The following is a 72089-nucleotide window of genomic DNA, read 5'->3' on the forward strand; positions in this document are numbered from 1 at the left end:
GTAGACCCAGCCGCGATGGCAGCAGTCAGAGCTTGGGTGGCATCATGCTGAGACTGCATGAGAGCTCTCTGAGATTGGATGCCACCAAGCAGAGACTGCATAAGAGGAGTCTGAGCTTCTGGCGCAGCACAAAGACATTGGGTCGCTTCCGCCTGTGCTGCAATGGAAGCTGCGACATCACTCCTTATGCATACCATCATGTCTGGGTCGCCACGGTCACTCTGACAGTGCACCGTCATTTCCAGACTGGAAATCCTGGACTCCATGCTCTGTGCAGAGCCTCGTGCAATGTTGGAGGCGGACTCCTCCACGCTCCTTGCCATTAACGAGAAGCTCTCTGGCAGCCTTGCCATTGCACCTATCATTACCGTGTGCATGCCCATCACCCTTCTTAGGAAGGCCTCCCCATCGAGACCCTCATCTGAGTCCTGTGCAGCAGAACTTGTGCGTGAACGCCCCCTCCAGGGAGCTGGCCCCCGAGCTACCCTTTCCCCCTGGCCTTGCTGTAGCCCACTCTTGCCCGGTGCCTCACCCTGTGCCTACTACACTGGCCTCTAAAGACTGCGTTGTGCCAGTTTCTGAACTGGTGTCTGCGAGTGACAGATGCAGTGACACTGCATTCTTCTTCCTCCTCTTCTCCCCCCTCACTTTCTGCGGTGCCCTCAGGGTCAGGCTGCTCAAGTGCTTGCTGAAAGCAGAAAGGGACAAGAGTCGGGTTATGGTGAGGGGAGGGGTGACGGGAAGGCAGAAATGCATGCATACAGCATAAGTAGCTTGAAAGTGAGAAAAGATTGTTGGCTGAGGGGGATGTGGGATGTGCGAAGAAGGATTAGGAATGAACATAGCGTTGTTGTCCCCGAGGGGGCCAACGTCGCCGGTGGTCACGGTGCCGACGACCTAGTGCCCAGTGATCTGCAGCACTCTCTTCCCCAGCTGGCTCAGCTCTTCAATGTGGGCTTTCCCTTCCCCCATCCACCCCATCCGCTCTTGCTCCTGGTGATTATGCACCACCTTGGCCTGCAAGAGTAAAGGAGGTATGTGAGTGAGTGTGGAGCAATGTGTTTGGGTGATTTGCCTGCTATAGATGAATAGCTGTCATTGTGTGCCAGGTTTGAGACTGTGGGTGTGAGCGTTGCTAGGTAGAGATTGTTGGTGGGTGAGTGCTGGGGGTGTGGTGCATTGAGCAATGTGTGAGCTTGTGGTACACATGGTGGAATGTAGCATTTGTTGAAGCCTTCACTCACCCTGACCACCCGTGTGAGGTTGTTAAACTTCTTCCTGCACTGAGTGTGAGTCCTGGGGACCACAGTGCTGCCCAAGAAGTGGTGTGCTACCTCCCTCCACATAGTGCGGGACACTTGTGGTGAGGGCCTCCTGCCAGTTGGCGGGTACAGGACCGCCCGCCTTCTCTCCACCGTGAAAAGCAATGCTTCCAGAGCTTCATCAGAAAACCTCTGAGCTCTCTCCCTGGGGTGACGATCTGCCATCAGGATTTGTAAAGAACTCCTTTCTTCTCCTTGACCTTCTTCTTATAGTTGTTGGGGCAGCTGCACACCCAACAATCTTGACAATGAGGTGCTGCAGCATCAATGAAACTCCGCTTTAAGTAGTGAAAAAAGCCTGTGGCAATCATTACTTGCAATTAGACTGCCCCCAATATTGGTGCAGCTTTTCAGTGTCACGCCAATGAGCTTGAGCTTTTAGACTAGAATCATGACTACAATCATTTTAATGAGGAGTGAGCACAAATTTTATGTGCATCCTAGATGATTTTTCAGGTGGTGCAGCTTAACCTTATTTAATCTAAATACTGCCCATTTCTTGGCTATAACAAATTTCTAGCCCTTAGTCTCTCTCATATTCAGGTGTACAAATCACTTTCACACAATGTTTATGTTCTCGCTTCCTTATGTTGTCATGATAGGGGCTACTTGCGGGCATGTGTACAGAATAGAAAACCGCCGTCCATTCCCTTGCACTGCTCATGCTACCTTTCAATTGCCAGACTCACAATTCATGACTAAGCTTCAGAGTTGCCAGTTAAATATACACGTGTTGCAGACACAGACAGGGACCTTGAAATTATGTTGTGTGAATATTACCATATGAATGCTTCATGAACTTAACAACAACTTACATTTATATAGCATTTTTAACTTAGGAAAATATACGAAGTCACTTCACCGAGGTGTAAGAAAATAGCTGCTGAGCCATAGAAGGAGCTATTAGGAGTGGTGATCAAAAGCTTGGTCAAAGTGGTGAGTATTAACAAGGGTATTACAGGAGGAGAGGGAGGTAGACTGGCAGAGGGGTTTACTGAAGGAATTCCAGAGTGTGAGTGTTAGATCCGTGATTCTGAGAGTATGATGTTTTCCAACAACTACACGGATGCTGTAACTTAACAATCAACAGGTGTTTACTGGAGTAGGGTAGTCTCAAAACTGGGGGTACAGAGGCATGCTCAAGGCTTATATAAACGTGTGGTCACTGCCGGTACTACAGTATACAGGAGCTGTAAAAGTAGTTCTCTCTTAAAGGTACATACACTACAATTCCTCCCCTTTTAGATTAGCAGTATCCATAATATTCAAATAACAATTAACACTTTAACATGCACATTAAACAACAATAGTCCATTTATAGATTCAGTCTTTGGGGCGGCTTCCTGATCCTTTCGGGATAGCACCTTTCCTGAGGTTCTTGTTCTTGGTGCGGAGGCGATTCTGGCCCCTTTTCGTCGGTTAGTTCATCAGTTTCCACTGCTACTGGTTCTGAGGTAGATGCTACCGGTATGTCGGGTTCATCCCCAGGTACGCGAGACATGGGGTTGACTCGTTCCTGTGATGCTAAGATCTGATCGACGTGGCGTCTCACAATGTTCTCCCCGACATCCACTGTGTACATTAATGGCCCCTGCCTTGTGCATATCGTTCCGGGTTGCCATTTCTCTGTTCGGTAGTCACGGGCCAAGACTGGTTGTCCTACATTGAAGCTCCTTGTCGGCTTCTCATTGATGTGCTGGAATTGTTTATCCTCAACATTTCTTCGCACATTTGGTCTGAGCAAATCCAGATGAGATCTCAACCTTCGGTTAAAAAACATCATGGCCGGGGTCTGGTTGGTAACTGCATGTGTCGCATTTCTGTAGGCTAATAGGAAATTGTCCACCTTACACTGTAGTGGAATTTCATCATCGCACATGGCCTTTATCGCCTTTTTAAAGGTTTGTACGAACCTCTCAGCCAATCCATTTGTGGCTGCATGATACGGCTGCATGATGTGTAATGCCTTACCCCATTCCTTCTCATAAATTTCCGAAACTCTTCGGACACAAACTGTGGTCCATTATCAGAGCAAATCTGCTCTGGCAAGCCGTTCCTGGCAAATATGGTCCGTAGGACTGCAATCGTTTTCTCTGTAGTGGTTGAGGACATTTTTATCACCTCAGGCCATTTCGAGTGAGCATCCACTGCTATTAAGAACATTGAGTCCATGAATGGACCAGCAAAATCAATATGCACCCGTTGCCATGGAGAGGAGGGCCACTCCCATGGGTGTAGAGGGGCATGTGGTGGTGCATTTTGGACCTTCTGGCATCCTGAGCAGCTCTTGGTTAGGTCCTCGATTTGTTGATCGATCCCCGGCCACCACACATAAGCCCTAGCAAGGCTTTTCATTTTCACCCCTCCCAGATGACCTTCATGAAGCTAATTTAGCACTCTCTCCCTTAACTTGGGAGGAATCACCACTCTGGATCCACACATCACTGTCCCCTGGCATACTGACAGCTGTTCTCTTCTGGATGAGAATGCTGGCAACAGTGAGTCACCATGTGTTGGCCATCCCCTCACCGTCAAATCATATACCCGAGACAGCGTCGGTTCATTGCGGGTCTCCTTCTCTATATCCGCGTTAGTTACTGGCAATCGTTCAATTATTGACGAATAAAATATCCCGACAGGGTCCACTGCTGGTGCTTCCTCCACCGTAGGCAGTGGCAGGCGTGATAGCCCATCAGCGTTTCCATGCTGTTTCGTGCCTTTATATTCTATTTCATATTGGTTCGCCCCTAGAAAAAGGGACCATCTTTGTAACCGTTGTGCAGTCATCACCGGAACGCCCTTCTTTGGATTAAAGATGGAGGCAAGTGGTTGGTGGTCAGTCAGCAAGGCGAACTTCTGCCCATGCAGATAGTGGTTGAATTTTTTTACTCCCCATACTAGGCTGAGAGCCTCCCTGTCAATCTGGGCATAGTTGCGCTCAGCTGAGGTTAGTGACCGAGACGCAAAGGCTACTGGCCTCTCCAACCCGTCTGGGAATTTGTGTGACAGCACCGCTCCAATACCATAGGGTGATGCATCACATGCCAAACAAATTGGTAGTGCTGGGTTGAAATGGGCCAACACCTCTTTTGATGTGATCAATTCTTTGCACTTCTGGAAAGCTCATTTACGTTCGTCATTCCACTTCCATGGTACCCCTGTTTGCAGTAGGGTGTTCAGTGGGTGTAATACTGTAGACAAATTTGGTAAGAACTTATGGTAGTAGTTCACCAGCCCGAGGAACGACCTCAGTTGTGATACATTTTCCGGTGCTGGAGCCTTGACTACTGCCTCAATCTTTTATGGGGACTTATGTAACCCCTCTTCATCGATAACGTGGCCACAATACGAGATCCGCTTCTGGAAAAACTCGCACTTGTGGCGATTAGTTCGTAGCCCATATTCCTTTAATCTAGTGAGCACCTTCTCCAAGTTGGCGAGGTGATCACTGTCATTTTCGCCCGTGACCAGGATGTCATCCAAATAACACTGGGTCCCTGGAATCCCTTGCAGGACTTGATCCATCGCCCTTTGCCAAATAGCCGGAGCCGATGCTACCCCGAACACCAGCTGGTTGTATTGGTAGAGACCTTTATGAGTGTTGATCGTGAGGTATTGTTTCGAGGCTTCTTCTACCTCCATTTGCAAGTATGCCTGGGCTAGATCAATTTTGGTGAAGCGTTTACCTCCAGATAGCGAGGTGAAAATATCCTCAATTCGTGGAAGCAGATATTGTACCATGTGAAGGATTGGGTTCACTGTCACCTTAAAATCCCCACAGATGCGGACCTTCTTTGGTTCCCCAGGCGTATTACTCAACGACCTCTTCATTACAGGAATGATGGGTGTAGCCCACTCACTCCAGTCTACTTTGGACAGTACTCCTGAACATTCCAACCCTTCCAGCTCTGCTTCAACGGCTGGTCGGATCGCATAAGGCACTGGTCTGGCCTTAAGAAACTTTGGGATTGCATTTTCCTCTATTTTAATTGTTGCTGTTATGCCTTTTAGTGTTCCGAGTCCCTCCTGGAACACTTCTTTTGTGCCAGTTAGCATTTTTGACAGTCGTCCAGGTGTGATGTCGACATCCTTTTTGGCCTCAACCTTCAGTGCCTGTATGGAATGCCAATCTAATTGTATCTTCCGGATCCATTCACGTCCTAGTAGTGGTGGTCCTCCATCTGGCAATACATACTGGTCCATTTTAGGTATTTCCAGGCCTTTGTATATCACTTTCACCCTTATTTTTCCTTTGGGGTAGACTTTTCACCCAGCGCACGTCTTCAAGACAATCTCTGTAGCTTTCAAGGGTATATGTGGAAATAGCCGTTTGTAGTCCTTTTGGTTTATGGCTGTTAGGGCTGATCCTGTGTCCAATTTCATTTTCACTTGGACTCCGTCTATCTTGAGTGTAACCCAGATAGTCTGGCGATCCTCCATTTTGGTTACCTTATGTAGTTTCAGACAACCCAGCTCCTTGCTTCCGGAGTCTGTGTCACTTTTCTGTTCGTCTGAACTACTGTCCTTCACCTTATGTACCTTTTTGTACTTCTCCTGTGGAGATTTCTTGCTGTTGGTTTTCTTCCCAGACCTGCAGACTCTTGCTATGTGTCCTGCTTTTCCACACTGTCTGCACACTTGGTCCTTGAACCAACAATCCTTCTGGTCGTGTGTTGTTCTGCCGCAGCGATAACACTTCCCTGTTCCATATGACATTTCATTGGTGCCATATTCTTGCGGTCTCCATTGTATCTCTGCAGCGCCCCTTGCGGCTGCTTCGTGCGATACTGCCATGCTGAAAGCCTTGTCCAGCGTAAGATCCTTTTCTGATAGAAGCCGTTTCTGGATTCCTTCACTTTGAAGCCCACACAAAAACTTGTCCCTTAATGTACTTGCTAGTCCCACTCCAAACTGGCAGTGTTTCGATAGCTTGCGCAGTTCCGTTAACTACTCAGCATTACTTTTGTCTTTATATTGGTTCCTTTTATGGAACTTAAATCTTTCTGCTATCAGCAGCGGTGTGGGGTTTAAGTGGTCCTGTAGGATTTCTACTATGCTTTCGAAATTCTTATTCACGGGCTTATCTGGGGTTATTAGGTTTCACAGTAAGCCATAAGTTTTTGCACCCATGGAATTTAACAAAACCAGTGCTTTCCTAGCATCTGGCACTTCATTCGCCCTGCAGTACACCTCAATACATTCCACATATGTCACCCAATCTTCGACTTCATTGTCGAACGTAGAGATACTGCCACTCTTCGGCATCCCTGGGTGTGATTTAACTGTCAAAAATGGCGTCTCCCGCACTCTCCCTTCTTCTCTGCTGGCACAAAATGGCGTCTCCCGCGCTTTCCTTTCTTCCCGCGCTCGCCCTTCTTCTCCACTGCGGCTTCTAAAAATGGCATCTCCCGCGCTCTTCCTTCTTCTCCACGGCTCAATGGCATCTCCCGTGCTCTCCCTTCTTCTCCCCGCGGACACTGTTCAGCCCTTGAGCCCTGGCTGTGCTCTGCGCATTTTTTTTCTGTGCGCCTTTCCCGTTTCTGCCGCTCGGTCCTGAACCCGGCTGCTGCTTTACCCTATCTCCGTTTTGCTTTTCCTCGACGCCGCTCGGTTTTCAACCCCCGGCTGCGCCCTGTGCGCTTCACCCTCTCTCTTACCCTGTCGACGCTGCTTGGCTTTTTCTCTGCCGTTGGTCGGCTCCAGCCGCCGCTGTCCGGGAAGGGTCTGTGCTGTACCTGTTGTCAGTCTGTTGCTGATCGTCGTGGCTGGGGAACCAAGCCTAGCTCTCAACAGCCTCCCCTGCGATGTTCACTCTCTGCCGGATGACTGGGCAGTTGCTTGTGGTCGACGCCCGTGCTTCTGGCCTCGACTTTCTTCCACCGCCCTCCCGGAGCGAATCCTCGAAGGGAAATGCAGAGTTGCAGGTAGATTCGAATCGACACTCGTTGCCACTGTTAGATCCGTGATTCTGAGAGTATGATGTTTTCCAATAACTACACGGATGCTGTAACTTAACAATCAACAGGTGTTTACTGGAGTAGGGTAGTCTCAAGACTGGGGGTACAGAGGCATGCTCAAGGCTTATATACAGGTGTGGTCACTGCCAGTACTACAGTATACAGGAGCTGTAAAAGTAGTTCTCTCTTAAAGGTACATACACTACAGTGGGGCCCAAGCAACTGAAGTCATGGCTATCTATGCTGAGATGAAGGGAGTCGAGGGGTTCTGGGCAGCAGAGTTTTGGAGGAGCTGAATTTTAAAGGGTAGAGGATGGGAAGCCAGCTGGGAGAGCATTGAGGTTATTGAATCTGGAAGTGAAGAATGTATAGACGAGGGTCTCAATGTCAGATGGGATGAGGTAGGGATGAAGATATGTGATGTTACGGAAGTGGAAGTATGCAGTTTCTTGTGATGGGGAGGATATGGGTCTGAAGCTCAGTTCAGGGTCGAATACGATGCTGAGGTTGTGAACAGTCTTGTTCAAATTGAGACAGTGGCCAGAGAAGTGAATGGAGTCTGTTGTAAGTATATGAAATTTGTGGCATGGCCTCCTAATGGCTTTGGTCTCGCACTCAAATTCCTTTGTCCACTATTTCTAACAAAGGTGCTAACCCATTTATTCTTATGTTAATAGTCGTGCAGTGAGGTGCCACCAATGGACTTCCTCTCTGACAACCCATATGTTGGAATCACTTTCAACTTCAGTAAAACCTTTCTTTGCAAATGTCTATTTTCTTGCTTGCAAGCAAGAATACAGACTGACTGAAAGCCACATTGAATTCAACCACCAGATATCAAAATCTCACATAGCAATCACAGCAGGAACAGCAAAAGCATAATCCAATGTAAAGGCACAGTGCAATTAAAATCTGCACAACCTTTGTTGTCTCTTTTTATTAAATTCATGATATTGTTTATAAATAATCTGAGGAACAGATTACATTACAAGAGTGTCCATCTCCTTTGTACAAGGTGAGGTCTGCTTTTCCTTTAAAAATGTAATTAATGTTTTTTGCATAAACATTTTTAAACCACAACTACTTTAACATCTGATGTGCGTTACACATGAATGGAAACAATTAATGGTAATTGCACATTTTAGAAGAGAAAAGCTCCGTTACCAATTAATGCTTGATAAGCAACAAGGACCGTATGTGCAGCAATTTTGGACAGATGGATTGTCCTTTAAGCAAGAAAATAGTTGACTTAGGAGTTTAAATTGAGCTGGTAAAACCTCTGCTACTCTTGCTTTCCTTTTTCTTTCTTTTTGGACATGTTTCCCTCTCTTCAAGGACCACTCTACACCGCATATTCTATTCTAGCATGGAGAGTAGAGGAAACATTGGCCCACATACTTATCTGTGACTACTATCAGTGCCCAACCAGTATATTCGCAACAGAAGGCATGACTAAAGGCAAAATAACTCTGTGTCTAAGTACCAGAAATAGTAACCACTTACCTGCATGTTTACTTCCTTTTTATAAAAACAATGGCCCCCAATTTCTGATAGGTGGCATCCTGCATGCAGATGGCTCCTATCGGGAAAAAATCTACGCCCTTACCTGAGGGCTCCCGAGGTCTGGACTCTTCCGCTCCTGGGCCTCTCCTGGTCCGCGCGCGCAGAGGCCCAGCTATCCCAGGGGCGCAGGCGGTTTGCAAGCGTCCCTGGGATCACGTGGGCCAGGCGAGCCAATGGGAGAAGGGAATCCCCCTTCATACTTTTGACAGGTAGATCTGTCAAAAGTATGAATGGGGATTACTGAAAAAAGACACTACAACATTAAATACATTTTTTTTAAATCACTCTTTTTAAATGAGTTAAAATTACATTAAATTAAATATTTTAAACAAAAATTTAATTTAAAAAATAATTAAAGTTTTCTACGGGGCTAAAAATAAACTTACCGTTTTTAAAAGTATTTTTACATTATAACTGAATGAAAAAAATTTTTTTTTTACTTTTTTAAATTCTTATGCTGGTAAAAGCAGGCCTCAGGCAGTCTTAGTGATGGTATGGCTATGTGGTTGAAAGCTCATCTCGGGGGGGGTGAGTGGGTGAATGTGTCACCAAGGTTACGAACAGTCTGGTTCACCCTCAGACAGTTGCCAGGAGAGAGATGGAGTCGGTGGCTAGAGAACGGAGTTTGTGGTGGGAACCGAAGACAATGACTTTTGTCTTCCCAATATTTAATTGGAGGAAATTTCTGCTCATCCAGTACTGGATGTCGGACAAGCAGTCTGACAATTTAGAGACCGTGGAGGAGTCGAGAGAAGTGGTGGTGAGGTAGAGCTGGGTGTTGTCAGCATAAATGTGAAACTGACACTGTGCTTTCGGATGATGTTGCTGAGGGGCAGCATGTAGATGAGAAATAGGAGGGGGCCAAGGATAGAATCTTGGGGACACCAGAGGTAGTGATGCGGGACGGGAAGAGAAGCCATTGGAGGTGATTCTCTGACTACGATTAGATAGATAAGAATGGAACCAGGCGAGTGCAGTCCCACCAGCTGGACGACGGTGGAGAGGCGTTGGAGGAGGATGGTATGGTCAGCCGTGTGAATGGCTGCAGACAGGTCGAGAAGGATGAGGAGGGATAGTTACATTTGTCAGTCATATAGGATGTCATTTGTGACTTAGATAAGAGCTGTTTCAGTAGTGTGGCTAGGGCGGAAACCTGATTGAAGTGAATCATACATGAAGTTCTGGGAAAGTTGGGCACGGGTGTATGAGGTGACAACAGGTTCAAGGGCTTTGGGGAGGAATGTGAAGTTGGTAATGAGGTGGTAATTTGCAAGAATGGAGCGGTCAAGTGTTGGTTTTTTGAGGAGATGGGTGACGATGGCAGATTTGAGGGGGACAGTACCTGAGGAGAGAGAACCGTTAACAATATCAGCTAGTGTGGGAGCCAGGAGGGGAAGTTGGGTGGTCAACAGTTTAGTGGGAATAGGGTCGAGGGAGCAGGAGGTGCGTCTCTTGGACAAGATGAGCTCAGAGACAGCATGAGGGGAGATAGAAGAGAAACTAGAGAAAGATGTGAGTTCAGGGCTAGGGCAAGGGGTAAACTTAGGGGAAGTTTGGCCCCATGGGCCAGGGGAAGGAAGGGAAGTGGCAGAGGCAGCTGATCAGATGGTCTCAATCTTAATGACAAAGAAGTCCATGAGCTCCTCTTACTTGTTGTTGGAGGTGAGGGTGGAGAAGACAAGGGAGAGGGGTTTAAGAAGATGGCTTGCAATTGAGAAAAGAAGCTGGGTGTTATCTTTGCATTCCAGGATGATGCTGGAATAGTGAATGGTTTTGGCAGACGAGAGCAGGACCCTATAGTGCTTTATATGGTCCAGCCATATCTGGCGGCGAATGGTTAAACCAGTTGTCTGCCAGATCAGTTCAAGTCTGCATACCTTGGACTTAAGGAAGCGGAGATGAAGGCCATACCAGGGGAACGACCAGGGTGGGAGAGAGTAATGGTTTTCATGGGTACTAGGGCAAAAAAGCTGGAGCTGAGAGTGTTGTTGAGCAGATTAATAGCTGCAGAAATGCAGTGAATAGAGGGGCAAGGGCTAGACAGTTGGGATTTTGAAAGTGCATTTCTAAATGTTTTGGGAGAGAGGGGAGGTGAAAGCTGATCCGCTGGCAGAGTCCACAGAGTCAGCACTGGGAGGGCTGAGTTGGATGGGGAGGAGATGGGTACGATTAGCCCCCGGCAGGCAGTGTATCTTCTCCATTTAGTCAAGACTAATTTTTCAACCTTGAAAATGGATTTCACCTACTTTTGGCATATTGTCTAACAACCCAGCCAAGAACTGAAAAAAATCATCAAAATGAAAGCAGACAAATGTGGAAGGTCCCTGGGTTTCAAACCCACAACATTCAGAGCTGGAGGTACAAGCTCTGTAATTTGTATTGCAATGCTAATTTTATGTCTTCTTACAATACTCTACTGTTATATAGAACACTAGCTGGAGTGCCCGGCAGTGCCGAGGGTTTTTTGAGGGCATGTTGTTGTTGGAAGAGAGAGAGAGAGAGAGACTGGGGGGAGAAGAGAGAGACTGGGGGGGAAAGAGAGTGACTGGGGGGAAGGGGGGGAGAGAGCGACGGGGGGAAGAGAGACTGGGGGGGAGAGAGAGACTGGGGGGAGAGAGCGACTGGGGGGAAGAGAGAGAGAGAGAGACTGTGGGGGAGAGAGAGAGAGGGAAAAGAGAGAGGGGGAGGGAGAGAGAGAGAGGGGGGGAAGGAGCGCCTCAGGCCTGGACCAATGGACCCCTGCGAAGGAAGGAAGAAGGTGAGCTCTACCTCCCTCTCCCACCCCCTCACTCTTTCCCTCCCTCACCCTCTCTCTCTCCCTCCCCCTGTCTCTCCCTGCTTTACTCTCTCCCCCTCCCTCCCCTCTCCACTCCCTTCCTGCCCCTCTCCTCTCCCTCCCTCCCCCTCTCCTCTCCCTCCATCCCCCTCTCCTCACCCTCCCTCCCCCTCTCCTCCCCCTCCCTCCCCCTCTCCTCCCCCTCCCTCCCCCTCTCCTCTCCCTCCCCCCTCCTCTCCCTCCCCCTCTCTCTCCCTCCCCCCCTCCCTCCCCCTCTCTCTCCCTCCCCCTCTCTCTCCATCCCCCTCTCGCTCCCTCCCCCTCCCCCTCCCTCCTCCTCCCTGCCCCCTCCCTCCCCCTCTCTCTCCCTCCCCCTCTCTCCCTCCCCGCTCTCTCTCCCTCCCCCTCTCGCCTCCCTCCCTCCTCTCTCTCCTTCCCTCCCTCCCTCCTCTCCTCTCCCTCCTTCCCTCCCTCCCTCCTCTCCCTCCCTCCTCTCCCTCCCTCCTCTCTCCTCACCCTCCCTCCCCCTCTCCACACCCTCCCTCCCCCTCTCCCTCCCTCCCCCTCTCCTCTCCCTCACTCCCCCTCTCCTCTTCCTCACTCCCTCCCCCTTTCCTCTCCCTCCCTCCCTCCCCCTCTCCTCTCCCTCCCTCCCTCCCCCTCTCCTCTCCCTCCCCCTCTCCTCTCCCTCCCCCTCCTCCTCTCCTCTCCCTCCCCCTCCCCCTGTCCTCTCCCTCCCCCTGTCCTCTCCCTCCCCCTGTCTCTCCCTGATTTCCTCTCTCTCCCTCCCTCCCCCTCTCTCTCTCCCTCCCTCCCCCTCTCTCTCTCCCTTTCCTCCGAGTCCGGACGCAGTGAGCCGAAGCCCTTGTGTGCGGATCAGTGCCTCAGGGCTGGCTGGTGCGCGGCCGAGCGCGTGAAGCCCGGCCCGACTGTCAGGTCCCACTCCGGGCCGCCACCGATGTTCACGCGCTCGCTGTCTCCTGCCCCGCCAGCCTTTACCAAGATGGCGGCAATGGCTACGCTTGGCTCAGTCCCGCCGTGCCAGCCATTACCAAGATGGCGGCGATCGCGGGCCGCTGGTTTGGAATCGGGCCCAGCGGGACGGGCGGTGCCTAGCTCGGGCGTGGCTTGCGAGGAGAGGCCGAGGCTTCGAGACCTGAGGCCTGCAGGCAGCTCATCCACCGCCGAGGGGGGGAATGCCCGAGTCCCCTTTGCAAAAGGATTTTTTTTTCTTTTAAAACCAACTTTTTTTTTGCTGGAAATCTATATTTCAAAATAAACACACAGAAAGTGGGAAAAATAAATCAATAGTTAGGAATCAAGATGGCGGCCACTCACCTCAGCTCAGAAGGATTAGGCCCGCCCACACACGCAATGAAACGCCCCCCGTGATGCACCGATTGGTCAACCATCAGGTTAATCCCCTGTACGATTGGTCAACCATCACGTCACTCAATGCAAATGAGCGGAATTTTGCCGTTTTTTAACCTTTTTTGTATACTAATACTGTCCGAACAATTTTTGTCTGACCAAAAAGTAAATACGCCTATTAGACTCCTCTAATGATAAGCTTTCTTTTGATATAACATATGCTCTATAACTTTTGATTGTATAGCCGGACAGACAGACAGACAAACAGACAGACAGACAAACAGGCAGAGAGAGACAAACTCTTTTATATATATAGATTCAGAAACTACAGACTCAATGCATACTTTAAGAACTTGTAGGACAATGAGTTCTGTTAAATAATAATTAGGAGGCAATGGCCTAGAAATTGGGTTTTGGCTTAGCCAGGGCTTTAGCGCCGGAAGTTAGTGCCGGCGCTAAGTCCCCCTGCGCGCGCCAAAAATTCAGTAGCGCCGCGCCCAAACGGCTGCCGGTGCTACTGAAGGGTCTTAGCGCCTGGAAAAGGGCGCTAACTGCCGTTTAGCGCCGCAATTCCGGCGCTGCGGCACCCGATGCGGTGCGGCAGGCTGGGGAAGTGCAGGCCTCCTCCTTCCGTTAAGGAGGAGCTGCCTGCACCCGGCCGCGGCCCGCGCAAATCTGTTTAAAAATGAGCCCGGCATCTCGGACAAGTGCCGGGCTTGCATCTGTTCCGGGGGGGCGGGGGGAGAAGTCCGGGGAGGGAGCTGCGGGCAGGCGGCCGGCGGGAAAGCGGCCGGCCGCCGCGGGGCCTTTAATGCGCCGGCGCAAACACATGTTGGACTCTGTTGCCAGAGTCTTAGTTGCGGCTGCCACGTGCGAGGCGGCCGCAACTGAATGTCGGCGCTGGGGCCCGTCGGCATGGCAACCGGGACGCTGCGCACACCGATGACGTCATCGGTGCCGGCGCAGCGCTACCGGTGCAACGCCGCTTTAGGGCCCCAGGGAATTTTTCAACTGGCCATAACTCTGGCGCTAGTCCCTCTAGCGCCTCAAAAGCGGCGCTAAGGCTAGTGAATTTCTAGGCCAGTATGTTTGTACAGGACATTGGTGCCTTAACTCGGTATGTAACTGTATTTTGCAAAGTAGGTTTAAGACCATAAGAGCATAAGAATTAGGAGTAGGCCATACGGCCCCTCGAGCCTACTCCACCATTCACTAAGATCATGACTAATCTTCAACCTCAGCTCCACTTTCTGCCCAATTCCCTTATCCCTTAATCCAAATCTATCACCCTCAACCTTGAATACCCTCAATGACTGAGCATCCAGACCTTTGGGGTAGAGAATTCCAAAGATTCACAACCCTCTGAGTGAAGAAATTATTTCTCATCTCAGTCTTAAAAGTCCAATCCCTTATCCTGAGATGATGTCCCCTAGTTCTAGACTCTCCAGCCAGGGAAACAATCTTTCAGCATCTATTCTGCCAATCCCCCTCAGAATCTTATATGTTTCAATGAGTTCACCGCTCATTCTTCTAAACTCCAGAGAGTATAAGCCCAATCTACTCAATCTCTCCTCATAGGACAACCTTCTCAGCCCAGGAATCGATCTAGTGAACATTCATTGCATCGCCTCTGAGGCAAATATATCCTTCCTTAACTAAGGAGACCAATTAACTAAGAGGGGGAAAATAGAGTATGAGAGTAAGCTTTCAGGGAACATAAAAACTGACTGTAAAATCTTTTACAGATATGTGAAGAGAAAAAGATTGGTGAAGTCAAGTGTAGGTCCCTTGCAGTCAGAATCAGGGGAATTTATAATGGGGAACAAAGAAATGGCAGACCAATTAAATATATACTTTGGTTCTGTCTTCACAACGGAGGACACAAATAACCTCCCAAAGATGTCGGGGAACATAGGGTCTAATGAAAGGGAGGAACTGATAGAAATCAGTATTTGTAGGGAAATGGTGTTAGGGAAATTGATGGGATTGAGGGCTGATAAATCCCCAGGGCCTGATAATCAACAGCCTAGGGTACTTAAAGAAGTGACCCTAGAAATAGTAGATGAATTGCTGGTCATCTTCCAAAATTTAATAGACTCTGGAGCAGTACCCATAGATTGGTGGGTAGCTAATGTTATCCCACTGTTCAAAAAGGGTGGCAGAAAGAAAATGGGGAATTACAGACCGGTAAGCCTGACATCGGTAGTGGGGAAAATGATAGAGTCCATTATAAAGGATGTAATAGCAGAGCACTTGGAAAAAAGTGACCGGATCGGACAAAGTCAACATGGCTTTACAAAAGGTAAATCATGCTTGACTAATCTACTGGAATTTTTTGAGGATGTAACTGGTAAAATAGATAAGGGAGAACCAGTGGATGTGGTGTATTTGGATTTTCAAAAGGCTTTCGATAAGGTCCCGCATAAGAGATTAGCGTGTAAAATTAAGGCACATGGGATTGGGGGCAAGGTAATTACTTGGATAGAGAACTGGTTGGCAGACAGAAAGCAAAGAGTTGGAATTAACAGCTCTTTTTCCGAGTGGCAGGCAGTGACTAGTGGGGTACCGCAGGGATCGGTCCTTGGACCCCAGCTATTCACAATATATATTAATGGTCTGGACGAGGGAACTAGATGTAATATCTCCAAGTTTGCAGATGACACAAAGCTGGGTGGGCATGTGTGCTGTGAGGAGGATGCCGAGAAACTCCAGTATGATTTGGACAGGTTGGGTGATTGGGCAGAAGCATGGCAGACGCAATATAACATGGATAAATGCGAAGTTATCCACTTTGGTGTCAAAAACAGGAAGGCAGATTATTATCTGAATGGCAATAGATTGGGAGAAGGGGAAGTGCAACGGGACCTGGGCGTCCTCGTGCACCAGTCGCTGAAAGTAAGCATGCAGGTGCAGCCAGCGGTTAAGAAGGCAAATGGTATGTTGGCCTTCGTAGCGAGAGGGTTTGAGTACAGGAACAAGGATGTCTTGCTGCAGTTGTACAGGGCCTTGGTGAGGCCACATCTTGAGTATTGTGTGCAGTTTTGTTTGCCTTATCTAAGGAAGGATGTTCTTGCCATGGAAGGAGTGCAGCGAAGATTCACCAGGCTGATACCAGGGATGGCAGGAATGACGTATGAGGAGAGATTGGGTCGATTGGGCTTGTACTCGCTGGAGTTTAGAAGAATGAGAGGGGATCTCATTGAAACTTATAAAATTCTAACAGGACTAGACTGACTAGATGCTGGAAGGATGTTCCCGATGGTCGGGGAGTCCAGAACCAGGGGTCACAGTCTAAGGATAAGAGGTAAGCCATTTAGGACAGAGATGAGGAGGAATTTCTTCACCCAGAGAGTGGTGAACCTGTGAAATTCTCTGCCAAAGAAGGCAGTAGAGGCCAATTCATTAAATATATTCAAGAAGGAGTTGGGTATATTTCTTAAGGCTAAAGGGATCAAGGGATATGGAGAGAAGGCAGGAACAGGGTACTGAATTTGGATGATCAGCCATGATCTCATTGAATGGCGGAGCAGGCTTGCGGGGCCGAATGGCCTACTCCTGCTCCTATCTTCTATGTTTCTAAAACTGTGAACAGTACTCCAGATGTAGTCTCACCAGGGTCCTGTATAATTGTAGCAAGACTTCCTGGGGGGAAAATTTGTCCCCTTAGTGCCTCCCGTTAGCGGCAGTAGATGGCTCTAATGGGGTGAAGAGCTGTATCACCAGGGTGAGATGAATCTAGTGCCGCATGCCAAATCTGGCCCCACCCCCCCCAAGAGCAGCCAGTAAGAGGTATTGCCGGGAACGTCAACACAAGGTATATCGTAATATCAGTGAGTGTGTAACATTCACTGATCACCCGATTTGCTAAAATGATTGTCGCCACCTACCTCAGCGTCTGGAGTAAACACCGACAGGGAAAGCTGGTGTTCAGCACCAGGAAGCTGGCTCCAAGGATGTTATTTAAAGGGATCATCAGTAATGACTCGCAGCTATCAGGTTAGTGCAATTTCACGGTTTCTTGTCAATTTCACCCACTGCAACAGTTTCATTCAGTAACTTGAAGGTTCTTTTGTATCAGGAGTGTTCTGGTAACTAATAAGTAGCTACAGTTATTCATCAAAGATTCAAACTGCTACAATTGGTAACATTAATGGAGGCTGTACTGGCATGCCACCTCACCCTCCAGGATCTATTCCATGGGGAGTGTAGGCAGCGAGAAATACGGGAACAAATGCGCAGAGAGATGAAGAGTGACATCAGGGCTCTCACCAGGAGGCCTTACCCTCCGAGGGTATTCCGAGAGCACTTCTCCTACCTTCAATTAAGCAAGGAGCAGTGTATTAGATGGCTCCACCTCACCAAGGAGGTGGTCACAGAACTCTGCCACTTCCTCCAAACAGAACTCCAGCCACACACAGGATGACTTAAAGCCCAGATCCCCTTTGCTCACCACATCCCCATCATTCCATCCCTCTTACAGGCCATATCACAACCGAAAGTTGAAATGACAGACACCACAAAAGAATGGTAAGTGAATTAATAAATTTATCAAAAATCAGTGAGCACATATTTACACCAAAAATATTAACTATTCACCCTTGTACAATCCCTTAGTGCTTGCCGTTACTGTGCCTTTGTCGACTCTAGTGCCCCTACGAAGTGTTGGCCAGTGGCTGTAGTACAGCTGTTGGAAGGCAGCTGAGTGTCCATGCGGGAGACTTCAGATGGCCTTGCAGGATGCCCTCGACCAGCTCTGGACCTACAAGGCCCAGGAATAGACTACACCACCTCAGCATGGGCGACAGCAGTCTGGGCTGGCGGACTAGCAGTGGTGGGAGCAGGAATGCTGTTATCCTGACAGAGGACAGCAGGTTCCTGCTCCACAGATCTACTGCCACTCCCCTTGGGGCAGCACCTCAGCATCCCTAGCAATCTGCTGGAGCACAGATTGCTGGCCTGCTGCGACACCATGAAAGCCCCGGTCGATGGTGGTCGACCCAGCCACTATGGCAGTAGTCATAGCTTGCATGGCATCAAGCTGAGACTGCATGAGAGCAGCCTAAGATTGGATGCTTGGATGCCACCAAGCATAGACTTCATTACAGCACTAAGACATTGTGTCACTTCTGCCTGTGCTGCAATGGAAGCTGCCAGATTGCCCATCACATGCGGCATCGGGTCTGGGGGTCATCACAGTCTCTCTGGGAGTCTACCATCCTTTGCAGACTGCAAATGATGGGCTCCATGGTGTGCGCAGAGCCTTGTGCAATGTTGGAGGCAGACTCCTCCATGCTCCTTATCATTGCTGAGAGGCTCTCGGGCACCCTTGCCATTGCACCTATCATCTCCGTGTGCCTGCCCATCACCCTTCTTCTAAAGGCCTCCCCATTGAGGTCCTCATCTGAGTTCTGTGCAGCAAAACTCTCGCGCAAACTCACCCTCTGGGGAGCTGGTCCCCGAGCTACCCTTTCCCCCTGGTGTTGCTGCAGCCCACTCGTCCCTGGTACCACACCCTGTGCAGATTCCGCTACTATACTAGCCTCTAAAGAATACGTAGTGCCAGTATCTGAGCTGGTGTCTGGAGGTGAGAGATGCAGTGACGTGGTGTGTTCTTCCTCCTCCTCTTCTCCCGCCTCGCTCTATATGGTGCCCCCAGGGACAGGCTGCTCAGGTGCTTGCTCATTATCTGAAAGCATAAAGGCACAAGAGTCAGGGGAGGGGGGGCAGGAAGGGAGAAATGCATGCATACACCATGATTAGCTGGAAAGTGCGAAAGGCTTGTGGGGTGAGGGGGAAGTGAGATGTGAGAAGAAGGAGCAGGGCTGAACATACAATTGTTGTTCCCAAGGGGATCAACGTCGCTGGTGACCATGGCGCCCACCACCTAGTGCCCAATAATCTGTAGCACACTATTTTCCAGCGCAGACAGTGGTTGGGTGTGGGCTTGTCCCCCGCCTGTGCGCTCCTGCTCCCTCCTGTTGTGAGCGACCTTGGCCTGCAAGAGAAAGGAAAGTGTGTAAATGAGTGTGGAGCAATGTGTTTGGATGATGTGCCTGCCATAGTTAAATAGCTGTCATTGTGTGCAAGGTGTGAGATGTGGGTGTGAGTGTTGGTAGGTAGAGATTGTTGGTGGGTGAGTGCTGGGGGTGTGCTGCTTTGTGTGAAGAATGTGGTTCAGATGTTGGTATGCAGCATTTGTTGAAGCATTCACCCACCCTGACCACTCGAGTGAGGTTGTTAAATTTCTTCCTGCACTGTGTGTGGGTCCTGGGGACCACAGTGCTGCCCGAGACATGCTGCGCTACCTCCTTCCACATGGTGCGGAAGTCTTGTGGTGAGGGCCTCCTGCCACTTGTCGGGTAGAGCACTGCCTTCTGTCTCTCCACAGCGAAAACCAATGCCTCGAATGCTTCATTGGAGAATCTGTGGGCTCTGTCCCTGGGGCGTGGATCTACCATGAGCACACCTGGTTCATCCCCCAGTTCCTTCTCCTTGTTCTGCTTCTGCTTGCTGAGGCAGCTGCACAGCCAGCAATGCTGAGAATGAGGTGCTACAGCATCAATGAACCTCCCCTTTAAACAGTGAAAAAAGCCTGTGGTAATCATGACTTGCGATTAGACTGCACCTAATATTGGCCCACCCTTTAAGTCTAATGTCAATGAACTTGGCCTAGAAATTCACTAGACTTAGCGCCGCTTTTGAGGCGCTAGAGGGACTAGCGCCAGAGTTATGGCCAGTTGAAAAATTCCCTGGGGCCCTAAAGCGGCATTGCACTGGCAGCGCTGCGCCGGCACCAATGACGTCATCGGTGTGCGCAGCGTCCCGGTTGCCATGCTGACGGGCCCCAGCGCCGAAATTCAGTTGCGGCCGCCTCGCCCGTGGCAGCCGCAACTAAGACTCTGGCAACAGAGTCCAACATGTGTTTGCGCCGGCGCATTAAAGGCCCCGCGGCGGCCGGCCGCTTTCCCACCGGCCGCCTGCCCGCAGCTCCCTCCCCGGACTTCTCCCCCCCCACCCCGGAACAGATGCAAGCCCGGCACTTGTCCGAGGTGCCGGGCTCATTTTTAAACAGATTTGCGCGGGCCGCGGCCGGGTGCAGGCAGCTCCTCCTTAACGGAAGGAGCAGGCCTGCACTTCCCCAGCCTGCCGCACCGCATCGGGTGCCGCAGCGCCGGAATTGCGGCGCTAAACGGCAGTTAGCGCCCTTTTGCAGGCGCTAAGACCCTTCAGTAGCGCCGGCAGCCGTTTGGGCACGGCGCTACTGAATTTTTGGCGCGCGCAGGGGGGCTTAGCGCCGGCACTAACTTCCGGCGCTAAAGCCCTGGCAAAGCCAAAACCCAATTTCTAGGCCCATGGCCTAGAAATTGAGTGGGCTTAGCGCCCAATTAGTGGCGCTAGAGGGCCTTGCGCCGGACTTATAGCCGTTTTGCAAATTGACTTGGGCCTTACCATCGGCGTTAGCCGGTAGCGCTGCGCCGGCACCGATGACGTCATCGGTGTGCGCAGCGTCCCGGTAGCCGTGGTAACCCGGCCCCAAGCCCAAATTCAGTTGCGCCCGCCTCGCCCGTGGCAGGCGCAACTAACGAATGTGAAAAGTGTTCTTACACGCCTTTGCGCCGGCGCATAAAGGTGGAGCGGCGGCCGGCCGCGTTCCCGGCGGCCACCTGCCCACACCTCCCTTCCCGGACTCCTGCATCACCCCCCCCGCGGCCCTGATGAGTGTGTGCTGCGAGCCCGGCACTTCCCCGAGGTGCCGGGCTCAGATGTCGGGGGAATCCGCCGGACAGTTGTCGGCTGCAGGCAGCTCCTCCTTAACAGAAGGAGGAGGCCTGCAGTTCCCCAGCCTGCCGCACCGCATCGGGTGCCGCAGCGGGGGATTAGTGCCGGGAAACCCAATTCAACGCCCGTTTTCAGGCGCTAAAACCCTCCTTTAGCGCCCGCCGCCGTCTGGGGCCGGCGCAACCGAATTTTCGTCGGGCGCTGCCGCATTAACGCTGACGCAAAATTTCTGGTGCTACAGCCCTGGCGAGCCCACAACCCAATTTCTAGGCCCTTGTGTTTTAAGACATAAATTAGGACTCCAATCATTTCTTTGAGCAGTGAGCATGAATTTTGCGTGCAGTCTAAAGCATTTGCGCCTGGCGCTAATTCTTCAACTTTTCTACTGACATCGCCCATTCCTTGGCTATAACGAATTTCTAGCCCGTTGAACAAATGGGTGACAAATGATATTAAGCCTCATGTGTCAGTCAATAAAAAATTTGCAGCTTTTGACTTTTTAACTCTGTTCTAGAGCAGCTACTGAGCCTGCAATGTCAGGTGCCATGTACAAGAAAGTTGTCTTACAGGTTAAAGGTCCTTTATTTCAGTGCAGAAGGACTAGTAGAAGTGTTATTGAGATGTGTTAACGTGGCAGGGGAATGAGATGATGAGGTGAAGCATTGGGCAATCAACTGATTGCAAGTAGCTCTGTATGCAGCTTGGTGCCAGCACCCTCCTGCTTCTGTTCCATCCTCAGGGTCTTTCTCGTCAGATCTTAGAAGGTCTTCTTGCTGTTTTGGCTTCATGTGCATTCTACGTTGCAGAGCGAAGCCGTGCAGAGTGCAGCAAACACGAGATTCTATGTGAGCTGTACTGCAGAGACCCTCCAGACCTATCCAGGTGGTGAAGATGTTGGGGTAAAGTTTCCGCTTTGGGCACAATTGGCAATCTGGGCACAAATTGCGCTTGAAATTGCGCTTGTTTTCTGAAGTGAAGTTATTGTTCAGGTTTCTGCTCAAACTCATTTGCATCATCACAAATGTAAAATCTTTCATCAATCAGTGCAATTGGGCAGCGTTTTAGAGTGTAATTATAATTTTTTTCCCCTTGTACTAAAAAATATCCTTTGATGTATGTAAGAGTGGCAACCTGGTGCAGTTTTATTTATACAGCTGAAAATGGGTTTATCATAAAAAATAAGAGTGGAGAAATTCCCTAACTCATCGCCACACGTTTAAGTGGCATAATGCGGAGAAAGCAGCAGCGGCCACTCTTCCGCCAGCTGGTGGCAGGTCCCACGTCCGCCATTTTCATGGTCCCATTAGCACTGCCGTTAACAGCTATCGCCCTGAAAAGAAAAATGGCACAGTGGTGACATGCACACCAACTTAACGTTGCCACAGCGAACTTTGACCCTAGCACTGAGTTCAGCATTGGGTGCTAAGCATACCAGGTAAACCCAACATGCAAGCAGACAGGGGCGCTGTCAGCACCTCTTAAAGTGTCACACACATCTTTCAGGTAAGTTTGCATTTAAGCTTTTGGACTGGTTTATTTTGATTTTACTGAAGTAGTGGCTTATTGTAATAGATGTTAAAAGTTTTTTAAGTGTGTAGGGAGTGCTGCTGGACACTAGCAAGGCCTCTGATGGTAAAGGAAGGCCTCTGAGAAGACAGAAAATGCTGCAAATACTCAGCAGGTCAGGCTGAGGTGGAGAGAGAAACAGAGTTCATGTCTCAGGTCGCGATGCAGCCTGACCTGCTGAGTATTTCCAGCATTTTATACTGTCCATTCAGATTTACAGCATCCACTCGCAGAGGGAAGAGGAGGAAGCCAAAGACGTGGAAGCCGAAAAGGAGGAAGCAGAAGGAAGGATGCAACCCAAACAGTCCCTTTCTGGCCAGGATATCCGGGATGGAATCATCCGCCTGCGGTACCAGTGAGCACAAATCCAATTCCCAACATTTGTCTCACACCTTCCCTTCCCTTCCCTCTGTTACTGACCATCACAACACATCTTGGCCACAATGCTGAAATAAAAGCCACTACAAAGCAAACTTTTCAATCCAATTTTATACATCTAGCCATCCAATATGACATCAAGAAGTCAACTCATCACCCTTTTGAATTGTCTTAGTAACTGTCTTGTGCATGCCTTTGCCTACTAACAATAACCAGCCCCAGGACAGTGACAGCGTAACACAAAGAATTCGACCCAACACAATCGTCGCTAAGCAAAAGGAAAAATATCTGTCATATTGGGCAGAAACAACAAAAACCCAAAGCAAACTCAATTGCTACTTGGCCCTAAACAGACAATACAACATGGCTGATTACCTGACCATGGTAAAGGATAGCAAACTGAGAAAAACTTTGACAATGTACAGACTTAGTGAACATAACCTGGCGATCAAAAAAGGTAGACATAGACAGACCCGGCTACCAAGAGAGGACAGGATATGCTCTCACTGCAGTCAGGGAGTGGTGGAGACAGAGATGCACTTCCTCACAGCTTGTAGAAAATATCAGGGCATAAGGGAGAATTTCTACCCAAAATTCACAAAAATATGCCCGGAATTCAGAAATTTGAATGACGACCAAAAACTCCCATACCTACTAGGGGAAGAGAGAAATTGCATAACACTAGCGGCACACTATGTTACAGCTTGCCATAAACAGAGGGACAACCAGTAAATATAAGAAAAGAGTATATATAAATTATATGAAAGTATATATTTATACACTCAGGGATATATCTGTTTATACACTGTAAGGATAGATCGGTATTTTTGTGAACAAACATGAACGTTTTCTGATGCTTTGGCAACATAAGATGTAACTTGTCATGCCAATAAAGCGATTTGAATTGAATTGAATTGAAAATTGGAAGGCTGCTGACTTTCAGTGGGGGACACTGCAGATGGCCTTGCTGGTCGATCTTGAGGAGCTGGTGGCTGGGAGTTTCAAATCGAGTGATGGTGTTTCTTCATCTTCTTCACTCTCCTCTCCCCCTTCTTGGCCTACCACTGGCTGGGCAGGCCAAGCAGACTTCTCCGACACAGCTGGAACATTGCCCCAGTTTCCTGATTTGGTGTGCAGAGCAGACTCCTGGCAGGATTGCTGCCAACAAGAGGGAGCCCACCATTGCAAGGGCGCAAAATCCTAGCACCATTAGAAGAGCAATTAAAGGGTTAGAAGTCTCCCAAAAATCAAACCCAGTCCCATTGCTGGCCTAGGCTGAGACAGGGACTTTCAGTATGCAAGTATTGGGGTGGACCAAGGCAGAGGAGATTGCTACAAAGATTGCCATTGCCATCACTTCCCAGAGTCACCTTTTCCATATTTGCCATGTAAGCCCTGTGACTCTGCGGTAACACAGGAGGATAGGAAGGAAATCTGCTAGAGACCTGGATGCATATGGTGGGCATGAAAGGAGAGGTCAACAGAGATCCTGGCCAGGGGATAGAAATGCAGGTTGGGTGGTGAGGCGAGTGTAGGCCTCACCACCCAAATTTCCCGCTCATCCTCTGCTGCTATTCCACTCCATTCTGGGCATGATCAAATGCAGAATTCAGCCCAAGGGCTGAAGGTCACCAAAGTTTCGTAATTTTAATTATGGCATGTAGCTGCCTTACATGTGATTGATGTACATATAAATAGAAATAATTAATAAGAATGAATCACTTTAGCCGAGACAGACTCAGATTCAAATCCAATATGAAGTTCTTCGTTGGTTTTAGGTTTCCTGGACTGAAAGGTAAGGATTGTTGCAGTCTACATATTACACTGTGATACAACAATTTCATTCTTGGCAAAATTACACTGAGGGAGCAGGGTTTCAAAAATAATTACCTCTATATGTGGGATGATTAAAGTTAATTGGAATATTTTCTCAGGGTTGATTAAAGCTAATTAGAGTATTTTCTCAATTGGTTCGGGAATTGCAAACTAGGAATGCTTTATACAAAGTTAGGTTTTCAGCAGTAAATGAGAAGGGGGGAGGCTGCTGGAAATGAGAAACTGAAAGGTAACATTGATGATCAGTCTATCTTTAAAAGCTAAAGAAAATTTCAATTGGAACTTTATATAGGAAGAAGATAATTAGGAGCATCATTTTCTTCAGGATCAATTGTTGTCTAATGGGCTAAAAATATCATGGGGAAATTATGCATGAATGTTTCCTTCTTCAATTTCCTCCCCTCCCCTTCCCCCACTGAGGGTAGTGACTCATGCTGTATGAGAGGCATTACTCCAGTATCCACCTATCTTGCTATCTTCAGAATTGAATATCATCAGTGATTGTCAGTGAGTTATTTGACCATCGAGGCTCTCAGTGCCTCCATGACCATAAAAGCAGGGGGACGACTGGACAGCGATCAAGACCAGGAATACTGGCTCAATATTTTTATTTTCCCAAGCCTAGAAGTTGATAGATTATTCATCCATTAATTAGTCCAACATTAGGGGTAGATTTGTGTAAAAAATATAGAAAATGCTAGAAATACTCAGTTGGTCAGGCAGCATCTGTGGAGAGAGAAACAGAGTTAACAGGGGTAATTTTAACCCCCAAAAATGGGTGGGTTTGTTTCGGGCGGGAGGTCAAAAGTCAGAAATCTGAAACTGGAACCCAACCAGCTTCAAACCCGCAGGACAAGGGTCAGGTGACCAATCTGCTCGCAGGAGGCGAGTTGGTCATTTAAATACTTTAATGAGGCTGCCGTCCTTCATTTTAACAATGATTCTATTTTTAACCTCAGGAAACCTGGCAGGTAAAAGGAGGTGAGAAAGGCTGAATCCATGAGGTAAGTGCCTATACAGCACTGCTTGTGGGCCAAGAGGAGCAGGAGTGTTTCCTCCAGGCCCAACAAGATACCCAGTAAACCCCCCCACTTAAGATCTGCCTGCTCCCCCCACCACCCACGTGATCGGACCTCCCCAACCATCATCTGCCCCCTCCCCCGACCACCATCTGCCCCTACCCCCAATCACCATCTGCCCCCACCCCCAACCACCATCTGCCCCCTCCCCCGACCACCATCTGCCCCCACCCCCAACCACCATCTGCCCCCGCCCCCAATCACCATCTGCCAATCAGGCTGGCTGTGGGCAGGAAAGCTACAGAAAAAATTTAATGATATACTTCAGGACGTTTGGGAAACCCGTACTTTCGGGTTTCCCAACATCAAACCAGCCTTCCCACTCCCTCCCTGCCTCTGAGCTAATATCCAGCCCAATGTATCAGGTTTGTCAGAACTGGCAAAAGTTAGAGATGTAACAGGTTCTAAGCAGCTACAGAGGTAGGGAAAGCACATTGGGAGAGGAAAGAACAAAAAGGAAGGGCTGTGATAGGGTGGAAGGCAGGAGTGATTAAATGACAAATGGGGTGATGGTGGGAGCAGAACGGTCAAGTAAAGAAACAAAAGATGGGTCTAGAGGAGGTGTAAATGGAAAAAGTGGGAGAAGTGGTTATGATGGTAGATTTGTGTTGTCTGTTCATGATTGTTTATGATGCAAATCTGTTAATATTAGTCTGAGCATTTTCCCTTTGGGTGCATTTATACATATTTATTCTGTAAATCTGTTGTTAGTGATTATTTTCCCTGGCTGAAAAGATTTTGAATATTTACTACACAAAGTTATTGATCTGAGTAACTATTTTCCATTATAAGATGCATTTGCAAATAATTGCTGTGCATTTTTTCTTTTACTGATGATATTCTATCATGGTTTCACATTATCATCCTTGGGAGGACTCATAAAAATCAACATTTCATTGTGCAGTACACATGTCTGCTGCATATATGACAAATAAAAATTGAATTGAATTGAATTGAATTGTTTTCAAATCCTGCCATGGCCTCACCCCTCCTTATTTCTGTAACCTCCTCCAGCCCTGCAACCCTCCAAGATATCTGCACTCCTCCAATTCTGGCCTCTTGTGCATCCCCGATTTTAATCGCTCCACCATTGGTGGCCGTGCCCTCAGCTACCTAGGCCCTAAGCGCTAGAATTCCCTCCCTAACTCCCTTTGCCTCTCTACCTCTCTCTCCTCCTTTAAGATGATCCTTAAAACCTACCACTTTAATTAAGCTTTTGGTCATCTGCTCTAATATCTCCTTATGTGGCTTGGTGTCAAATTTTGTTAACCATCCTGTCAAGCACCTTGGGATGTTTTACTATGTTAAAGGCGCTATATAAAAGCAAGTTGTTGTTGTTGTTATTATTGTATTATAATCGATAGTCATGTTGCTTGTTGCAATGTTAAAGTCATAATAAAATAACAATTATTGATCGATTGGTCAGTTGTCTGTGGGGGTAATCATCCTACATGTTTCAATTTAAACAAGTTGCAAACATTTGTTTTGTTATTAATGCTGGTGCTAACATAGCAGTGTGATTAATTTGCATTTATTATAATCAAAGTTAATAGACTATTGACAAATAATCAACACAAGTTAGGCAACATTTCACTGGATCAATACTAAACATTTTAAACTGTAATCCACGTTAACACATAATCCATGCTAACAGTCCAGTGGCATAATGAGGGATGGTTGCATTGTTGGAAATACCATCTGAATGAGATGCAAAACCAAGACCACGTCTGCCTGCTTGTGTTTCAGGAGAATATTAAAGATCAGTGCAGTGCTGAGGGAGTGCTACACTGTCAGAGGTGCCGTCTTTCAGATGAGATGTCTGCTCTGTCAAGTGGACGTAAAAGATCCCATGGCACTATTTCGAAGAAAAGCAAGGGAATTATCCTCAGTGTTCTGGCCAATTTTTAGCCCTCAATCAACATAACAAATAAACAGATTATCTGGTCATTTTCACATTGCTGTTTGTGGGCTCTTGCTGTGCGCAAATTGGCTGCCATGTTTCCCGCATTACAACAGTGACTACACTTCAAAAGTACTTCATTGGCTGTAAAGTGCTTGGAGACGCCCGGTGGTCATGAAAGGCGCAATATAAATGCAGGTCTTTCTTTTTTGTTTTTATCTTTTGACACTATTTGAAGAAATACATAGGATTACATAGGATGTATGGAACAGAAACAGGCCATTCAGCCCAACCAGTCGATGCCGGTGTTTATGCTCCACTCGAGCCTCCTCCCGTCTTTCCTCATCTAAATCTATCAGCATTAACCCTCTATTTCCTTCTCCTTCATGTGCTTGCCTAGCCTCCCCTTAAATGCATCTATATTTTTTGCTTTAACCACTCCCTGTGGTATCGAGTTCCACATTCTCACCACTCTTTGGGTAAAGAAGTTTCTTCTGAATTTCCTATTGGACTTCTTGGTGACTATCTTATATTGATGGCCTCTAGTTTTGCTCTTCCCCACAAGTGGAAACATTCTCTCTGTATCCACTCTATCAACATTTTTCATAATTTTAAAGACCTCTATTAGGTCACCCCTCAGCCTTCTTTTTTCAAGAGAAAAGAGACCCAGCCTGTTCATCTTTTCCTGATATGTATACCCTCGCATATCTGGTATCATCCTCGTAAATCTTTTCTGCACCCTCTCCAGTGCCTCTATATCCTTTTTATAATATGGTGACCAGAACTGTACGCAGTACTCTAAGTGTGGTGTAACCAAGGTTTGATACAGATTTAACATAACTCCCCTACTTTTCAATTCTATCCCTCTAGAAATAAACCCTAGTGCTTGGTTTGCTTTTTTTTATGGCCTTGCTAACCTGTGTCGCAACTTTTAATGATTTGTGTATCTGTACTCCGAGATCCCTTTGTTCCTCTACCCCACCTAGACTCGCACCCTCCAAGTGATAAGTGACCTCCCTATTCTTCCTACCAAAATGTAATACCTCACATTTATCTGTGTTGAACTTCATTTGCCAATTATATGCCCATTCTGCAAGTTTATTGCAGAATGGGCATATAATTGGCAAATGAAGTTCGAATAAGGGCAGCACAGTGGCATAGTGGTTAGCACTGTTGCCTCACAGTGCCAGGGACCCGGGTTCGAATCCGGCCTTGGGTGACTGTCTGTGTGGAGTTTGCACATTCTCCCCGTGTTTGCGTGGGTTTTCTCCGGGTGCTCTGGTTTCCTCCCACAGTCCAAAAATGTGCAGGTTAGGTTGATTGGCTATGATAAAAATTGGCCCTTAGTGTTAGGGGGGATTAAATACATGGGGTTACGGGGATAGGGTGGGATATGTGTTGGTGTAGGGGTTACGGGGATTGGGAGGGATATGTGTCGGTGCAGGCTCGATGGGCCGAAATGGCCTCTATCTGTACTGTGAGGTTTCTGTGATTTCTGTCTCGCTTGTAGTGGAGATGCCAGTGTTGGACTGGGGTGGACAAATGTAAGAAATCACACAACACCAGGTTATAGTCCAACAGCTTTATTTGAAATCATCAAATAAAGCTGTTGGACTATAACCTGGTGTTGTGTGATTTCTTACATTTGCCTCGCTTGTAGTCACACCCTCTTGTCCCTTATATAAGAACATAAGAAATAGGAGTAGGAGTAGGTCAATCGGCCCCTCGAGCCTGCTCCGCCACTCAATAAGATCATGGCTGATCTGACCCTAACCTCAAATCTACTTTCACTCTCCATCCCACCCGAACACATGTGATCTCCCGGGAGAGGTGAAAAACCAGAAAAAAAAAACAATGGCCAATTTGGGAGAAAAAATCTGGAAAATTCCTCTCCGACCCATCTAGGCGATCGAAACTCATCCAGGAGATCACTCTGTCCCTGTATTTCCTGCAGTACTTACCTTCTATAAGAGGTGATCTCCACCCCAGCCAGGAACAGGTCCAATTTACTCTTGAAGGACTCCTAGCTGGCAGTCTGTTCCCGAGGTCTCCACTAATCCCTGTGAATAGAACCATCTCCTGAAATCTAACACAGAATTAGAACACAAGAAGTAGGAGCGTGCTCCACTACCCACAGGGCCATGACCGATCCGAACCTAGCCTCATGTCCGATTTCCTACCCGCTCCCCGTAACCCTTAATTCCCCTTACTTCTAAGAAACTGTCTATTTCTGTTTTAAATTTATTTAATGATGTAGCTTCCACAGCTCTCTGGGGCAGCAAATTCCACAGACCTACCACCCTCTGAGTGAAGAAGTTTCTCCTCATCTCAGTTTTAAAAGAGCAGCCCCTTATTCTAAGCTTATGCCCCCTAGTTCTAGTTTCACCCATCATTGGGAATATCCTCACCGCATCCACCCGATCAAGCCCCTTCACAATCTTATATGTTTTAATAAGATCGCCTCTCATTCTTCTGAACTCCAATGAGTAGAGTCCCAATCTATTCAACCTCTCCTCATATGTCAACCCCCTCATCCCCGGGATTAACCGAGTGAACCTTCTTTGTACTGACTCGAGAGCAAGTATGTCTTTTCTTAAGTATGGACACCAAAACTGTACGCAGTATTCCAGGTGCGGTCTCACCAATACCTTGTATAACTGCAGCAATACCTCCCTGTTTTTATATTCCATCCCCCTAGCAATAAAAGCCAACATTCCATTGGACTTCTTAATCACCTGCTGCACCTGCATACTAACTTTTTGTGTTTCGTGCACCAGGACCCCCAGATCCCTTTGTACTGCGGTACTTTCCAGTTTCTTGCCATTAAGATAATAACTTGCTCTATGATTTTTCCTGCCAAAGTGCATAACCTCACACTTTCCAGTATTATATTCCATCTGCCAAATCTCTGCCCACTTACTTAGCATATCTATGTTCCTTTGCAGGTTTTTTATGTCCTCCTCACTCACTACTTTCCCTCCCATCTTTGTATCATCTGCAAACTTTGATATGTTACACTTCATGGGCCAAATTGGAAGTAATTACCCTAGTGGGTGTGACTGCCTCCTGGAACTTAGCGTCCAGGTAATGCTCCCCCTCCCTAATGTGTCGCAGTGTCTGAAGCTCGATAGGTTAGCGCTTCCTGTTAGCGCCTGCAGAGGACAGTAACGGGGCGCTGATGCAGTAGCACTGGGGCAAGGCGAATCCAGTGCCACATGCCGAATCCGGCCCCCCGTTGTGCGGCCGGTGCGAGATACCGCCGGGGACTTCGGCAGATCGTTACATCATTGAGCGTGCAACGCTCACCGGGCGCCCGATCTGCAAAAGTCATTGTCGCCACTTACCTTTGCGCCTCGACCAGGCAGCAACAGGGAGAGTGGACACACATCTGATGGAATCCGGCTCCAGTGATGTTATTTAAAGGCATCACCATTAATCACTCGCAGCTGTCAGGTCAGGTTAGTTTCAGTGGCTTCTTGTCAGTTTCAGACAGTGGAGCAGTTTGTATGAGTAATTTCAAGCTTCTTTTTTATCAGCAGTTTTCTGGCAAGTGCAAAGCAGCTACATTTATTGTTCAACAATTCAAACTGCTACTCGGGGCTTAACTGGCAAGCCACCTCGCCCTCCAGAATCCACGGCGGAGGGAGCGGTGGCAGTCAGAAGTACGGAAACATGTGCACAGAGGGATGAGGAAGGACATCAGGGCTCTCACCAGGGGGCCTTACCCTCCAAGGGTATTCCAACAGCACTTCTCCTACCTTCAACCAAGCGAGGAGCAATGTAATAGATGGCTCCACATCACCAAGGTGGTGGTCACAGAATTCTGCCTCCTCCTCCAAGCAGACCTCCAGCCTCACAGCAGGATGACTTAAACCCCATATCCCTTTTGCACATCACATATCACACATATCACATTCATTCTAATAACTAATGACCCTTGTGCCTGTCATAGTTGAATAGCTGTGTGCAAGGTGTGAGATGTGGGTGTGAGTATTGGTAGGTAGAGATTGTTGTTGGGTGAGCGCTGGGGGTCTGGTGCTTTGGGTAGTGTGTGAAGCTTGTGGTACAGACGGTGGTATGTAACATTTGTTGAAACCTTCACTCACCCTGACCACCCGACTGAGGTGGATCTGCCATGAGCACACCTACTTCAGTCCTCCGGCTCCTTCTCCTTGTTGTGCATCTACTTGCTGAGGCAGCTGCACAGCCAGCAATGCTGAGAATGAGGTGCTGCAGTGTCAATGAATCTCCCCTTTAAGTACTAGGAAAAGCCTGTGGCAATGATGAGTTCATATTAGTCTGCACCCGATATTGGTCCACCCTTTGAGTGTAATGCCACTGAGCTAGGCCTTTAAGACTTAATTTAGCACTCCAATCATTTCTTTGAGCAATGAGAATGAATTTTGCACGCAGTTTAAAGCATTAGCACCTGGCGCTAATTCTCAAATATTCTAAAGATTCCATCCATTCCTGGGCTATAATGAACTTGTAGCCCAAAGTATTTCTGCTTACCCAAAAATCAAGATGCCTGCATCTATCCCATGAACTGCATTGGTTTGATTCTATTGCTCCTCTCAATCAAGGAACCATATGTTAATGTTACAAAATTAATCTAACACAACTTTAAATTATTGTACAGATAAGAGACTCAATGGCCCAATTAAATATTTCAAAAAGTTCTGAAATATTCTTATGTATTAAACTTTAAGGACTAGAAATTAATTTACTTTCCGACACTCCGTAGCACCATGAAATGGCGATAAAATGGCAGCCGCCGCTCTTTTGTCAGCTGGTGGCAGTTGTGCGACGGCCGCCATATTCCCCTCCCCCTTTACGCTGCCAGTAACTGGTAGCGCCCTGGAAAAAGTTGGCGGCATGGGACGTCAATCGGCGTGCCTTTGTGGCTGGGATATCCGGGATGGAATCATCCTCCTGCGGTCCCACTGGCTGGGCAGGCTGCCTCTTCTTGTTGAGTCACTGGCTGGGCAGGCTACATTTCTTGGGTGTGTGAAATGAGGACGGCACAAGGGTGGAGTTGTGCTGATGGGAGGGCAGGAAAGCAAGAGGTGCATGCCAGAAGGAGGATAGCGTACGAGGATAACCACATCTTGTATCCTTTCATCCCTGCCACTGGCCAAGGGCTCAACCATGCCCCTGCCAAGAATGGCCTGCACCGTCTCCTCCAAGGAGGTGAGGTGAGACTAGGATTGGGAGATGCGCCTCATCATTGGTGCAGATTGCTGGTCGGTGAGTGATTGCGGGTTGTGCACTGAGCAGTCTGTTAGGCTAGTGGTGCAGTTGGTAGGAAACGACTTTTGAAGATACATTCAATGACCTTGACCACTGGTCTGAGGTCATGAAGCTTCTTTGGGCACTGGAGCTAGGTGGTGGGGGTGGGGGTGCGACACTGCTGGCAATGACGGCCTTTGCGATGTACTCCCACATTGTTCTTTCTGGAGGGCCTCCTGGCCCCTATGGGTAGAGGGCCGCTCTTGTAGTGTTGACCCCCTGCACAAAGCTGGAGTGCTGCATGTGAGACCCTCGGTGCCCCTTCCCTGGCTTGCTGAGCCATTTGTGTTAGTGCTGAGGCAGTTTTCCCATTTGTTGAGGTTAGGAAGCTAATTCAACTTTAACAGCTGAATATTCACATTTGGAACTTCTTTTAAATATTGGCCTAGAAATTGAGTAGCCTTAGCGCCGCATTTGAGGTGCTAGAGGGCCTAGCGCTGGAGTTATGGCCAGTTTAGAAATTCCCTGGGGCCCTAGAATCGGCGGTAGACCGGTTGCGCTGCGCCGGCACCGATGACGTCATCAGTGTGCGCAGCGTCCCGGTTGCCGTGGTGACGGGCCCCAGCGCCGAAATTGAGTTGCGGCCGCCTCGCCCGTGGCAGCCGCAACTAAGATTTTTTCAACCGAGTCTTCCCCGAGTTAGCGCCGGCGCATTAAGGTCGCGCGGCGGCCGGCCGCTTTCCCGCCGGCCGCCTGCCCGCACCTCCCTCCCCGGACTCCTCCACCCCCCCCCCCGCGGAACAGATGCGTCTGGCCTGCAAGCCCGGCACTTGTCCGAGGTGCCGGGCTCATTTTTTTCAATATTTGAACGGACAGCGGGCGGGTGCAGGCAGCTCCTCCTTAACTGAAGGAGGAGGCCAGCACTTCCCCAGCCTGCCGCACCGCATCGGGTCCCGCAGCGCCGGATTAGCGCCGCAATGTGGCAGTCAGCGCCCATTGGGAGGCGCTCACGCCCGCCAGTAGCGCCGGCAGCCGTCTGGGCGCGGCGCTACTGAATTTTTGGCGCGCGCAGGGGGACTTAGCGCCGGCGCTAAATTTCCGGCGCTAAAGCCCTGGCGCGGCGCCAACTCAATTTCTAGGCCATTGAATATTTCTTAAAAGGCAGTAAGGGCTAAAAAATGTATTGATTCACTGCATGTTATTTTGTATTGCTTCAGTGTGCATGGCCCCTTTAATTCTCAGATCTCTTCATTGCCCACAATCCCTTGTGAGTTTCACAGCTTCGCTCACAGAGGCTGTGGGAAGCTACAATGCTGAACCTGGACAGAAACTTCGTCCCCGATCCCTCCAGCAACGCCACCAGGACGGCATTGCATGGAAGGTGAGCACTGCACTACCTATCTCCATGCCCCCCAGACCAATTTCACTCAGTTAGCGTTGTGGCAATTTTTAGCAGCCGTTAACTGCAATTGCTGGTAACACTGGCAACTTTGCTGGCGAACATGAATTTTTCCCCCTAAAACTCTATAAGCTAATAGATGGAGCGTCGCAACTCATTTTGAAAAACTGAAAACTTAAATGTACTATACCAAAAGTGATTGGCCATATATATAACAAAAGAACTTTCATTTATATAGATTCTCAACACATCTCTCAGAAATGTCGCAAAGCACTTCACGCAAAATTAATTACATTTTGAAGTGGAGTCATGGTTATGCAAGTGCACATGGCAGTCATTGTGTAGAGCAAGGTTATACAAACAGCAATGAGACAGACAAAAAAAGGGATTGACCAACAGAATGACAGTTATTTAATCTGCTGTACATTTTTGAACAATATTTCAAAAGCACCATTTTGAAAATGACAGCAAACTCTTTGACCAATTGGATAGCCTGGACTTTCCCACGTGGAACTGTCTTGCAATATGAACGAACACCTTTAAATTAGGGCCTAGAAATTGAGGTTGCGCTGCGCCGGGGCTTAACGCCGGAAATTTAGCGCCGGTGCTAAGTCGCGCTGTGCGCGCCAAAAATTCAGTAGCGCCGCGCCCAAACGGCTGCCGGCGCTACTGAAGGCTGTTTGCGCCTGAAAACTGGCGCTACGCGCCGCATTGCGGCGCTATTCCGGCGCTGCGGCGCCCGATGCGGTGCGGCAGGCTCGGGAAGTGCAGGCCTCCTCCTTCCGTTAAGGAGGAGCTGCCTGCACCCGGCCGCGGCCCGCGCAAATCTCTGCAAAAATGAGCCCGGCACCTCGGACAAGTGCCGGGCTTGCATCTGTTCCGGGGGGGGTGGGGGAAGAAGTCCAGGGAGGGAGCTGCGGGCAGGCGGCCGGCGGGAAAGCGGCCGGCCGCCGCGCCTCCTTAAAGCGCCGGCGCAGACTCCGGCAACACTCGTTTGCCGGAGTCTTAGTTGCGGCTGCCACTGGCGAGGCGGCCGCAACTGAATTTCGGCTTGGGGCCGGGTTACCACGGCAACCGGGACGCTGCGCACACCGATGACGTCATCGGTGCCGGCGCAGCGCTACCGGTCTACCGCCGCGGAAGGGCCCCAGGCAATTTAGGAACCGGCGCCAATTGCAGCGCTAGGCCCTCTAGCGCCGCAAAATCGGTGCTAAGGGCACTGAATTTCTAGGCCAGGGTATTTAAAAACTACATTTAAGTTGCAAGACTAGCATTTGAGTTTTTCCTTGACTTTCATGCTCTAGTTGAAGAAAAATATTGCTGAGATTCTGCACCATACCTTTAATATAAAATAAATGAGATAGCAGTTCATTTCCTGTTATGTTTTAGGGATGTGTGAATTATTTCCTTGAAATATATCAAAAAGCCTTGAGCCCAGATTAGATTTTTAAAAATGAAATCAAATCTTCTTTCATGATCTATTTGCAGTGAGAAGCAATAACAAAAGACATTGAACCAATAACACCAGAATTATCTTGAAAACCTAGGTAGCTCATAACATGATTTGTTGGCAATAAAAATCAATAAGATTTCATGCTCAACCAATAATACTTTGGTTACAATATGGTTATATACAAACACAAATTGGTTCCAACTGTGTTATTAGATTTAGGGTTGAACTGACTCAATTGCTACTACAGCACAAACTTTTACTTCAGTTTCCTTCCGTACAGTTCCCCCTCTGGCTATCAAAAAAGATTCACTGATGCCAGTAATACATTCCAGACCCCAGAAAGTGCAATTGAAGTCACAGTCCAATCCAGGCTGAAGTGATTATGTTTGCATATGCCTAAGCATTTAGATTTTGTGTGACCGCTTCCATTGGGCAGGAGGTGGGTAGAGCAAGCCCGCTGCCTGCCCGATAGAAGTGGTTGGAGGACTGAACTTTTTCCATTGTCGTGCCTCATTTAAATACAAGGGGCAAGTTGCCAGGACTAAACTGATAGCTAGCTTGCTGATAGGAAAGGACAGGAAATCTGGCAGCTTCTTCGTGGAGCCAAGCCAGTCATGGCAAGTAAGGGGGAACAGGGTGCATTAATGGTCCCACTGGCCCCACAAAAATCATTTAACAATTTATCGCTGAGGTTTTTAGAACGGCCTCCAGCAGTCAATTTACGAACTGCTGTTTTAGGCTGCTCAATCACAAAGTACCAATGGACAGAACATGTGTGGCAGAGACTCCACCCATTGGTACTTCAAAATTACATCAGAGGACTCTGATTTGCACGCACTAATGAGACGCCCCACTCACTCTTGTTCCGCATGGGCGTGGATTTCAAAGCCCCCATCAAAATGACAGCAACCGTAGAGGCAGTTATGCTGTGATGTTCATTGCGTTATAAGGGCGACTCACACTGCCCTATATCCATTTCTTCTCTTAGGCAGCCCCTCGGAACTGAGGATGACTTGCTTCCACATTAAAAATGAGTTCTCAGGTGACTGATGAGTCCAATGCAGGACCTACAGTCTCTGTCACAGGTGGGGCAGACGGTGGTTGAAGGGGCGGGTGAGTGGGGTGCTTGGGTTGACGTGCGCTCCTTGCGCTGCTTGCGCTTGGCTTCCGCTTGCTCCTGGCGAACAGACTCGAAGTATTCAGCGCCTTCCCAGATGCTTCTCCTCCACTTTGTGCAGTCTTGGGCCAGGGATTCCCAGGTGTCAGTGGGGATGTTGCACTTTTTCAAGGAGGCTTTGAGGGTGTCCTTGAAGTGTTTCCTCTGCCCACCTGGGGCTCTCTTGTCGAGCTCTGAGTAGAGCGCTTGTTTGGGGAGTCTCGTATTGGGCATGTGGACGATGTGACCCGTCCATCGGAGCTGATCGAGTGTGGTCAAAGCTTCGATGCTGGGGATGTTGGCCTGAGCGAGAACACTGATATTGGTGTGCCTATCCTGCCAATGCATTTGCAGGATCTTGAAGAGGCAGCGTTGGTGATACCTCTCCAGTTTTTTGAGCTGCCTGCTGTACATGGTCCATGTCTCTGAGGCATACAGGAGGGCGGGTATCACTACTGCTCTGTAGACCATGAGCTTGGTGCCAGGTTTGAGGTCCTGGTCTTCAAACACTCTCTTCCTCAGGCAACCAAAGGCTGCACTGGCACACTGAAGGCGGTGTTGGACTTCGTCATCGATGTCTGCCCTTGTTGACAGTAGGCTCCCAAGGTATGGAAAGTGGCCCACGTTGTCCAAGGCCTTGTCATGGATTTTGAAATCGGGGGCAGTACTGTGTGGTGGGGGCAGGTTGGTGGAGGACCTTTGTCTTACGGATGTTTAATGTGAGGCCCATGCTCTCGTACACTTCGATGAAGGTGTTGACAATGGTTTGGTGTTCGACCTCCGAGTGTGCGCAGACGCAAGTGTCGTCTGCATACTGTAATTCGACGACAGAGAATGGGGTGACCTTGGATCTGGACTGGAGGTGACGGAGCTTGTACAGTTTCCCGTTTGTTCTGTAAATCAGCTCCACTGCAGCGGGGAGCTTACTGAGGGTGAGATGGAGCATTGCCTCAAGGAAGATCGAGAAGTGCGTTGGTGCGATGACACAGCCTTGCTTGACCCCAGACCGTACGTGAATTGGGTCTGCGGTGGATCTGTTGGTCAGGATCATGGCTTGCATGTTGTCGTGAAGCAGGTGATGGATGGTGACAAACTTTTGACGGCAGCCAAATTTGAGGAGGACACTTCATAATCCCTCATGGTTGGCAGTGTTGAAGGCTTTTGTGAGATCAAAGAAGGCCATGTACAACGGTTGGTGCTGTTCCCTGCATTTCTCTTGTAATTGAAGATCATATCCATTGTGCGCTTAATGGTCGGAATCCGCATTGCGACTCTGGGAGGAGCTCTTCAGCCACTGGGAGAAGGTGATTGAGGAGGATTCTTGCAATGACTTTCCCTGTGGCAGACAGCAGGGAAACTCCTTTGTATCCTCTATATCCATTTATAGAATAGTTTACCTGGGAGGAGGTGTGACAATAGCATTCCCTTGTGATCTTGACTGGACTTTTGTGTCTTGCGCGCATTTCTTCAATCTCTCTGAAGGCAGATTGAGTGAACACTTGGTGACATGAGACTTGATACATATCATTAACAACAACTTGGCCTAGAAATTCAGCTGTTTGCGCCAGCCGTTAGCGCCAGATTTCCGGCGCTAGCCACTTAGCGCCCGGGCACCGCCGGATCTGCGCCTACGCCAAAATTCAGGTGGGATTTAGCGCCGGCGCAAAGTGTTAGCGCCCGCTCAGCTGCGCGCGCATCTTATGACGTCATTTCGTCGTGCAACGCCGTTTTTGCGCCCCAAACCGGAAATTCAGTGGCGCCCGGCCGATGTGGGCATGGCGCTGCTAAGAACTGTGAAATGGAACTCAACAGAGGCCCTGTGGGATTCGGGGAGCGCTAATTAAAGGGCACATCCACTCACCCATAAAAGCCAGCCATTTCGCTGCAATGACTTTACTGCTTTGGATTTCTGCACAGAGAGCAAGGCACAGAGATTACTGATTTCGGACACCATAGGAGAGGTATTTTTGGCTTCTAGCCAGTGCTTTGACATTTGCATCCTTGTGATTTTGCTGTTTGGAACTTTGTAATGGGGGCTGCATGGGGGGCCAACCCTCAGTTGCTACATTTTGTGCGAAGGGCTCGCAGACGCTTTGAGAGAGGGCCAGGCATGGCTAGACGCAGAGGGGCCATTAGGCGTCGCCAACGTAGGCCTTACCCAGTCAGGCAATACCGGGAGCAGGTCTCATACCTCACCATGACTGCGGCGCATTGTGTTAAGAGGCTGCGCTTCAGAAGGGAGGTGGTTGGAGAGATCTGCCAGCTGCTTCATGCAGATTTGCAGCCACAGCTCATGTCCAGGACGTCTCTCTCGGTGGAAGTGAAGGTCACGGTGGCTCTCAGCGTTTATGCAAGCGGCTCCTTCCAAGCCGCTGCTGGGGACATTGCGAACATCTCCCAGTTCGCCGCGCATCGCTGCATCCGACAGGTCACCGAAGCACTTTTCGCGAGGAGGCACCAATTCATCTCCTTCCCCATGACCCAACACAAGCAGGAGCAGCGTGCAGTCGGATTTGCCAGGATCGCGGCCTTCCCCATGGTGCAGGGCGCCATTGACTGCACGCATGTGGCTATGCGGGCACCTATCCACAATACCGAGCAATACCGCAACCGGAAGGGCTACCATTCCCTAAATGTGCAGCTGGTGTGTGACCACAGGCAGCGCATCCTAGCTGTCAATGCCCGCTTCCCAGGAAGCAGCCACGATGCCTTTATCCTGCGCCAGACTACTGTGGCTGACATGTTCCAGGCACAGCCTCCACCAAGGGGATGGCTTATCGGGGACAAGGGCTACCCTTTGTGCACATGGCTCATGACCCCGCTCCGCGCGCCCAGGACCCCAGCGGAGCTGGCATACAATGAAAGCCATCAAGCCACAAGGAACCTAATAGAGCAAACGATAGGCGTCCTCAAGCAACGGTTCCGTTGCCTGGATCGTTCGGGCGGGTCTCTTCAGTATTCGCCGGATAGAGTCTCCCAGTTCGTCGTGGTGTGCTGCATGCTCCACAACCTGGCTATCCGCAGGACTCAGGCACTGCCACCTGACATTGCCCCACCACCTCAGGAGGACGAGCAGGAGGACCCTGAGGAGGAGGAGCACCAGGCCAGGAGGGAGCGACAAGGTCCAAGGGCCGTCTGCCGGGGGCTTATTGCTCGACACTTCTAGGCCCCCTGTCAGGGAATGGCCTGGGCCACTGAACGCAGCTGAAGGCAGCCGCTCCGCAAGCCCTCAGCCGGTTAACCCAACAACCACTTGAAACATGACACCTGCACATGGTGAATAAATAAACATCTTTATTTCAAAAACTCAGGGCCCTTCCCACATGGAAGAGCAAAACAGAGAAGACCCCCAAAAAACAGTCACAAACTTCTGTCACTCCCAAAACCTGGGGAGGACTAACAAAACATCAACATCCAAATGGCCTTCCTCACTGGCCTAACAAAAACAAGCCCCCCCCACAACACAAACACCCCCATAAAACCAAACAACATAATGCCCCCCAGAACAGAAGCCCCCGCATCACCCAAACCCTCGCTCACCACACTCTATTCGGTGTGGCGAGAGGGCGAGTCCGTCGACAGCCGTCTTTTGCCCCGGCCCGTCCTGCTGCTGCGCCTCAAGCTGGGCCGTGAGGCTGTGGCGAGTCTGGGGGAAGGATCTTCAGGGCGACAAGGCGTCTTGCCAGATGCCCTTGGGGGTCGGCCTACACGAGGGCGGGCCCGGAAGGGGCCGGCTGGTGGCTGCTGCAGCTGTGGGTGGCCCTCTTCACTGCCTGCAGCAGCTCCTTGCACCCTGGCTGGGGGAGTGGCAGGCTCGCCTGCACCAATGGGGACAAGGTGGGTGATGCCAGGCGCGCGCTGCTCGCCAGACACACGTGCACTCGGGCGGCCTGGCCGGGGAGCAAGCGCGCCAAACTTTTGGTCGCCAGACCGGTGTGCGGCAGCAGGGCGGCGGCTGGCCTGGCGATGCCTCCGCGCCAGTGCGAGGGTGGCAGAAGTCAGTGCCCCAACTGCGCCGGCATGTGCCCGCATCTGCAGTGCCATTGTCTGCCCAGCACCTCTCAGCTGGCGACTGGCGTGCTGCGCTGCCTCGAGTTGTTGCACCCCCCTCTCATGCGCTGCCACAAGGAGGTCCACCCCCCTGGCGTGCGCTGCTGCGATTTGCTCCAGCCCCCTGGCCTGGGATTGGCCGAAAGCCACCACACTTTGTGCGAGGCTTTCGATGGCGTGAGGCATCTGTGCCACCACCTCCATGAATTCGACGTGCCGCCGCTCCGACGCCGCCGACATCTCGTCCAGGAGGTGCACCTCCTGGGCGACGTCCGAGTCTGGACTGGAGGGCGCCTCCCCCCTCTGGGCAGAAGGCTGGCGTGCCGCCGGAGCCTTGCCGCGTGCGTCCATGCCACTGGGACCAGGTTCGGGGCTCCCCTCCCCCGCCTCCCCCTGGCTCTCCGGCACGCCAGACGTCTCCCCTTCATTGCCATCTCCTGGAGCGGAGGAGGGTTCCCCCGAGGTGGCGCCTTCCTGCTGCTCCTCGACGTCCTCCTCCTCCGAGGGCCTGGCTGTGTGGGCTTCAGGGAGCACCTCCTCCTCACCAGCTGAAAGCAGGAAGGCACAAGTGTAGCTTTAGAGTGAGGACAGGCCGACAGCGAGGGAGGCCGCACTGGCGCATTATGCGCATTTTTTGGCCAGTGGGGAAGGATGTAGATCTGATGCGCGAGGGCAAGGAGAGAGGTGCACCCGGTCCTGTCCTTACCAGTGGGTTCCAGTATAGGGTCTGCGTCGCCGAGCGCCACAGGCCCAGTCACCGGGTGACGCAGGAGTCGGGCCACCCTCTCTTCCAGAACCGTTAGCTCCTGTTAATCGCGAGGGCCTCCACCAAAGCCACGCAGGCTCCTGGCGTTCCTCGTCAGCTTGGCCTGCAAGAGAAAGGAGGGCATCTAAGTACAGTGTGGTGCCCCGTTGGTGTGTGTGAGTCCTCCCATGGTGGAATAGCTTGGACAGTGTGGTGCCCTGTTGCTGTGTGTGAGGCCTCCCATGGTGGAATAGCTTGGACAGTGTGGTGCCCTGTTGCTGTGTGTGAGTCCTCCCATGGTGGAATAGCTTGGACAGTGTGGTGCCCTGTTGCTGTGTGTGAGGCCTCCCATGGTGGAATAGCTTGGACAGTGTGGTGCCCTGTTGCTGTGTGTGAGGCCTCCCATGGTGGAATAGCTTGGACAGTGTGGTGCCCTGTTGCTGTGTGTGAGGCCTCCCATGGTGGAATAGCTTGGACAGTGTGGTGCCCTGTTGCTGTGTGTGAGGCCTCCCATGGTGGAATAGCTTGGACAGTGTGATAAGTGCAGAAAGAGCTATTGATTAACATGCAAGTGCCATTGCAGCGGGAGGAGGGCTGGGCATTAGACCTTTGATGTCCCTTTGGCCCTAATGGGAGGTGCACATGCAAGGATGAGGGGGACACTGGAAAGGGTACTCACCTTGACCAGCCGACATAGGTCATTGTATTTCTTGCGGCACTGGTCCGCACTCCTGGGAACATCGGAGTTGGAGGAGACCCTCCGGGCAATTTTGGTCCAGGCCTCCCTGAACTTGCTCCTGGGAGCCTTCCTGCCACTAGCCGGGCACACGACCCGTCTTCTCTTGCGTACCCCATGAAGGAGCACACCCAGCGCATGGTCAGAGAACCGCTGGGCTCTTTCACGGGCCCTCTCCATTACCTCCAGGCGTTGATTTGGGACACAACCAGTGCTGAGGCCTAGTTGCAGGGCTACAGCATGCAAGGCGTGGCTGCAGTCAAAGTTGACCCTTCCCCCTTTAAGAGCTGGCCGGCGTCAGGGTGTCTGCTGACACTCAGCACATGATCGCACCTGCGCTGCGCCCGGAATCGGCGTTATCAGGCCGCATCGCCGGATTAGCGCCTGAACACAGGGTTCCAACGCCTATTGCAGCGCTCGGCCAAAAGGTTGGCCAAATCTACTGAATTTCGGCGAAGTCGCCTGCACTTTCCGGCGGCCGCTAAATTTGCCGAGCGCCCGACTTTAGCGCCGCAAGAGCGTCCGAACTGAATTTCTAGGCCCTTGTATTTACATAGCACCTTTTAATATAGTAAAACATCCCAAGGTGCTTCACTGGAGCATTATCAAACAAAATTTGATACTTAGCCACATAAGCTGATGTTAGGGCAGATGACCAAAAGCTTGGACAAAGAGGTAGGTTTTAAGGAGTGTCTTAAAAGAGTAAAGAGAGGTAGAGAGGTGGAAAGGTATAGGGAGGGATCTGCTTTATTTTGCATACAGACCAACAGGTATGATCAGTTTTACTTTTCTCCATCACAACAACTGGTGTTCATATAATAAAAGGAAATAATGAACACCCTACGCCTCTGCACATCAGTGGGTCATCCTTAGTAACTTAAACAGAATAACTCCGCTGAATTCTGGCCTACAGCCCAGGGCACATCCTCCTCTCCCTACAGTCTACTGTCCTTCAACTGAGTCTGCTTTTTCTAGGGCCTGACTACCTACGTAGTATCCTGTTATATATAAAAGACACCTTTATCTCTATTCACAGAGAGATCAAAGGGTTTTCCAACACAGTGACTGATTTTATTGATCACCTAGATAAGTGAACAAATAGCTTATGGTTTATTCACTGCAGAAAATAACTCCCAATTAACATATTAACCATCTTTCGACTTGAGCCTTTTTCCAAACCTGTGCGAATATAAATTTTCCTCTAAAAAATTAAGTACTGTAGGAGTGCTTGAACTCCTAACGAAAGTACTGAGACTGAAACTAGCAGTTAACCAAACGTGGTTTAATGCACTAGTAAAAGTTACAATCAAAAACGCAGGAGAAACTCTATACAGGTCTGTACACCAACTGGTTCCACGAGGACAGAGAGGGAACGCCTCTCCCCTCTGACGCCATGACGTCATCACGTTTCCCGCCGTTGGGAACGTCACGTGACCTGCGTGATGACGTCATCGCGCTGGATCGCCATTTTACCGAACCCGCGCTGTTTATACAGAGCAAACACTTAAAGGTAACAAGCCCCTGTTAAAGGCAATTATATACATTACTGCAAGAGTCTCTTACAGTACAGTAGATATTTTCAAATCCTTTCTGTGCAAAAATGGTGGAAAATCCTAAAACTTGACATGCAAGCTTTTGCAGAGGCAAAAATTTTAATGAAAGTATTAAAAGACACAACAGACATTTCAATTGATAAATTGAATTATGCTATTGTGAAATATGTACTTTTTAAATTTTGTTTAAGCTCTTGCTTTGGACAAAGAAATTTCAGTTATTGAGAAAAGAAATTCATACTTAAACAAGAAATTTTTGGTACGTGTTCAGTGCTTTCCTTGGGCCTCGATTGTTTACGCTGATTTCCACCCATTTTATGTTCAGGCTATTCTAATGAGATTCACAGGAAATTTGAGCATAGCTTGGCATCAACAGAATGAACGTGGGAATAGCGCAATTTTGGGTCTAACTTCCGGGTTGCGCCCACAGAGCAAATCAGTCACTGCTCTCAATGATGCATCCTTTGGAAACGGCGCAAGAAGTGTGATATAGCAAAGCGGATATTGTCCGGAAGGTGCTCAGTATCATTTCTTTATTAACCAGAGATTCTTGAAGTAATTCTCCTTTGTCATTTAAACATCTAGTTAAAAGATGTCCTTAACCTTCCTGGGGGGCCCTGCCAAACCCAACCCTGACACAATATGCTGCAGTTTGTCTCTTTTGCGAGTGAGCAGCCAAAATGCATCCTAGTGGTGCAGACTCCTGCAATTGAAAAGGGATTTCCCGCTGACTCTGGCAATTATGCCAGAAGGCAATGCTCCCCCCACCTGGGCCCAAGATGGATTTTCAACCTGCTTGTTTTTGAAAAGTGAACTCAATGCACTGCTTACCCACATGTACGCTTAGCATCTCTGGAGCTGGAGCCTGCACATGTGCCAAATCCCGACGTTGTGGTCAGTTTCAAAGGCGGAATGATGGTGAACGCTGCCAGTTTGGCGTCATCGCGACCGCAAATTCCAGGCCAATAATTTTGGTAAAATTGTATTTGTACTGCAATATTTACATATAATATAAGCATATTTCCCCGGTAAATGCATAACAAATTAAATCTTACATTGAAAAATCCAATTTTGCAAATAGAGCCTGGAATTTGCAGTCAGCAGCGAAGTGAAGGCGTTCGCTGCTGGTCCCGAAGTACGCTTCACACAAGGATCTCGCGATCCCTGTGTCGAGAATTTCAGGTTTTCTGACCTTCAATTCAAATGAACGAAATATAAGAACATAAGAATTAGGAGCAGGAGTACCCTTTGAGCCTACTCCGCCATTCAGTAAGGTCATGGCTGATCTTCGACCTCAACTCCACTTTCCCACCTGATCTACATATCACTTGATTCCCCGAGAGTCCAAAATTCTATTGGTCTCAGCCTAGAATATACTCAATGACTTAGCATCCACAGCCCTCTGGGGCAGAGAATTCCAAAGATTCACAGTGCTCTGAGTGAAGAAATGCCTCCTCATCTCAGTCTTAAATGGCCAACCCCTTACTCTGAAACTATGCCCCTTAGTTCTAGATTCTCTAGCCAGGGGAAACAACCTCTCAGCATCTATCCTGTCAATACCCCTCACAATCTTATATGTTTCAATGAGATCACCTCTCATTCTCCTAAACTCCAGTGAGTATAGGCCCAAGATACTCAATCTTTCTTCATAGGACAACCTTCTCATCACAGGAATCGATCTAGTGAACCTTTGTTGTTCCACCTCTAAGGCATGTATGTCTTTTTGCAGATAAGGAGATCAAAACTGTGCACAGTACTGCAGGTGTGGTCTCACCAAAGCCCTGTACAATTGTAATAAGATGTCCTTACTCTTGTACTCCTACCATCTAGAAATAAAGGCCAACATGCCATTTGCCTTCCTAATTGCTTGGTGTACTTGCACGTGTAAGATTTGCAAAATTTCTACATTTCCCCGAAGGTTATTATTAATAAAAGGGACCCTGCGTGGACATTTTAAATCAAAAACGGTACCCAAGATGGCGTCCGCGCCTCGTGGCAGAAAGCCTGTGAGATTTTAAAAACTTGGACTCTGCAGCACAGGCAGCTCGTGGAGAAATCGAAACCAAAGCTGCAGTTTTTGTGAAGAGAGACTTTGCATTTTGAAAACCAGACAGGACTTTGAATTATGTATTAGATCAAATTGGAGACAAATCAAAAACCCAGTTAGGCCTATAGTTAAGGCCATCAATCAGTTTGCATAAATAATCAGGAACAGATTAAGGAAGCCATCGAGGCTGGACAGGCCCATCAAGGTATATTAATAACAAAACAAGTCAATTATTGGGCCAGTAGATGTGATTACCGGCCATCTAAAAAACAGTTAGTATAGATTGCTACTATTATTTAAAATAGCCCGCCAAGATTAAGACAAAGAACTAACCTGATTTGGCGCGCAGATAAGGGCCATCCGTAGGAGTATAATTGAAGGTCCTGGGTAGCTATCACTCTCTTCCCTCTGGCCTCTTCTTGCTCCTCGCCCTCATGGCTGTTGCTCTTCCCCTGTCCCGCGCTTACCCCCTGGCCTCTGCCCGTGCCTTTCCCCACTCCATCTGGAAATGCCCAGGCATTGCATCGGGCGGACACGGACAATCCAGGCCAGGCGAGGCGGGAGGCGACGAGGTGAGGAGGCAAGACGAATTGAGGAGGCGAATTGAGGAGAAGAATTGAGACAAGACGAATTGAGAAGATGATTGAAGACAAGCTTCGAATGATCGGGCCTTCAGTCTCAGCTAACCTGTGACTATCTTCATGCAAACTTCAACTGCCGACCGAGGAAGAGGAACCCCTGCAAGGCAAAGTACCCAAGCAGAGACTTTAACTTTGGGGTACTTGTACCTGGACAACGCCCTTGCAGCGCCCAGAGACCACGTGACGACGGCAGGCTCCAGAGAGCACAAAGAGCGAACCCCGAACACCACCGCTGTTTTGAGTTCAGCAGATCTTTGATTGATGAGCATAAATTCTGGCCCCTCATAGCTTAATCTAGTTAGGTATAGAGGGTGGGATAAGGATAAGAGGATTGTTAAGATAGTTGTTTTCCCTCGATGTGCCATGTGTTCCCCATTCCCTGTATAAGTATAGTTATTTGTATTCGCCTGTAATTTTACACTAGTAACTTCTCATGAGACTGTGTTATTTTTCTGTTTAATAAAATCTTGAGTTTGCTTACATCCAAACCACCTGTCTACTCCATCCTTTTCTGTATCGCCGCCTGTACCTAAGGCCGGTGTCTAGAACCCAGGGGCGTGGGAGCGATTTGAACCACTCATAAACAGTCAGAGGCATAACTGACTGGGCGTACGCGCCAAACACCACCACACGCCACATGCTACAGAAATGGCAACCACGGCAGGACACCGGCAACAGGGTTGCGATACAGTAGAGAATGGTTTGGATGAGCAAACCATGATGGAGGAAAGGATTTCTGATTATGTGTTTAGCAAGGTGAATATCACAAAGAAGTGGATCACCACTATGTTAAAGGCTGGGCATCCGGTAGATACAGCAGCTAAGTGGACAGAGGGAAAGGAACACAAGAAGTCCTTAGAGAAGGCAGTTGGCTGATGTGTTTTAAAAAGCAGGTCCAGCTTTTGGACAGGCTCGTTGCAGCTGTGGTAAACCACTGTATTGTATATTGCCACCTCTGGGTGGCGCTGTGTATGGAGGCATGCCTCAGCTGACTCCACCCACCACTGTGTGGGTTTCGTTCAGACTTGTTCAGTCACTCACGAAGAAGCATGGTCTCTTCTTAGCTAATAAAAGCCTTATTCATCTCTTCTTTCGACTCGTCATCTCTTCTTCGACTCATCACCTTTTATGAAGTAATTGATAAGCGTATCAATTTTATTAGCTAAAAGTTAAATGGCGACACCTGAGGAGCAACAACAGCAACGGATACAGCAGACATTGCTGAGAGCCCTCAGACCACCACGCCTGGACCTCGACCCTCAAGAGGTGGGTGCATCAGCCAAGTTTGAACACTGGCTGAGCTGCTTTGAATCCTTCCTCGCAATCTCACAGGTTACAGAGGAGGATCACAAACTGAAAATTTTGACCGCCCAGGTGAGCCATCAAGTATATATGCTAATCCGGGACTCTAATACGTACGTGGCGGCCCTCGAGCTACTAAAAGGGCAATATACGCGCCCAGTGAACACAATTTACGCCCGACACCTCTTGGGATCCCGCAGGCAGCAACCGGGAGAATCGGTAGGGGCATTTGCACGGGCGCTACTGGCACTCTGCAGAGACTGCGATTGTAAAGCGGTAACGGCTGTGGAGCACGCGCAGGGACTCGCCTGTGATGCCTTCGTCAGGGGCCTCCAGTCAGACCACACCCGGCAGAGACTGCTAGAAAGCAAGGAACCCGACCTGAAGACGGCCATTGCCCTTGCGCTCTCGTTAGAGGAGGCCCACCGAAACCTCGAGGCATACCCCCGTAACGGCGCCGAGACATGGCAATCGAAACCGTGGGACACGGGACCGCCGCCCCCGGCACCAACCGCTGCAGCGACCCAACCGAGACAGCAGCCTCCGGTAAGAACTGCTTCGATGCCCAGTAACCAGGCCCAAAAATGCTATTTCTGTGGCCAGTTAAAACATCCCAGAGCGCACTGCCCAGCTAAGACAGCTACCTGCTCGGGCTGCGGGAAGAAAGGCCATTACGCTAACGCCTGCAAGGGGAAGCCAGCCAGCAGCGCAGCGTGCGGGCCGTGGGAGCAGCCATCTTATCCGCCATTTTGTGTACCCCCGGCCGCATGGCATCCGCCGCCATCGTATCCAACGCACTCAACCGCCATTTCGTCACCGGAACCGACCACCGTCTCGGCGGATGACTATAGTGACTCACTAAGCCACATACTGGCCTCCGTGACGCTGGATCAAGCCCTCCCTCACCATCTATCCAGCTCCATGATGGATATCGCGGTAAACGGCCGCGCCACCAGTTGCCTGATCGACAGCGGGAGCACAGAGAGTTTCGTCCACCCCGACACGGTACGTAGCCACTCCCTCACGATTCTGCCAACGCACCATCGCATTTCTATGGCGTCCAAGTCCCAGTCAATGGACATCAGCGGCTACTGTGTGGTGACCCTGTCAGTAGGGGGCACTGAATATAAAAAATTTAAACTGCTAGTCCTGCCCCGTCTTTGTGCTGCCGTCCTGCTAGGGTTGGATTTTCAGTGCCACCTTAAGAGTGTCACACTAGCATACGGTGGACCCCTCCCCCCACTCACAGTCTGCAACCAACAACTTTTAAATCGCCCGCTGCAAACCACCTGCAGCCTTTCCACATTAAAAGTCCCCCCCCCTCCCCTGTTCGCTAACCTCACCCGCGACTGTAAACCCATCGCTACCAAAAGCAGGCGGTACAGTGCCGGGGACAGAGCTTTTATCAGCTCTGAGGTGGAGCGGCTATTGAAGGAGGGCATTATCGAAGGTAGCACTAGCCCCTGGCGAGCCCAGGTTGTAGTCGTTAAAACCACTGCAAAACGCCGCATGGTAATCGACTACAGCCAAACCATAAACCGGTACACCCAGCTGGACGCGTACCCCCTCCCTCGCATATCTGATATGGTCAATCAGATTGCGCAATACAAAGTATTCTCCACCATCGACCTTAAGTCAGCGTACCACCAGCTGCCCATCCGCCATGAGGACCGCCAGTATACTGCCTTCGAGGCAAACGGCCGCCTCTACCACTTCCTTAGGGTCCCCTTCGGCGTCACCAACGGGGTTTCGGTCTTCCAAAGGGAGATGGACCGAATGGTTGACCAGAACGCGCTGCGGGCAACCTTCCCCTATTTGGATAACGTCACCATCTACGGCCACGACCAGCAGGACCACGACGTTAATCTAGCAAATTTCCTCCGTACGGCCCAACGGCTGAACCTAACGTACAATAAGGAAAAATGTATGTTTCACACCAAGCGCCTGGCCATCCTCGGCTGCGTGGTGGAGAACGGAGTCATCGGGCCCGACCCCGACAGAATGCGCCCCCTAATGGAGCTACCCCTTCCCCACTGCCAAAAAGCACTGAAGAGATGCCTGGGGTTTTTCTCCTACTACGCCCAGTGGGTGCCCCTCTATGCAGACAAAGCCAGGCCCCTCATCAAAGCCACCTCCTTCCCCCTGACACCAGAGGCGTGTGCAGCCTTCACTCTTATCAAGAACGATATCGCGAAGGCCGCAATGCACGCGGTGGATGAGTCCATCCCCTTCCAAGTGGAGAGCGATGCCTCCGACTTCGCCCTAGCCGCGACCCTTAACCAGGCGGGCAGACCCGTGGCCTTTTTCTCAAGGACCCTCCAGGGCCCCGAGACGAGACACTCCTCCGTCGAAAAGGAGGCCCAGGCTATTGTAGAAGCGGTGCGTCACTGGAGGCATTACCTGGCCGGGAAACGATTTACCCTGCTCACTGACCAGCGTTCAGTAGCTTTTATGTTTAATAATAAGCAGAGGGGTAAAATCAAGAACGACAAGATCTTGAGGTGGAGAATCGAACTCTCCACCTACAATTATGATATCTTGTATCGGCCAGGGAAACTCAATGAGCCCCCAGATGCCCTATCACGTGGTACATGCGCCAACGCGCAGAGTGATAGGCTGCAGTCCCTCCACAATGACCTCTGCCACCCGGGGGTCACCAGGTTTTTCCATTTTATCAAATCCCGTAACCTGCCCTACTCCATCGAGGAGGTCAGGACCATGACCAAGAGCTGCCAAATCTGCGCCGAGTGCAAACCGCACTTCTATAGGCCGGACAGAGCAAGCCTGATCAAGGCCACCCGCCCCTTCGAACGCCTGAGCGTCGATTTTAAAGGGCCCCTCCCCTCCGCTGACCGCAATGTGTACTTCCTCAACATAGTTGATGAGTACTCCCGTTTCCCCTTTGCCATCCCTTGCCCAGACATGACCAGTACCACGGTCATCAAGTGTCTGAATGACATCTTCGCTCTGTTCGGGTTCCCCAGCTATATACATAGCGACAGGGGCTCATCGTTCATGAGCGACGAACTTCGGCAGTACCTGCTAACAAGAGGTATCGCCACGAGCAGGACCACCAGTTACAACCCCCGGGGGAACGGCCAGGTGGAAAGGGAGAACGCGACGGTTTGGAAGGCAGTCCTCTTAGCACTAAAATCTAAGGGCCTTCCGACCTCCCGCTGGCAGGAGGTCCTCCCTGCAGCGCTCCACTCCATTCGGTCACTGCTTTGTACTGCCACTAATGCGACCCCTCATGAGAAAATGTTCGTTTTCCCCCGGAAGTCTACATCGGGAACCTCGCTACCGGCATGGTTGACTTCTCCTGGGCCCGTCCTACTGCGGAGGCACGTGAGGACGCATAAAACGGACCCCCTGGTCGAGCGGGTGCACCTCCTACACGCCAACCCCCAGTATGCCTGGGTGACATACCCAGACGGGCGGGAGGACACGGTCTCCATACGAGATCTCGCACCCTCGGGTACCCCTGAATTACCACCGTTATCCCCCTTACCACCGTTATCCCCCTTACCACTGTTATCCCCCACCACCCCTCCCAACCCAACCCCTGCAGACGGCATGCCAAAGCCCCAGGAATCTTCGCCAACCACCCAGACACCAGACCCGACGTCGGATGCTGCAACACCACCGCCGCCACCACGACGATCAGGGCGTCAGACAAGGCCTCCTGATAGACTTAACTTGCAGTACCCTTCACCCCGCCGGACTTCACATTAAACAAGGGGTGAATGTGGTAAACCACTGTATTGTATATTGCCACCTCTGGGTGGCGCTGTGTATGGAGGCATGCCTCAGCTGACTCCACCCACCACTGTGTGGGTTTCGTTCAGACTTGTTCAGTCACTCACGAAGAAGCATGGTCTCTTCTTAGCTAATAAAAGCCTTATTCATCTCTTCTTTCGACTCGTCATCTCTTCTTCGACTCATCACCTTTTATGAAGTAATTGATAAGCGTATCAGCAGCACAGGCAGTCGAGTTAAGGGAGCCAGCCCCGGAGATCCAGGATAAGGCTCTCGCAGGGGAGAAGTTATTAGTAGCTCTGCAGGCTTTGAACCAGGAAAGAGTTCATTTAGTGGGAGAACACAAGGCCCAGTTGGAATACCTACAGTGCCAAGTCACCGGGAGAAAAACACCTGCTTGGCAAGGCAGATTAGGGAACAGGAAGAGAAAGTACAGGAGGTAAAAGCTGCTTACAAGCTAGCGAGTGAACAGGGGTTTGAGGAGGCAGACCATGGCCCCTGTAGAGAGAGGATAGAAAATCTGAGCCGGGCCCTCCGGAAGGCAAAAGGCATGGTATGCCTCATAAGCCCAAAGGCAGGCCAGGCAGATTTTTTGGGGAACGAGGGGAGGACAGTTCCAACATCATCAGTAGTGCTTAGGGATGACCCGGTTGAGAGAGAGGAGACCTCACGGCCACCACCCGTAGCGCCAAGTTTCAGCGAGGTTTGGCAGCAATGGGGGGTGGAACCGAGAGTGGAGCCAGAGGTGGAGGCAGAGGTAGAGCAAACCCCGCCCGAGAGATCGGAGCCGGGACCGATGTGCCCAGCACGGCATCGGAGGTTCGGCCCACCCGCCAATGGCGACAATGAGGGACCCCTCCAAAACCAGTTCGTATTACCCTTCAACGCCCAACAGCTCAGGGTTATGGTCAACCATATCCCGAAGCTCTCCGAAAAGGGAGACCCCTCGATCCACTTCAGGGAAATAGAGCAGACAGCCAGCGTCAACGACTGCGATGACGCTGAGAAGGCCAAGATGCTGCTATTCTCCCTGGAGAGTAGTCTCCTCCAATCCCTCTCTGACCGAGTGTAAAAGGGGGCAGAGCGGGTATGAGGAGCTTAGAAATGCGGTTCTGGAGGCCATGGGGATGTATGAGGGAAGTCCTTTCTCCCGCGTGGAGAAGACGATCCAGCTCCCAGGGGAAACCCCGCAGGCTTTTGCGGACCAGCTGTGGCCGGTGTACTGGAAGGCTTACCTGGGGACGCCGGACCGAGCGTTCCTGAACAGGGATTCCCTGGCCCATTGGCTCCATTGCCTGGTGGCAAACAGCTTGCCACAAGTCCGGGCCAAGGCAGAAGCCTGGTTCGACCCCAAAGATCCCCAGACCACCGAACTCACGGTAATTAGGCAGCTCACTCTGGCCTACAAAAACGGTAGGGGAGCCGATGCACACCCACCCAAGGGAAAGGTGCATGAGGTAAAACCCGGACCGGGTAGGAAAGAGTGGCACCAGGAAGGGAGTAACTCCCCCAACACAAAGACCAATTGTTATGGGTGTGGGATGGATGGTCACTGGCAGAAGGAGTGCAAAAACCCTTGGAAAGATAACAAGGGAAAGCATCCCACAGCCCCAGCCCAAAAGGGATGACATGAGGTCCTTACTGACTGGCCAGGGGAGAGTAGCAGCCACCACCGGTGCTCTCACCCCATCTGCCCCATCCAACCCACAGCCGTGACTAGAGACAGTGCAGCCTGTTTACCTGTGTTCTCTCCGGTATGATGAGTGGAAAAGACCCCTTTTGGAGATGGAGGTGGAGAAGGTGACGAGGACCTATCTGTTAGACATGGGGGCATCATGCACCGTGGTCTATTCAGCTAACCCCACCACCTCACCTCTCTCCAGCGGGGTCCCATACAGTCTATCGGGATTCACGGGTAGGGAACAGGCTGGCTTGTTTTCCATCCCGCTCGCCATTCGGTTAGGACCGTTCTGCTCCAAGTGGACGTGTGTCCTGATGAGATGGGATGTGGAGCGTGGAAGAGGGGTCCTGGGAGCTGACTTTATCATGGGTCACGGGATCCTAGTGGATTTGAGGAATCACTGCCTTTGGGGGGCAGGTAGAGTAAAGAACGGAGAAGTCGTAGTAATCCCGGGAAAGGAAGGGAAGGGGACCCTCTGCACCATGAAGCCCAAAGAGGATTATAACCTCGGGCTCATGATCAGCAACACCCCACCGGAGTTCCAGGCATTTGTGCAGGCCCACCTGGCCACATTTGCCACTCACAAACACGACTGCGGGAGAGTCACAGGGTTTGAGGTCAGCGTAGACGGGGACCCTATGGCCCGACCACAGAAACAGTATAACTTCCCTAGGGAAGCAGAACCGGACATGGAAGCAGCCATGTCCTCGTTAGTGCAGCAGGGAGTTCTGAGACCGATATCTACCCACGTGAATTCTCCGATATGGCCGGTCAGAAAGCCGGACAATTCCTGGAGGGCCACGGTGGACTATCGGGTGCTCAATAGTAACATTCCAGCCTGCGCACCCACAGCAGCAGCAGTATTCCAGCATCCGCGACCACTTTCACGGTGCTGGATATTTCCAATGGGTTTTGGTCCAACCCTGTAAGGAGGGAGGATCAGTACAAGTTTGCCTTTACGTTTAAAGGGCAACAGTACACGTGGAACTGTTTGCCACAGGGCTTCCACAACAGCCCCAGCATTTTCCATCAGTGCATGGCCAACAGTTTGAAGGATTTTAGCCAGCCCAGACAGTTGGTCCAATATGTCGATGACCTGCTCCTGTTCACTGATTCAAAAGAGGAGCATGGCCTGCTATTGGCCAAACTGCTGGAGCTGCTAGGGCAGAAGGGTTTCAAGATAAACCCCAGGAAAGCGCAGATCGGCCAGCAGGAGGTGAAATTCGTAGGCCTGACCGTGCGCGTTGGAGAAAGGACCATAGATAAGGCTAGGAGGGAGGTGGTACAAGAACTACCAGTCCCTAACACAGTAACGGGTGTGAGGTCATTTCTAGGGCTGACCGGGTACTGTAGAGACTTTATTGAGGACGATGCAGCCATTGCAGCCCCTCTGCTCCGAATCCTACACAAGGGAGTGGAGTGGCTTTGGGATGAGGGTTGCCAGGCAGCATTTGTCAGGCTCAAGAAAGACTTGCAGACCGCACCAGCTTTAGGGGCCATAGATGGGGGGAAAGAGTTTTTCCTGGAGGTAGCAGCCAGCGGGGACAGCCTCAGTGCTGTGCTGTTCCAAGAGCGGCACGGCCGGCTGCGGCCGGTGGTCTACTCCTCCAGGATACTCACAGATGTGGAAAGGAGCTATTCCAACTGTAAGCGACATCTTTTGGCCACACATTGGGCTGTGAAAAGATCACTGATCTTCACAGGCACCTCTCCCACCACCCTCCTCACCCATCACACACCCACCCAGATGCTTCTGGATGGGAGGATCAAGGATGGAACAGTGAGCAGTGCCCGCATTGCCCGCTGGACCTTGCTCCTCTCACAGATGGATCTGAAGGTGAAGGGTCTCTGTAAGCCAAAGCTCGCAGCCAATATGGTATATCCTGGAACAGCCCACCGGTGTTCCATTGAAGGGGTTTGGAAAGTAAACATAGGTTTACGGGCCGGGATATATCCCACAGGCCGTGAAATCTAAGTAGACGGTTCCAGCACGGTATCTGCTGGCGAGCGTCTCACAGGGTGTGGAGTTTACGACCCAGCTGCAAACATTGCCCTGGCGATTTAGCTCCCCAGCACCATGAGCGCCCAGCAGGCTGAACTGTCCGCGGTGGTGTACGTTGTTACACACCACGAAATCTTCCCCACCCCCTACACGATTTGCTCGGACAGCATGTTCACGTGCAATTCATGTACGGAGTACCTAGCCATCTGGTCCCGGCGCGGATACACCTCCGCTGACGGGAGACCCCTCACGGTAAAATCCCTGCTGGAAACGATCCTGGCAGCAGTGGGGGAGGAAGGGGAGGTTTTCATTCACAAGGTGAAAGCCCATTCCCCCACAGAACCCCACGGCCAAGGCAACCAGCAGGCTGAATTGCTCACCAAGGAGGGTGCCCTCACAGGCACTTTCTGGGACCCATTTGGGTCCAGACCCATGGCGGCGGTCAGAGGCAGGGATGGGACCCAAGTGAGTGTAGGGGTAGTATTAGCCTCAGACTTTAAGACAGACCAAGCCCAAGACCCCGTCCTAAAAGCAGTCCTCAGTGCAGTCGCTGAGGGAAAGGGAGTAGAAGGCCCGTACGGCACAGCGACCCTCTCCGTTAAAGAGGGTATGCTGTTCCGGGGGGGAACAGTGGGTTGTGTCGCAGCAGCACCAGAGGGAATTCCTTCAACTGTCCCATGAGGGTCCTGAAGCGGGACACCCCGGGCCTGAGGCCACCTGGCAACTGGTGGAACAGGCGGGATGGTGGCCAGGACTCAGGGACGATGTCCACGAGTTCTGCACAGGCTGTCTTGTGTGTGCTGCGAACAACCCTGGCCCCCACAAAAGGAAGGTCCCTATGGGACGCGTCAGGAGGGTAGAGGATCCATGGCAGTTGATACAAGTCGACTACATCGGGCCCCTGCCCACCGCCCAGGGAGGCCATAAATACTGCCTAGTCCTGGTGGACGTGTTTACCAAGTGGGTAGAGGCCTTTCCCTGCAGAACTGCCACAGCTCTGGGTACTGTCAGGATCCTGGTCCGGGAAGTGTTCTCGAGGTGGGGACTACCACAGTATGTGGAGTCTGACCAAGGGAGTCACTTCACCGGACAGGTGACGCAGAACACCCTGATGCTGTTAGGCATTGAAGGGAAATGGCACGTGGCCCATAACCCCCAGTCATCCGGGATTGTAGAACGTATGAATCGGACCCTCAAAGAAAGGCTAAGGAAGGAGACGGTGGACTCGCCCCGTAAATGGGCCGAGGTCCTACCGTTGGTTTTGATGGGGATCCAGGCCAGCCAGTCTAAGAGCACGGGGTATTCCCCATACGAGCTAATGACTGGCAGGGTCATGCAGACCCCCACCCATGTACTAGCCCCGGTGCTCACGGAGGGTCAGCTCAGAGAGGTAAACTGGGACAGGTTTGCCCAAACCTTTTTGAGCACCTGAAGCAGGTCCATGAGCAGGCAGCTGGGAACATGGGAAGGCAGCATCAGAGTAACTGATTGCTGCTCGATCCGAGAAAGCACCACGAGTGGGAGATAGGAGATCAGGTTATGGTAAGAAATTATGCCTGAGTAGGTAGTTTGGAACCATTGTACATGGGGCCCTACAGTATTGTAGATAAAGCCATTCCCATGGTATACGCCGTGAAGATGCCCCGGCATACAAAATGGTTCCATATCAGCCAGTGTAAGCTGTTTACACCTGAAAGGGGAAAGCAGCCAGTTGGGGTAAGGTCTGAGGATAAAGATCCTCAGCCTGCAGCAGGAGCGAGTTCACAGACTGCACAGGCAGGTGCTGTGGCTTGCTTGAAGGGAGGGGCCATCCCACCCATCGATTGGGACACTCCCCTACTCTTCGGGGATCCAGACGAGGGGGAGGGACCTGAGGGCGAAAACCCCGCCCCTAACCCAGGTGTAGCAAGGGAGGGACCTGAGGTCGAAAATCCCGCCCCGGACCTAGACATGGGACCTGGGGGTGGAGACTCTCAGCTCGCAGCAGCAGGCTGTGAAGAGTTACCTGCCCCTAGCCCAGGTTCAGGAGAGGTCAACCCAGAGACGAGCGGCGGGTGTATATAGTTTTAGTTTAAGTTTTAGTTTAAGTAAAGTGCAATTATTTAGCTGAAGTTTGGGTGTTTTTGATTTAAGTTAAATAAGGTGATGGGTAGTTTTAAGTAAGTAGTCTGTTAAGAGTGTATATTTAGGTCGAGGTCGCGGGATCCGACCATGCTTCACCAAGCCAGAGAATCTCTTGGGGACCTGGCTGCATGTTTTTACATCTTTTTGCAGAAAGACTTTCAGGATGGAAGGGATCGTGATCCTATTCGCCCTGATTGGGATGAGCGTTGAAAGACGGGGCGATGTCCAGGACCCCCACATCCACGGGTGCTCGGGAGACAGACCGCCCATAACGACCGATGGGAGTGGTGAACGGGATGCGGAGGAAACCGCCGTCTACGTCCACGAGGGAAGGTGGCCAGGATGGCTGGGGTCCAATTCGTCTCAGCACTCCAGCCAAACGGATTCACGTACGGGGAGGCCTCCCTCCTGTGCTCCAGGGTACGAGTTGTTACCACGAGGGTCAGCGTCACCGTTGGAAAGTGAATATGTTTAACGTGTAAAGGACACATTCCTCTGGATAGGTGGTGGTGGCTCAGAAATTTGAGCAAGGAAATGAGGAACCCCGAAGTCGAGTGGGAACGGTTGGGGAACAACACCCATCGGACGATTACAGGGACTCACGGAGGATTAAGCGTGTGTTGGGACAAATGGTGGGAACCGGATCAAGGGATTTATATCTGTATGTGGGGGTCAGAGAAGGTCTGCCCCGCATGCATATCCATCATTTTCCACCGGCAGTGGCAGGACGCCGGGGATGGGATAAAGTGGGATACCAGCCTGAAGTTGTGCGCAGTCTCATTCTCCCCGATCCCAGTCAATGCCACTGAGTTGGTAACCCACCCCTGTAAGCCCCTGCCCATGGCGTAGGCGGCGAGGTTATCCAGAGAAGGTTGCCCCACCGCCACCAAGGGACCAGGGAATGGGTTGGTACTAGTCCCCACCGATCAGATGCTGTACCAGGGGGTACACTGTGTGGTAGCCTCCGTGATTTTTAATCTCACCGAGGTACATTTACCGGAGTGGTTTCCCAAAGAAACAGAGCAGCTATACCAGGCCCTATTAAAGGACATGTTCAAGAAGTTTTATGAGTTCGGTTTTGCCCACGTGGACAAAACCGAAATGTACACCACACACCGAGAATTTTTGGGTAATGCAGGGAGACAAAGAAGGGGAGTATGGAATTATGTTTTTACTGCGTTTAATACTGGGTCCTCTGTTATCAACAGTTTAGATGACATAGAGCTGCAGACCCAGATAAACGGTTTAAAAACACAGTTAAAGAGAATATTACTGGATGAGAACAAGGTAGTGGGCTCGGAGTTGCATGAGGACCAGGCCATGACGGTCCATTTAAAGGAGATCATAGCCGAGTTGGAAAAGCACGCAAAGACGGTAAATGCTCTCATAAGGGAGGACAGAAATGCTTCTGACCAGGCTGCGCAGAATGACGTGTGCGTGTTATACGGGGCGTGGTTACTGGGCGAGGGCCGCAGTAATCTGGAGGATTTAAAACAGGGTTTGGTCCCCTCCTGGATTAGCAACAAGCACCTTGCAGCCCTCCACCCTTTTGAGAATGCATTGAGCCCGTGCCAACTCCGGCTAGCCTCCGAAGCCTACCCAGTCCCCGTGGATTGTGGGCGGTCCAACTACACAATCATGGGAGTAGTAGTTAGGATGCCGGTCATGGGTAGGACAGCCCGACCCACGCCAGTATACAGGGTCGAGAACATTGGAGTCATTCAAGTGGGTGCACACATTCGTTTCACAGCGGTCCCGCCTTACGTCATTAAGTGGGAGCACGCTATGACAGGTACTGACCTCTCAGGGTGCCGGAGCCGGGGAGCACACATAATCCTGTGTCCCCAGCACTTGAATGCCTATTCAAAACCGCAGTGTGGGTTCAGAGCTGCTGGCGTGAAGCCTATAAATTGTACCATGGAGGCAAAGGCACAAGGCCATGTTCCCCCGCAGGTAGCATATATAGGAGGTGGGACATATTGTGTCATCACCGGCACATCCCACTACCAGCATGGACAGCATAGCTGGTGTCTGATTAGTGACAGCAGTTTCTGTTTTAAACCCGAGGCAGAAGTTCAAGTGGCCCAGGAGCGAATTGTCCCCATTCCTGAACTCTCCACTGTTCACCTCACTGTGAAGGAGAATTTTACGAATTTGCAAAAGTACGTAGCGCACTTTGGCTATGAAATTCCCCCTCTCCCTGAACACCTTACCAAAATACTCAAAGCCGTTATAGTTTTCCAGAAACATTTTTACACTCTAGAGCAGAAAACAGTAGAGATAGGGACTAAGATATTGGATATTGTGATTCCACCTTGGTGGAACATTTTCAATAACATAGAGGTCCCTTCATGGATCAGACTGGCTTCCCACATTCTCGTGGTTTGTCAGTTACGGATAGTGCTGTATCTAGTTTGCATTCAGTGTAAGGAAAAAGATCAGTGGTCAGAATCCCGAAACCAGAGGATCTGGAAGGAACATTATGTAAAGGCGGAGGGAGATATGCCTGTTTATGTCCTTTTTCCTTGTATTTTTTGATTAAAGATTGTTTTTTTTGTGTTTGTTATTTTTAATAAAAAAATTTCTGTTGTTTTTTTTTGTGACGCGTTTAATAAAGATGTGTGTATACCAAGTGGTGCAGGGGTGTTGGTCCCCTCCGTGCTTGGATGTGTGTAAAGTCTGTAACTTTATCCTATGTATGCTTATGTACACTACATTTTCACGGAATGGGAAGTGCATGTGTCGTGGGTATATTACATAGAAACATAGAAACATAGAAGATAGGAGCAGGAGTAGGCCATTCGGCCCTTCGAGCCTGCTCCGCCATTCAATGTGATCATGGCTGATCATCCAAATTCAGTACCCTGTCCCTGCCTTTTCCCCATATCCCTTGATCCCTTCAGCCTCAAGAAACATATCCAACTCTTTCTTGAATATATTTAATGAACTGGCCTCCACCGCCCTCTGTGGCAGAGAATTCCACAGGTTCACCACTCTCTGGGTGAAGAAATTCCTCCTCATTTCAGTCCTAAATGACTTACCCCTTATCCTTAGACTATGACCCCTGGTTTTGGACTCCCCGGCCATCAGAAACATCCTTCCTGCATCTAGTCTGTCCAGACCTGACAGAATTTTATAGGTTTCGATGAGATCCCCTCTCAATCTTCTAAACTCCAGTGAGTATAAGCCCAATCGACACAATCTCTCCTCATACGTCATTCCTGCCATCCCAGGTATCAGCCTGGTGAATCTTCGCTGCACTCCCTCCATGGCAAGAACGTCCTTCCTCAGGTATGGTGACCAAAACTGCACACAATACTCAAGGTGCGGTCTCACCAAGGCCCTGTACAACTGCAGCAAGACATCCTTGTTCCTGTACTCGAACCCTCTTGCTACGAAGGCCAACATATCATTTGCCTTCTTAACCGCCTGCTGCACCTGCATGCTTACCTTCAGCGACTGGTGCACAAGGACACCAAGGTCTCTTTGCACTTCCCCTTCTCCCAATCTATTGCCATTCAAATAATAATCTGCCTTCCTGTTTTTGCCACCAAAGTGGATAACCTCACATTTATCCACATTATAGTGCATTTGCCATGTTTCTGCCCAATCACCCAACCTGTCCAAATCGTACTGGAGTTTCCCAACATCCTCCTCGCAGCTTCCCCTCCCGCCCAGCTTTGTGTCGTCTGCAAATTTGGAGATATTACATCCTATTCCCTCGTCCAGATCATTAATATATATTGTGAACAGCTGGGGTCCTAGGACCGATCCTTGCGGTACCCCACTAGTCACTGCCTGCCACTCGGAAAACGACCCGTTTATTCCAACTCTTTGCTTTCTGTCCACCAACCAGTTCTCTATCCAAGTCAATACCTTGCCCCCAATCCCATGTGCCTTAATTTTGCACGCTAATCTCTTGTGTGGGACCTTATCGAAAGCCTTCTGAAAGTCCAAATACACCACATCCACTGGTTCTCCCTTATCTATTTTACCAGTTACATCCTCAAAAAATTCCAGTAGATTAGTCAAGCATGATTTACCTTTTGTAAATCCATGTTGACTTTGTCAAGGTGTATTAATAACAAAACAAGTCAATTATCAGGCCAGTAGATGCGATTACCAGCCATCTAAAAAACAGTTAGCATAGATTGCTACCATTATTTAAAATAGCCCGCCAAGATTAAGACAAAGAACTAACCTGATTTGGCGCGCAAATAAGGGCCATCCGTAGGAGTATAATTGAAGGCCCCGGGTAGCAATTAGATAGGTAATTACAGGGGAAGGTTGACTATGGAGGGTCAGAAAAATTTTGCTCACCTTAAAAGTATGATACTTCAAGCAAGTTTTAGTATCACAGGGTGGAGTGTAAGATTTGCAAAATTTCTACATTTCCCTGAAGGTTATTATTAACAAAAGGGACCCTGCGTGGACATTTTCAATCAAAAAGGGTACCCAAGATGGCGTCCGCACCTTGTGGCAGAAAGTTTGTGAGATTTTAAAAACTTGGACTCTGTGGCACAGGCAGCTCGTGGAGAAATCGAAACCAAAGCTGCAGTTTCAGTGAAGAGAGACTTTGCATTTTGAAAACCAGACAGGACTTTGAATTATGTATTAGATCAAATTGGAGACAAATCAAAACCCAGTTAGGCCTATAGTTAAGGCCATCAAGCAGTTTGCATAAATAATCGGGAACAGATTAAGGAAGCCATCGAGGCTGGATAGGCCCATCAAGGTGTATTAATAACAAAACAAGTCAATTATCAGGCCAGTAGATGCGATTACCAGCCATCTAAAAAACAGTTAGTATAGATTGCTACCATTATTTAAAATAGCCCGCCAAGATTAAGACAAAGAACTAACCTGATTTGGCGCGCAAATAAGGGCCATCCGTAGGAGTATAATTGAAGGCCCCGGGTAGCAATCTCTCTCTTCTCTCTGGCCTCTTCTTGCTCCTCGCCCTCATGGCTGCTGCTCTTCCCCTGTCCCGCGCTTACCCCCTTGCCTCTGCCCGTGCCTTTCCCCACTCCATCTGAAACGCCCAGGCATTGCATTGGGCGGACACGGACAATCCAGGCCAGGCCAGGCGGGACGCGACGAGGTGAGGAGGCAAGATGAATTGAGGAGATGAATTGAGACAAGATGAATTGAGAAGACGATTGAAGACAAGCTTCGAATGATCGGGCCTTCAGTCTCAGCTAACCTGTGACTATCTTCATGCAAACTTTAACTGCCAACCGAGGAAGAGGAACCATCGTCCCTGCAAGGCAAAGTACCCAAGCAGAGACTTTAACTTTGGGGTACTTGTACCTGGACAACAACCTTGCAGCACCCGGAGACCACGTGACGACGGCAGGCTCCAGAGAGCACAAAGAGCGAACCCCGAACACCACCGCTGTTTTGAGTTCAGCAGATCTTTGATTGGTGAGCATAAATTCTGGCCCCTCATAGCTTAATCTAGTTAGGTATTGAGGGTGGGATAAGGATAAGGGGATTGTTAAGATAGTTGTTTTCCCTCGATGTGCCGTGTGTTCCCCATTCCCTGTATAAGCATAGTTATTTGTATTCACCTGTAATTTTACACTAGTAACTTCTCATAAGACTGTGTTATTTTTCTGTATAATAAAATCTTGAGTTTGCTTACATCCAAACCACCTGTCTACTCCAGTCTTTTCTGTATCGCCGCCTGTAACTAAGGCTGGTGTCTAGAAGCCAGGGTTGTGGGAGCGATTCGAACCACTCATAAACAGTCAGAGGCATAACTGACTGGGCGTACACGCCAAAAACCACCACACGCCACCCCCGTCCACATGCTAACTTTCTCTCTGAACACAAACATTTTACAGTTTCTCATCGTTTAAAAGTATTCTGTTTTTCTATTCTTCCTACCAAACTGAATAACCTCACATTTCCCTACATTATACTCCATCTGCCAAGTTATTGCCCATTCACTTAACCTGTCTATACCCCTTTGAAGGCTCTTTGTGTCCTCCTCACAGCTTACTTTCCCACCTAGCTTTGTATCATCAGCAAACCTGGATACATTACGCTTGGTTCCTGCATCTAAGTCATTAATATAGATTGTAAATAGCTGAGGCCCAAGCACTGATCCTTGTGGCACCCCACTAGTTACAGCCTGCCAACCAGAAAATGACCCATTTATCCCTACCCTCTGTTTTCTGTCTGTTAACCAATCATCTATCCATGCTAATATATTACCCCCAACCCCATGAGGCCTTATCTTGTGTCGCAACTTTTTATGTGGCACCTTATCGAATGCCTTTTGGAAATCCAAATATACTACATCCACTGGTTCCCCTTTATCTACCCTGTTAGTTACATCATCAAAAAATTCTAATAAATTTGTTAAACATGATTTCCCTTTCATAAAACCATGTTGGCTCTGCCTAAGTGCCCTGTTACCACTTCCTTAATAAGGGATTCCAACATTTTCCCAATGACTGATGTCAGGCTAACTGGCCTATAGTTCCTTGTTTTCTCTCTCCCTCCTTTCTTGAATAGTGGGGTTACATTTGCCACCTTCCAAGCTGCTGGGACTGTTCTAGAATCTAGGGAATTTTGGAAGATCACAACTAATGTATCCACTATCTCTGCAGCCACCTCTTTTAGATCCCTAGGAGGTAGGCCATCAGATCCAGGGGATTTGTCAGCTTTTAGTCCCATTAGTTTCTCAAGCACTTTTTCTCTACTGATATTAATTACTTTAAGTTCCTCACTCTAATTTGCCCCTTGGTTCCCCACTATTTTTTGGTTGGTTTTTGTGTCTTCTACTGTGAAAACAGATATAAAATATTTGTTTAAAGTCTCTGTCATTTCCTTATTCTCCATTTTAATTTCACCTTTCTCAGCATCTAAGGAACCAATGCTTACTTTTGCTTTTCTCTTCCTTTTTACATACTTACAGAAGCTCTTATAATCTGTTTTTATATGTCTTGCTAGTTTACTCTCCTATTCTATTTTCTCCTTTTTTATCAATTTTTGTGGCAATCCTTTGCTGGTTTCTAAAGCTTTCCTAATCCTCAGGCTTACTACTATTCTTTGCAACATTATAAGCCTCTTCTTTTAATGTAATACTATCCTTAACTTCTTTAGTTAGCCACAGATGGATCAATTTTCACCTGGAGTTTTTATTTCTCAATGGAATGTATATTTGTTGAGTATTTTGGAATATGTCTTTAAATGTTTGCCACTGCTTATCTACCGTCACACCTTTTAATCTAATTTCCCAATCTAGCTTAGCCAACTCGTCCCTCATACCTATGTAATTGGCTTTATTTAAGTTTAAGTTTCTCGTTTCCGACTGAAGTATTTCACTCTCAAACTCAATGTAAAATGCTATTGTATTATGATCACTCTGCCCCAGAGGATCCTTTACTTTGAGATTCGTAATTGTCTCATTACACAATACAAGATCTAAAATAGCCTGTTCCCTGATTGGTTCCATGACGTATTGTTCTAGGAAACTGTCTTGAATGCATTCCAAGAACTTGTCCTCCAGATTACCTTTGCCAATTTGATTTGCCCAGTCTATATAAAGATTAAAGTCCCCCATGATTATTGTATTACCTTTGTTACAAGCTTCTGTTATTTGTTGATTAATACTCTGCCCAATAGTATAGTTACTGCTTAGGGGCCTATAAACTACTCCCACCGGTGTTTTCTGCCCCTTGTTATTTCTTATGTCCACCTATACTGATTCTACTTCCTGATCTTCTGAGCCAAGATTCTTTCTCACTACTGTCCTTATGTCATCCTTTATTATCAGGGCTACCTCCCTCCTTTTCCATTCTGCCTATATTTTTGAAATGACAACTAAATATTTAGTTCCCAACCTTGGTCACCTTGCAACCACGTCTCGGTAATGGCTATTTATCTCTATTTGTGCCTAGCTTGTTATGAATGCTTCATGCATTCAGATAAAGAGCCTTTAATGTTAATGTTTTACAATTATTCCCTGCTTTCATCTTATTCGCTGATGCACTATTACTGTTAAACTCTCTGCCCCTTCCTGTCACACTCTGCTTATCTTTACCCAAATCGCTACACTGCTCCATTGCCTTGATTTTTCTCTTTAGATTTCTAAATTTCCCCTCACCTGACCCCTCCCCCCCCATTTTTAGTTTAAAGCCCTATCTACAGCCTTAGTTCTTCGATTTGCCAGGACACTGGTCTCAGCCCAGTTTAAATGAAGACCGTCCCAACGGAACAGCTCCATTTTTCCTCAGTACTGGTGCCAGTGCCCCATGCATCAAAACTCCTTCCTTCCACACCATTCTTTGAGCCACCCATTTAACTCTCTGATCTGCTTGTCCCTATGCCAATTTGCACGTGGCGCAGGTAACAATCCAGAGATTATTATCTTTGAGATTCTGCTTTATAATTTGGATCCTAGCTCTTCAAACTCTCTCAGCAGAACCTCATTCCTAGTTCTACCTATGTTGTTGGTTCCTACGTGGACCACAACAACTGGATCTTCCCCCTCCAACTCCAAATTCTTCTCCAGCCACGAGGATATGTCTTTAACCCTGCAACCATACAGGCAAAGTAGACTTCAGAACTCTCGGTCGTGGCTGCAGAGAACAGCATCTATCCCCCTGACTATACTGTCCCCTATCACTATAGCATTTCTTTTCACTCACTCCACTTAAATGGCCACCTGTACCATGGTGCAGAGGTCAGTTTGCTCATCCAACCTGCAGACTTTGCTTTCATCCATACAGGCAGCAAGAATCTCATAGTTGTTGGATAAGGGCAAAGGCCGAGGCTCCTCCAGCACTGCACCTGGGGTACCCTTACCTGCCTGAGTTGCAGTCTCACCCTTCTATCCCTGACCACTAACCAGACCTGTACCACTAGCTAACGTAAGGGGTGTGACTGCCTCCTGGATCAAAGTGTCCAGATAATTTTCCTCCTCCATGATGCCCCGCAATGTCTGCACCTCAGACTCCAGCTCAACAACTCCAAGCTGGAGTTCCTCGAGATGCAGACACTTACTGCAGATGCGGTCCTCCGGGATTGTGATGCTCTCCACAAACTCCCACATGTTGCAGTTGCGGCACACTTCTTGCACTGCCATCCATTTATAACCTTGTTTTATTTATTTAATTAAAATTTATGTATTTAACTTAACTTAGCTTATAGTTTAGCTTTTAACTAATTACTAGATGTAGTTTAAGTTATAGGTAGTTGAAATTAAATATTTATCTGTATCACAAAGCACTACAAGTATTGGAGGCAAAAAGCAATACCTTCTCCTCTCTGCTCCGAATTCCCACTCCCTCCAAATTCCCAACTTTAACACTCTGTTTTGAAGCACTGTACAGACCACTGTGCAGAATATAGTGGGGGTCCCCTTGTGTGAACTGCTGTGATGTCAACAGGCTGTCTACATTACAACAGTAACTCTACTTCAAATGTACTTCATTGACTGACTGTAAAGTGCTTTGAGACGTCTGGTGGTCGTGAAATGCACTATATAAATGCAAATCTTTTTTTTTCTTTTCTAAGCTGCCAATCAAAATGCAGAATTCTCACTGACAGCAAACAAAGAAGTCCTTAAAATTCTAACTTTTTAAAAATGTTAGAGAGAGCAAAACAAAGATTGGGGCTCTTACATGGGGAAAAAGGTAAACCTGAAATAAAGATGGACAAATTTTAAAAAATTGTAAAACATTTTTTTGAAAAGTTTCTTAAAAATTTTACTTTTTATTAAAATGGACAAATTTCACACTGCACAAAATTATAATTAGTTTTAAGGCCCTTAACATTTATTTAGCAGTAATAATGCTGTTAAAACCCCAGTTAGACGTAATCCCTTTGGGTTTAACTTTTAGTGGGGAATTTAACAGTGTAATTACTGCGGAAGAGCTGAGGTTTTCGTCAGTTTCCCTGATTTGACTGATTATAATGATTGCCGGCCATTTGGCGGGGGTGGGGGTGTGGTGTGGGGGGGTTACAACACAGCCTGCTTCGGAGCTGTCAATGACAGGCCGCAACTTTAGGATTGCCGCTTGCGCTTGCGCCAAATCCCAAAGTTGCTGTCAGTTTCGAAGGCCACCAGTTTGCCGTCATCCCGACCATAAATTCTGGGCTGATGTTTAGATAGTTTGCTGCCAAAAATCAGTGCAGCAATGATCCTGTGTCACCTGATCCTGTTCCTCTCGAGTCTGGTGGCTGCTCCACCACAACAGCTTTCAGTCTCCTCGCTTCTCAATGCCACTAATTGCTAGTTTGCAGTCTTTGTAAACAGAAATTCATGTGCGAATAGGAGCTCTTGCCTATAAGTATGCAGAGGCTGCAATCCTTGACATTTGTGGCAGGAGTGGTGTAGAAAGGAGACAGGGCTGCTTTAGTGCATTAGCACTGGATTCAGGTAGGATCACATGGTGGGAGGTGGTATGAGAATAGATGGTGGGTGAGTAGAATGGAGGGGAGTAGGAGAATGTCTGGCAGTGAAAGAGAAATAAAGTGGGAAATGAATGGAAGAGAAATGGATGACAATAGAGGGAGGGGGGAAATGGATGATATGAGGAGTGCAAAGGGAGTGTGCCATTAACTCTGAAGAGGTGGTAATACAATTAGTGGATTATTGGATACACTTGCACCTTTGTACACTACAAGTTCACTTTTCATATGACAGTCAATCCTCACTTCCCCAGTGCAGTACACAGACATGCGTACTGTTGTTAATTATATAATGCAAAAATGGTCACAACTCAATGACAATTTGCATTTCTAAAGCACTCCACTCATGAAGAGAAATGTCCGAGAATATTAAATCGGTCAGTGGATGGGAGGTAGACACTAAACAGGAGAGAAAAGTGGGAACAGAAATTGAGAAGGGGCCAAAATCAATCCTGAAGGAGTGCTATTTTGAGTATTTCAGCCAACTGGCCATTCTTCACAACTGAGTCTACAGAGTAGCTATTTGAACATGAGATGCTGTCCTCAACTGATGTCCGCACACGGACGCTTCCATCAGAGACCACTAGCTAGCAAACAGATATAAAAATCCTAGCTGAGTTTCCCTTGTCCTAGCACAGGAACGCTGCAGAGAAATGTAGAGCCTCACCTCCCCCTAGATTATTTCCTCCCTAGCTAATATTAGGTAACTTCAATGTCTCAGCATAGACCAAGGATAAAAACGAAAACCTACCTAGATGTTATGGCTTAGTACCACACTACGTAGTGCACTTACCAAAATTGAAATAAAACAAATAACAATGTTAGTCATATTAGAGAAACATTAACTCTTTACATTAATAGGGAAAGGAGAGGGGGGTTGAGGTAGCTAATTAGAGATAACATAAAGGTAGTAGGAAAAAGGGACATAACTAATATTAAGATAGAAGCATAATTCATATGGATTGAGATAATAAGGGATTGATCACGCTATTCGGGATATTCTACAGACCACCTAATAATGGAAGCAAAGTGGATAAGAAATATGTAAGTTAATCTATGAAACTACCCCCAAATAAACTAGCAGGAAGAGGAAGATAAAGGGGGAAAGGGAATGGAGATTTTACAGTGTGTGTGTTCAGGACTCCTATTCAATAAGGTTGGTCAAGCATGACCTTCCCTCATGGAATCCGTGCTGACTACTCTTTATTATATTTTATTAAACTTAGAGGGCATAAAACCCCTGGATTGCATAAACACGTATTAAAAAAGTTAGGGGAGAGGTAACAGAGGCACTATTACATATATATGTAACATTTACTAGAAACAGAAAGAGTGCCAGAGGACTGGTGGACAGCTAATGTGATTCCTATATTTAAAAAGGGAGATAGAACAAGTCCAGGGAACTATAGACCAGTTAGCTTAACATTGGTGAAAGGAAAAATAATGGAATCTTTCCTCAAAGAAGTAATAGAAAAACATCTAGAAACCAAAAATATAATAAAGAGTAGTCAGCACAGATTCCAAAAGGGAAGGTCATGCTTGACCAACCTTATTGAATTCTTTGAAGAAGTAAAAGAAAGAATGGACAAGGGTAATGTAGTAGATGTAATATATTTGGATTTTCAAAAGGCCTTTGATAAGTTATCACATAGTAGACTCATGACTAAGGTCAGAACATATGGAGTCAGGGGACAGGTAGCAGAATGGATAGCAAGCTGGCTACAAAACAGGAAACAGAGAATAGTGGTTAAGGGTAGCTACTCAGACTGGCAAAAGGTGGGAAGTGGTGTTCCACAAGGATCGGTGCTGGGACCACTGTTGTTCACTATTTACATTAATGATTGAACTCTGGAATCGGAAGTACAATTTAAAATTTGTGGATGACACCAGGTTGTGATGTGGTGCATTGTGGTAGGAAGAATAAGGAGGCCACTTACTTCCTGGAAAAGAAGAGTCTAGGTGGGGTAGAGGAGCAATGGGATCTAGGGGTACAGATGTACAAATCACTAAAAGTAGTGACAGGTTAATAAGGCCATTAAAAAGCAAACAAAGCACTGGGGTTCATTTCTAGAGGGATAAAATTGAAAAACAGAAAACTTGTATAGAACCTTGGTTAGACCACACCTGGAGTACTGTGCACAGTTCTGGTCTCCATATTGTAAAAAGAATAGAGAGACACTGGAGAAGGCGCAAACAATATTTACAAGTATGATACAGAACTGAGAGATTATACTTATCATGAAACATTGAACAGACTGGGGCTCTTTCCCCTAGAAAAGAGAAAGCGAGGGGTGACCTGATAGAGGTCGTTAATGTTATGAAAGGGTTTAATAGGGTAGAGGAAAAGAAAATGTTTCCACTTGTAGGGGAGGCAAAAACTAGAGGCCATAAATATAAGATAGTCACTAATAAATCCAATAATGATTTAAGGAGAAAATTCTTTACACAAGGAGTGGTTAGAATGTGGAACCTGATACCACAGGAGTATTTGAGGTGAATAGCATAGATGCCATTAAGGGGAAGCTGGTTAAACACATGAGGGAGAAACAATTAGAAAGATATGCTGATAGGGTTCGATAAAGTAGGGTGGAAGGAGGCTCGTGTGGAGCATAAACACTGACATGGACCAGTTGGGCCGAATGGCCTGTCTCTGTGCAGTAAATTCTATGTAATTAACCATATTTTATATTACATTGCCTTTCTCATCATTAACATAGAAACATAGAAACATAGAAGATAGGCGCAGGAGTAGGCCATTCGGCCCTTTGAGCCTGCTCTGCCATTCAATGCGATCATGGCTGATCATCCAAATTCAGTACCCTGTCCCTGCCTTCTCCCCATACCCCTTGATCCCTTTAGCCTTAAGAAATATATCCAACTCTTTCTTGAATATATTTAATGAACTGGCCTCCACCGCCTCTGTGGCAGAGAATTCCACAGGTTCACCACTCTCTGGGTGAAGAAATTCCTCCTCATTTCAGTCCTAAATGGCTTACCCCTTATCCTTAGACTATGACCCCTGGTTCTGGACTCCCCAGCCATCATAAACATCCTTCCTGCATCTAGTCTGTCCAGGCCTGACAGAATTTTATAGGTTTCGATGAGATCCCCTCTCAATCTTCTAAATTCCAGTGAGAATAAGCCCAATCGACACAATCTCTCCTCATACGTCATTCCTGCCATCCCAGGTATCAGCCTGGTGAATCTTCGCTGCACTCCTTCCATGGCAAGAACGTCCTTCCTCAGGTAAGGCGACCAAAACTGCACACAATACTCAAGGTGTGGTCTCACCAAGGCCCTGTACAACTGTAGCAAGACATCCTTGTTCCTGTACTCGAACCCTCTTGCTATGAAGACCAACATACCATTTGCCTTCTTAACCGCCTGCTGCACCTGCATGCTTACCTTCAGCGACTGGTGCACAAGAACACCCAGGTCTCTTTGCACTTCCCCTTCTCCCAATCTATTGCCATTCAAATAATAATCTGCCTTCCTGTTTTTGCCACCAAAGTGGATAACCTCACATTTATCCACATTATAGTGCATTTGCCATGTTTCTGCCCAATCACCCAACCTGTCCAAATCGTACTGGAGTTTCCCGACATCCCCCTCGCAGCTTACCCTCCCGCCCAGCTTTGTGTCGTCTGCAAATTTGGAGATATTACATCCTATTCCCTCGTCCAGATCATTAATATATATTGTGAACAGCTGGGGTCCTAGGACCGATCCTTGCGGTACCCTACTAGTCACTGCCTGCCACTCGGAAAACGACCCGTTTATTCCAACTCTTTGCTTTCTGTCCGCCAACCAGTTCTCTATCCAAGTCAATACCTTGCCCCCAATCCCATGTGCCTTAATTTTGCACGCTAATCTCTTGTGTGGGACCTTATCGAAAGCCTTCTGAAAGTCCAAATACACCACATCCACTGGTTCTCCCTTATCTATTTTACCAGTTACATCCTCAAAAAATTCCAGTAGATTAGTCAAGCATGATTTACCTTTTGTAAATCCATGTTGACTTTGTCCGATCCTGTCACTGCTTTCCAAGTGCTCTGCTATTACATCTTTTATAATAGACCCTAGCATTTTCCCCACTACCGATGTCAGGCTTACCGGTCTATAATTCCCCGTTTTTTCTCTACCACCTTTTTTGAATAGTGCGGTGACATTAGCTACCCTCCAATCCATGGGTACTGTTCCAGAGTCTATCGAGTTCTGGAAACAAAATCAAATAATAATGATGATGCATAAGGAGTTTCTAAT

Source organism: Somniosus microcephalus, chromosome 1 (genome assembly GCF_052327205.1).
Source record: "Somniosus microcephalus isolate GS21.2 chromosome 1, FLI_Smic_1.0, whole genome shotgun sequence".
Lineage (NCBI taxonomy): Eukaryota > Metazoa > Chordata > Chondrichthyes > Squaliformes > Somniosidae > Somniosus > Somniosus microcephalus.